Source organism: Salvia hispanica, chromosome 5 (genome assembly GCF_023119035.1).
Source record: "Salvia hispanica cultivar TCC Black 2014 chromosome 5, UniMelb_Shisp_WGS_1.0, whole genome shotgun sequence".
NCBI lineage: Eukaryota > Viridiplantae > Streptophyta > Magnoliopsida > Lamiales > Lamiaceae > Salvia > Salvia hispanica.
Genome location: NC_062969.1, coordinates 30,216,949 through 30,282,189, shown reverse-complemented (window position 1 = coordinate 30,282,189; position 65,241 = coordinate 30,216,949). Strand labels below are relative to the sequence as shown.

The following is a 65,241-nucleotide window of genomic DNA, read 5'->3' as shown; positions in this document are numbered from 1 at the left end:
CCTGCACACTTAAGCAACTGTTTTGCAGATAATACATGCATTTCACGACATACTGACCAGTAACCAAGGCTTAGAATACGACTTATCAAAAACATATTATTTTTGTCATAATGTTGTTATGTTTTACATTTAATGGACATTAATTGCATGTTTAAATGTATAAGTTAACTTAACAAAGTCTAAGTTTTTGTTTTAGTAGACCGGTTGTGAGCGGCGTCCACTTTAAGGTAACACGGTCAGTCCTAAACAAAGAAAAAGAAGATTTTCACGACCTAGATGGAATTAGACTATCTATCGTGAAAGATTGCAATATCAGTCCGCATATTTCTAAGCCTTACTGAAATAAGATGACATTGGTGTGATAAAGCACTGAACGGATCTAACAGCAAGACTTGTCTTTGTGCTATCTACTGAAAGACGAGGTCTTGATAAATATTTGTTTCTTAATCAATGTAGGTTAGCATTGAGCATATGGTATTAATTATGCATTACTTTGACTTATCAAATGGTGCGGATTTTTCGTAACCCAATAATCCTGATATATTGGGTAGTAGTGATTAATATCTAGCGGTGCTAGGATTGCTATTATATTGAATCGTGCGCGAGGTGAGTCTCGTTTGATAATGTCCTCAAGAGGAGCGCGAAACAAGGTTTTATTATTCGGAACCTAGCTAGTTGGAGTTTGATCACTCTATGAATAATAAATAAGCGTTTCATGTTAAGTCCACTCTTGGAATTAATAAGAAATTAATTAATTAAGTCCATAGCAGACATTAATTAATTAATGGACATTTTTATCTTAAGTGCGGGAAATGAAAGTTAAAACGGAAACCCGGATTACTTATAATTTCAGATTTGGATGGGGAGAGTTCAATATTACTTATGTAGTGGCTGCTCGTAATATTCCAATTAAAGCTTATATTAAATTGTGGGTTCAATTTAATTAGTAAAAAGTAAATTGGATGAGCCCATATCCAAAACCTTCCATAGATCCGTGTCTGGGCCCAAAAGGAACTTAATATAAATAGGAGAATAAAGGAGACATAAATCATAATTATTATTGCTTAAAATTTCCGTCCCTCTCTCTTTGTAGGGATCGAAATTTTCTCCTAATTGGAGAAGAATTTCTTCTGCCTTCTTTATTTAAGTCCTAGTATTCCGGTGAGATCAGCCCACACTGATATTGGAGTACAGTTCGGGAACCAGAGAGAAGATCCGTGGTCTAGTATTCAAAGCGTCACGTGGAGAAGTAGCTAGCCATCATCAATTATTTGGAGAATTAATAAGGTATTATTTCTGCCCGTAGAAAAGCATGTTTTAGGTTTCAATATACTTAAAGCATGATTAATTCAAGTTATGAGCATGATACATATGAGAATACGAGAATAGATTTTGTCTAAATAATATGCTAAATAGTAGTAAGTGCAGTTCTACTGCTTATATTGGCATTTGTTCTTTTGATCATGCGGAATCGTAAGGGTGAGCATGGCATGTTTGTTTTTCTCTTTTTCATTACATTGAAAGCAATAAATCTCAATTCTCATGCTATATTTGGATGATCATCAGTGTAAAGGGAAGAAGAATTGCAAGAACTCCTCACGCTGGAGGGATACACAGGAAGTTACGAGCTCGAGAACAGAGGAGCCAATGATCATCAGCTTAAGCTTTTCACTTATGCATCCATCATCTCTGCCACTAACAACTTCTCTTCCAACAACAAACTCGGAGAGGGTGGTTTCGGCCCTGTATATAAGGTGAGATCATTCATAACTAAGACACCACCACTTGTTTACTTTGTCTTTGTGAATCAGTCAATCAAAAACATTAATGTACAGGGTAGAACAGGAGAGGGCCAAGACATAGCAGTGAAGCTTCTATCGCGAAAGTCAGGACAAGGCTTGCTTGAGTTCAAGAATGAGCTCATACTCATCTCTGAGCTGTAGCATGTCAACCTTGTCAAGCTTATAGGATTTTGCATTCACAAAGATGACAAAATGATTATATATGACTACATGCCTAACAAAAGTCTGGATTGCTTTATCTTCAGTAAATCTCCTCATCCAAATTTCAATCACCAAAAAAAGTTAACTTTGTGGATAAAAATTTGCACAAACACAGGTCCGTCCGGGAGGGAGCAGTTAGATTGGGAGAAACGGTTCAACATCATCGAGGGGACTGCTCAAGGGCTACTTTATCTTCATAAGCAGTCCCGCCTCAAAATCACCCATCGTGACATGAAACCAAACAACATTCTACTTGATCAAAACATGACTCCCAAGATCTCTGATTTCGGCCTTGCAAGAATCTTCAAAGAAGACGCTAGTGAAGTCAACACAAACAGACGCGTTGGGACTTAGTAAGTCACACATTCCTTTCGATGCACAATTACATTATAACTAACAAATACCGTATGTAATGTGTCACAGTGGTTACATGGCCCCTGAGTATGCAATGCAAGGCTTATTCTCAGTCAAATCAGACGTGTATAGCTATGGAGTTTTAGTACTAGAGATTGTGAGCGGTAAGAGAAACGGAAGCTTCCACGAGATTGAAGGCCCTTTGAGCATCGTGGAATACGTGAGTTTCGTATGGTTTAATTATCTCTCATCAATTCGTGTCGAACTCTTGGAGATGAACATGATAAATTGCACGGGAGCTGTGGAGAAAAGATAGTACACTCGAACTCATGGATCCGATGTTGCGGGAGTCATGTGTGTTAGAGCAGCTGCAGAAATGCATTCACATTGGGCTTCTGTGTGTTGAGAATCAATCAACCATTGAAGATGTTTTATTCATGCTAAAAAATGAGACAACAACTCTGCCGATGCCCAAAAATCCATCATTCATCACAAGAAATAGTGTGTCTCAACAAGTGGACAAAGGTACGCCACAACAGTCATCAGAAAATCAAGTCACACTTTCTCAGATACAAGGAAGATAAAACATAGAATATTTGTCCACTTTTTGATGTTCTTGAATCTTGTTATTTTTCCAGATATTATTATTCTTTTACCCCATAAACTATGTAATGAACTCAAAAAAACATTCAGTTACCATTCAATACGGGCATTGTTTAATTTTGGAGGGTTAATTGAATTCATAATCCCTAATTTTGCCATTCATCATCCCTAATTTTGCCATTCATCATCTGCCTCTAAAATAAAAAAATAAAAATAAAAACCTTGCTTGATCATTTACTTAGTATAATATACTACTACGAATTATCCGTGTTACTCCCTACGTTCCGGATAATTCGGGTCATTTTGACCGGGCACGGGTTTTAAGAATTGTAATGAAAAGTGAGTTGAAAAAGTTAGTGGAATGTGGGTTCTACTTTTATATATTAGTTTTATAATAAAATGTGAGTAGGGAATAAGTTAGTGGAATATGGGGTGCACTACCAAAAATGGTAGAAGTAAAGTGAGACAAATTATGTGGGACGGACCGAAATGGAAAACTAGGACAAATTATCAGAGACGGAGGGAGTATATGTTTTGCATTTAAAACTAGTTTTGCATACAATACCATCATGTATGTATATGTGATAAACGAACAACTCGTAAATTTGAAAGAAGAATGAATTAGAAAAATTGACCATATATTTGCGTTAAATTACTCCACTGCCTAAATCCTTGTAGCAAAGGATTTAGGCAGTACGTCGAACAGGTTCAAAGGGTATATTGAAGATATCAAATTTGTAACGTTTCGTGATTGAGTCGCGTCTTTCATCATCAACCACTTTAAATTCTATTGGATGGACAAATTGTGTATTCTTCCCTTCCGATCTCAACTGCATTTCGGCATCATCAATGGCTAGCATTGATAATACGACCGAATTCCTACCCAATCCATCCCCCATCCCCCATTCCCCTCCAGTTGTGTGGCTTCCAAACCGGAGACTCCGTTCAAGTCCGAGGCGACACCGGCGAGTTGCAATTCTCCGCCGCCCCAACCACCATTTCAATTTACTCGAGGCGGCATCAGCAAGCGCACCAGACACCGCAAATTTCCAATCTCCGCCGTCTTCGCCGTACCTGAATCCAACTAGCGATTTCCAGAATTGTGATCGCGACATTAATAGCGCTGATGAGAATTCCAGATCTAGCGAGGCGGCGGATCTGTGGAAGGAGGTCCGAGAAGAAAAGGAGGTCGAAATGCAAGGGTAATAAAAGGGAAGGGGGAAATGTGATGGATGAAATACTGAGGAGAAGGAGTTTGCCGCGGAGGCCTTGCAATTCGTACGCGTTTTTCGTGATGAAGACTTGGGGAATGGTTAGACGGTCTTCTTTTGCGGAGACGAGCAAGGAGTTGAGACGTGAAGAAGGTATGCATAATATACACGCTCTGTTTTTGTGATTTGGATTGTTTGATAGTAATGCTTCATTTTGTGAATGATGAATGTGTTGTAGGAGTATGACTGTATGAGGATATGGCTTTCAAGGATAATGAAAGAGAGAAGAAGCAATGCTTGATGCTAACCTCATCTTCCAAGTATTAAACCTTGGAAAATATGATTCATATCTTATGTAATTGTTTCAAGTCATGTATAGTATATTTGTACCTTGAAAAAAGAGTTTTGTAGATTGTCTATTGAATGACCTCGCTTTTGCCTTCTTCCAATTATGCAAAGTGACTAAATCAAGCACTGTGCCGCTCTGACATGCATCTATTATTGCGTGCAGCTTCACATCAACCGCATGATACTGGCATTGTGCATTGTCGATTTAGAGCATCCACAGCGGTGTCTCTTATCCGTCTCTTAACCTTCTCATCTCTTCACTATTCATGGGCCCCACTGTACTTTTCACTCCATCTCTTAACTTTTCACCCACATCAATCCATCTCTTAACCATCTCATCTCTTAACTATTCATTCAATTTCATTTTTCATTTTTATTTTCAACAAATCCAATTAATAAAAAACACACTTCATTAAATAAAATAAAATTACAATTTAAAATCCTAAAAATAAAAAAGTTACATAATTAAAATCCTAAAAATATAAAAACACACGTAATTTAAAATACTAGAAATTAAAAACACTTAAAAAACTACTCCGCGGCGAATCATCCCCCGAAGCCGGTGGCAGTGCACCCGGCTGAAGACCAAGTTGCCTTGCCATCGCCTGCATTCCGAGAACATGATGTTCGTATTGGGTAGGCATCATCTTGGAAGTGTCAGCCATCGTGGAGAGCATGTATACGGACCACAGGGAAGTGTTCGAGCCCATGCCCGCGCCCGCGCCCGCCTGGCTCGATTCGCCCCGGCTCTTCCCCTTCCCCTTCCCTCTCCCTCTAGCCGCCTTCGCCGCCTTGGTCCCTTGTGGCCGACGTCGTGAACCGGAGGAGGAGCCACCGGCTTCAGTGGGCGTGTCCCCAGCCTCATGTGAGGCGTTGCCTGATCCGCCGCCCTCACTAGACGAGTAGCCACCCCCCGTGTGCTTCGTACGTTTCGAGCTCGAGGACTGGACACCGCCAGCCCACCGATCTTCGTTTCTGACCAGCTGCAAAACATCGATATGTTTGAAATCTTTTTTGACGTCGTCTCTAAAGACGCGCATCGCCGCTCGCAGAATGTCGGCTTCGCTGGCTCCGCTTTGGTAATGCTTCGCTTCACCCCTGTAGACCGCGCAAAACTTTTTGACATCTCTGTCAACCTGGTCCCAATGAGCGCGGAGCATCTTCACGGTGCGGGGGCGACTCCCCCTCGGCTTTGAATCTGTGTTGTAAAGCTCGGTGACCTTCTGCCAAAAGCACAATTTGTTTTGTTGATTCCCGACGATGGGATCGTACGAGACGGTGAGCCAAGAGGTGTATAGAGCCATCGTCTCCTTGGAGCTGTATGGATGACGGCCTAGATCCTCATCCACCTCCTCCTCCACCGGGGTCTCTTCGTCCTCGGTATCGCGGCTGGCGGAGCCTCTACTACTGCTGAACGGAACGTATTCCGGAATGTGTTCTTCCTGAAAATTCTCCCTAATTTGGGACAATCCCTGCGTTGCCCTCGGAGGGGGGGAGGGACGATAGTATGCATCCAGATCGAAATGTGGAGCTTGGTACGGCGCCGGCGTCGTCGAGCCTTCGGTGCCCGGCGTTGACGAATGAGCCAGCGAGTTGTACATGCCCCCCCAGTCGCCAAACGCGTTTAAATCGAAGCCGTCGGAGCCGCTGGAGTTTCCATCACCGGACATTTTTAAAGAAATTGGAGAGGGAAAGAGAAGTGAATTGAGAGAAGAATAGATGTGGTGTTTGTAGTGTTTGTGTGTGGAATGGAGAATGAAAGAGAGTAGTGTGTATTTTATAGAATAAGAAAAAAGAAAAAAAAAAATTATTACCGTTGAAAAAAACGGTAATATTACCGTTAATTAAAAAAAAATATATTTACATCGAGTTTTTTTTAAAAAAAAATTAAAATTAAAATCAGATATTCGACGCCCACTCGCGGGGTCAGCGAGTGGGCGTCATGCACCACCAGCGACGTGCCACGTCGCCCAGCGCGTGGCGAGACCGTCTCGCCAGCTGCCTCGGCGAGACGGGACGCGGGACGGGCTCGGGACGAGACCAGGACGAGATGGACGCCACAGCGGCGTCTCGCCGGCGTCTCGTCTCTCCGAGACGAGACCGGGCTGAATTTGTCAGCCGCTGTGGATGCTCTTATCCAACTCTGTCCATAAAAAAACCAACAAATTATATCCCACTTATAGAGAAAAGACTCTTGCATTTGAAGCTATAATTGTACTCCCTTAGTCCTCAAAGAATATGAACTATTTCTTTTTCCGTTCATCCTAAAGAGTATGAACTTTCTAATTTTGAAAAATTCAAACAACATACTACCTCTACATATTATTTTATTTACAATTTATATAGTTATCATAAACACTTATACCATTATAATAATGTGGACTGCACTCTCCACTAACATTATTTCCACCACCCTTTTCCTCTCTCTCTTACTTTTCTTCTTATTTATTAAAACTCGTGTTGAACTCAAAGTTCAATACTCTTTGGGGATGGAGGGAATATATTATTATAACTCATTGTATTTTCGTGCACGCCAAAACTATTTGAGAATTCATTTTCTCGCAAATGTATTTGATTAGCTAACTTATCAAAGATTTCAACACTTAAAACAACGTTACCGCAAGTTTGAAAAAAAAAACTTGATGTACCAAAGCTTTGATCGTCGTTACGAGAATGTGGTGTTACGGTAGCAAATGTATTAGCTGATCCCTTCCGATTTTCCTTCGTCCGTGAAAAGTTGTTCCATATGTTTTTACTATATTTTGTATACGGAATTCATATTCCACTAATTTTATATCACTTGTATTTATTACTCCCTCCTATTCACAGCTGTAGAGTTATCAGTTTTTGCATTCGTTTTGAAAAAAATGATTTTTGTTTAATAAAAAAATATTCTGAAGTTAATAGGTGGAATAAAATATGGTTAAATTTTTAATTAATTATTAGTGAAATGATGAGTTAAAAGTCTACCTCATAAATGTAGATTATGATGCAATCGGAAGAAATTCAATATCGACAAACCATTTAATCGGGCCGTTATTTATTCTATACTAAACCCAAATTGGCCCATTATATATTTTCTGTTATTTTTATGAAATTCGAACTCTTTTTTCTTTTCTATAAGATGCGAAAGATATTAGTTCATTACATAAAAAGTAGTAAAAATTAAGACAAAGTTGTAAGAGATATAGATTGAAGAAATGGTCATATGCTCCGAGCATAACGGATTTAGGCAAGTACATTTCAAAACAAAATTTTGTCCTTCCCGCTAATGTATTTGACTTGGTCTGTATTTTAGGATATCCTACTTAATAAGAAAATAAATGAATCAAGTCACATGGACGAAGGGATTGATTTCTAAAGATGAAAGAAAAGGCATCACTTTTAGATTTCGATTAATGGAGTAGTTTTTATCCTTCTTTTGAACTTGATTTATGTAGAAAGTATATTAATGGCAAGTTAAAAGATAGGAAAAAGAATCAATGTGCACAAAAAGTTACAAAAAAAATTATTGTGGCCATGATACGAGCCTTATTAATGCATTTTTTTTTTTAAAAATCTATACCCTATTGATATATGGGGGAATTGGTTTAATTATATTTGCACTTTGTGAACTAGAGCCGGTGGCGGATTAAGAACAAGGGGTAGAAGACTATACCCCCAAAGTGTGAATAACCTAGTGGTAAAATGCTCACTTATTGTTGGTTAGCACCCGAGATTGAATTCTGTCAGGAGCGTTTTTTGTTAATCTTTCTAGTTATAATAGTACTTTTTTGTTAATCTTTCTAGTTATACTAGTAATTGTTTTACTCTTGTTACACTTATGTATGAAGGAATAGGAGAGCACTTCAAAAATATAGCACATTTTTAAAAAATAACTTCCCACTAATACCAACCATTCGATTTATGGAATTAAGGCACTTGATTGTGCCACGGTGAACACCAATAAAAAAAATAGATTTACGTGTAAAAAGGGCAATTTAGGTACCACATATTCTTGCAATTATACTACCCCTAATTTCTTGACGCAATAAATGTCTTTTTGTATGGCAAGTTATATAACTCCTATTTTTATAGTTATTCGATATATTTTATTTTTAAATCATATTTTATGAAATCTACCACTAAAAATATGTAATTCAACTGGTGAATCTACGTGATGCGGTGACTAAGTAAGGCAATACCATTTTATTGTCGATGCAATATTTGTATGTTGTGAAGCTAATAAATACTCCCTCCGTCCCACAAAGATAGTCTCACTTTGACCCGGCACAGGTTTTAAGAAATGTAATGGAAAGTGGGTTGAAAAAGTTGGTGTGATGTGGGTCTTACTTTTAAAGTATTAGTTTTATAATAAAGTGTGAGTAGGGATGAGTTAGTGGAATATTGGGTCTACTACCAAAAATGGTAAAAAGTGAAATGGGACAAACTTGGTGGGACGGACAGAAATGAAAAAATGGGACAATCTTTATGGAACGGAGGGAGTAATTCATTAAAGCTAAATTCAGATTTTATGGTATTCATAGATGAATTCAGCCATTTTGTATTGCAGTGACTACGTATGCAATGCAATACCGTCTTACTAAGAATGCACTATATGTTGTGAAGCTATTATATGTTTTGTATGTCATTAATTTCGTATCATGTTTTATCAGTGAGATGCATGCGGATGAGCTGAAGCCTGTCATTGGAAAGAAATTTTAAGACATTCGAATACGTAATTTAATTTGGTGTAATACTAGGTCTGCTTAATCGGTTCTCCGGTTCTCGGGTACCCGGAATCGGAACCGGAACCGACCGGGTAATTGAGGAACCGGGAACTGGTTCACCGGTTCCGGTTCCGGTTCCGGTTCTAATGTTTCTAAAAAGTTCCGGTTTCGGTTCTACCCGGAACCGACCGGTTCTTACCCGAAACCGAATAATAAATCAATTTTAGATTTTCAATTTTAAATTCTAATAATATTATGAATATCAAATATAAATATACTACGTAACTTTCCCTAATAAATAATAATATTATAGGATCTTAATCTTACGGTGAGTTTAACTAAATTACTCTTATTTATTATCTTATTGGAATATTGGTTGTATACTAGTTAGTATTTTGTTGTGTTGATTTTATTTTTTAGGTGTTATATTTTTTAGGTATTAATTGAATTATTATTTTTAGGTATTGGATGATAAATATTATTATCTTGTTGATTTGTATTTTTGTGTGTTTATTTGAATTTGTAGGTATTAATTGCTATATTTCTAGATGTTGAATTATTTAAAAATAAATAAATCAAAAACTATAAATCGGATCCGGTTCGTAACCGGAATCGGCCGGTTCTTACCCGGTCGGTTCCGAACCGGAACCGACCGGATCCGGTTCCGGTTCCGATTCCGGGATTCATGAAGATTTGTAACCGGGTACCCGGTCAAACCGGACCGGATAGAACCGGAACCGACCGGTTAAGCAGCCTTATGTAATACCATGCACATGTATCACTGAGACACAATGGTTTTGTAGTTTATGTTGTTGCAAATTATCGCCCAAATTAAGCAATCTTTCCAACAACTTAAGCAAATTATCATCCAAAATAAGCAATCTATTCAACAACTTAAGCAAATTCTCGCCCAAAATAAGCAATCTTTCCAACAACTTAAGCAAATTCTTACTCAAACTAAGCATTATATCGAATAAATTAAACAACATTTCGAAGCAAAAGTACAAAATGCAACTTCTCAAGATCATGAAACATTTTTTGAAGTTGTTCTCTCCCTCAATGTCTGCGGACTGCGAACATCTAATTCTCGACATTAGTGTCAAGAAGTTGCATTTCATCTTTGCCAATACGATCTGTAATCCCGTCTGCATACGGGTGACCCTCAAGGCTTTCCTTCCGTCTGATTGGTAAGGAACCTTTTGGGAAACCAAACATCATATGGACGTCTTCCGCATCAATATGCTATGATTGTTTCCTACTAGCTTGACGCTGCTCGACACGATATGCTGATTTAATACAATCCAGTACACGAGAGTGCCCCGTACGTCAGTCAATGTGGTCCGAATCCCATCTCTCGGACTACATTCCTCTGCTTCGAATTAAGTCTAGCAATCATACCACTAAAATGTTAAATAGAACTCCTGCAATGGAGTGATTTTATTTCGATTTCAATATGTTGAATCTGTTCAGCCTCGGGATCAGTTGCCTTATCAGCCAAAGTCTTCCCTTTCTATCGCTTTTTACTGGAAGGTGTAAAAAAATGATTGAGTCAGTCCAAGATAGTAAGCAAGTTTCTAAAGTAAGCAATGTATCCAAAAAAAAAGCACACTCTCAAATAGAATAAGCAAAACGTTAAATAAATTAAGCAATGTTCACAATAAGCAATTAACAACTTGTCGTACTAAGAATAAGGAATCTTTTTTTATAAAATAAGCAAACTTTCACACTACAATTGCAAAATTGAGTAAATTGTCAATCAAATTGAAAAAAAAAATGCTTGAGTCAGTCAAGGATAGTAACCAAGTTTATGAAGTAAGCAATGTATTTCAATAATTAAGAACAAACTCGAATAGAATAAGCAAAATATTCATCAAATTAAGCAATGTCCGCAATAAGCAATAATCAACTTGTCGCATCCACAATAAGCACAAAGTAAACAACAAAATAAGCAAACTTTCACACTAAAATTGCAAAATTGAGCAAATTCTCAATCAAATTCTCAAACAAAGCATATTGTCCAACAAATTAAGCAACATCTCGAATAGCTTATGCAACATTAAGCAACATTTCCATCAAAATAAGCACATTTAAGAAGACATCAAGCAAAACATCAGTCGCAATAAGCAACAACAAAACACCGTTAACCAAATCCTGCACACCAAATCAATTAATCTACTTGAATTCGCGCAGAAATTTAAGCAACACCATCGCAATATTAAGCGGATAAATAAACAAATCAAGCAATTAACCGAAAGCTACAAACAATAAAATTTTTTTGACAAGGAGTGAACCAGCAAATAGAAACTCACGGAACAAGAACCCAAACAAAGCAAGAAATTACCATTTCGTGAAGATTCTTCGACGTCGAGCTCTGTGGTGTTCGAAATTTCTCGTCTTTTAGACATTTATCGAATTGGTGGTTGGTTGATGGAAGCGGTTTACGCTATGATGATGAAATTGCTGGACTTTAGGGTTTACGCTATGCTGATGGAAGCGGTTTACTGTCGCCAACATTGTGGTGAGCGGCGGGATTGAGTTAGGGTTTTGAATCGGGAATGTGTTTTTGGAGGTTTTTGGAAGTGAAAGCGGCAGACGGAATTGAGAAGATGAATTATTTGGAAAGAGAGTGGACAGGTTGAAAGGAGTTGAATGAGATCGTGTTACGCCTCAAATTAGGAGAGTGGATTAAATAAACGAATGGACTAATTTACCCTTTAATGACAAACACGCTAAAAAATGTAATCTCAGTTGATGAAATCACAACCCTACATCTGTTTATCTAACGATTCATATCAGTAGGATATTAGAAGTGTAAGGCAATGTTTGGTAGGGGTGATAACTCATCCTGGGATGGAAATCTATGAACAGTGCTCCCCTGAATGAATATAATCATTTACGAAGTAATTATTTATGTTTCGCCGTTTTACTTTTGTTGCATATGATTGAATATTGATCATTAATTACTATTATATATGTTTCTAAATAATGTATAACTAAATATAAAATTTATTGTTTTCTCAATTTTTATTACAAATAAAAGCCACGTACGGTTGGATATTTATTTATGATTTCTAATTATGCTCATATTTAAAATTACATTAATTATATATGATGTACATAGTTTTTATTTTATCTTAAATACTGAAAATTACCAAGCAATAATACTAAAAATAATCTGTTTTTTATATACAATGAAATGACTCATTGTCGACATAGTAGAAGCAGAACTATCGAATTAAATTTTTTTTATCTCCAAGTTGATTTAATTATTTATCACACCCCAATCTAAAATTCCTGGATCCGCCACTGACTAGAGCATCAAAATTGGGGAGAACAGAGTATGAGGCTTGAGCAGAGCAAGCCCAATTTCTTCCGCATAGCCTCCTTCTTCTCCGGCCTAGTCGCCTCGACTCCAATCACCACTATCCTAGACCACATCTTGTTGTGCTCGTACACCCCACGGGTCTCCTCGATCGCGGTAATGTCTTGGCATCCAAGATGCCTTTAGCTCTCCTTCCCACTCGACCCGATAGTACATTGTAGTACACCTTATTTGTAAGTTTTTCAACTTTTATTCCATCACTTTCCTTTACATTTCTTGAAACTCGCGTCGAACTCAAATTAAACTCTAAAGTGGGACGGAGGAAGTATCATGCAAAAAGTTTGATAAGTGTTAAAAAAATATATTCCTTCTAAAATCACTAACACCATTACTTTTTCTTATTTTTCATCCTATCCATTCCAAAATTATGCATTGCAAAATCATAATATTATTTTCATTAATTAATACCCCAAGTATTGCCATATAGACTTTTATCAAACAATGAATTCGCATGCAATTTCAGCTGATATTGGTAGCTAATTTAAGAGTGCATGGGTGAAAAATAAGAAAAAGTAATAGTGTTAGAAATTTTAAATGAAATGTATTCATTTAAAATATTAATCAAACTTTTCGTATAGAAAAAGTAATAGTGTTAGAAATTTTAAATGAAATGTATTAATTTAAAATATTAATCAAAATTTTCGTATAATATTGTAGTACCATGAGAACTCAATTTTTTTTATATTAATCAAACTTTTTGTATGATATTGTATTACATCCGTTCCATGGTAGTAGAGTCATTTTATCATTTTGATACGTTTCATACTAGTGGAGTCATTTTCCTTTATAGTAAAAGTCAATACATTTCTTTTCACCAACTTTTTATTGGACTCGGATCCTCTGCTGTGCCTCAAGGCACAACATGAGATGTTGTGCTCAAAACGCAGATGTTTCTATATGAAACGCAGATGTTTGGTTTCAATGCACTTTTTCATTCTTTTCAATAGTTTAAACATTAAATGTGCATACATTGTTGTCTAATTTTAGCCTTTTATTTTATATTCTTTGACATACTTAAATCCTTTATAAAATTCAGTTTTTTATAATACAAGTATTTTCGTCACATTAGATTTATATTTTATTTTATTATTTAATATCCATTTGAAATTATCACTGAATTATTTTAATTTCATTTCTAAATATTGTAATATTATTACTGTGTGTTTGATTATTTAATACTCCCTCCATCTCATGTTACTTGCACTATTACATTTCAGCCCGTCTCGAACTACTTATATTTTTCTAGTTTAAGTTAGAATAAATGTATTTAATTAATATACTCCCTTCGTCTCATGTTACTCGCACTTTTAATTTTAGGCTGCAAATTTGGGATTGAATTTTTAGTCTAATTAAATTAGAATTTTAAGTGTAATGAGACATCACATAACAAAGGGGCTCTTAACTTAATCTAACATATTAATTAAAAACATTAATTCCAACTTAAACTATAAATATTGTAAGTAGTTTGTGACGAGCCGAAATGGAAGAGTGCAAGTAACATCGGACGGAGAGAGTATTAGATTAAGTGAAGAGCCCCTTTATTAAGTTATGTCTCATTACACTTAAAATTTTAATTTAATTATACTAAAAATCAATCTCAAATTTACGGCCTAAAATGAAAAATACGAGTAACGTGAAACGGAGGGAGTATCTATTTAATTCCCTAATTATAATTATCATTCATTAAGTAAAATAATAATCAGCTAAAACAAAATAAAACATAATAAATAATAATAATCAGCTAAAAGCTGAAATCATCATAATATAAAATGATCAACTAAGAATGTGCATATAAAAATGAATTGTGAAATAATGAATACTTATATGTACTACTAGTGTTTTTCAAAAACATAGAACTACGGTAAAAAGGATAGGTGCATTTCATGTTTAAAATATTAAAAAGAATAAGAAAGTGCATTGAAACCAAACATCTGTGTTTCATATAGAAACCTCTGCGTTTGGAGCACAGCAGAGGATCCGAGTCCCTTTTTATTCTCTCTTACTTTATTCACTATATTTTTTCTTCTCTCTCACTTTATTGTTATTTTTATTTAATAAGTACATTATATATCATTTTCTTAATTATTGTGTCTAAATGAAATGTCACCACACCAATACTAAGTAACGGAGGAAGGGAGTATATGTTAACTTAAAAATTTTTATATTAAATTAAAATATTGTAAATCATTTTGGTATGTACGGTAGCCCAAAGGAAGCCTCTCATCTATTGATCTTTGTTTTGCTAAAATTTGTGAGAGGAATTGAGGGCCAAAGAGTGATGGAATTTTGGGCGAGTTCTGTTCTGGAGAGAAAGAGGGAGTTGAGAGAGAGAAGGAAAACGATGGTTTCTGGGATGGGATGGGGGTATCTTTAATAGTGTGTGATGCATTTCCTATCACAAGTGCATCATTTGTAGTATTTGATTTATATGTATAAGGAAAGTGGTATGTATGCTTGTGTTGAAACATCCAATTAGATGTCTTTTTGAGATTAAGAGTTGTAGGTAGTGTCTGCCAATTGCTCGACGAAAAGACCAAGAGAGAATGAATTTCCTTTGGATTGATTTGAGATATCAGCAAAACGACGCCGTTCCGGGAAGGATTAAACGCTGCGTATTAAGCACAGCAGCTTCCTCTGTTCCCATCCGCATACCCCTTGTCTAAACATCTCTCTTAATTTTGAGCAAATTTGCCAATCGGAATCGTCTATGGCTGGAACAGCGGAGATTGATCCCCAACTGGTTATTTCATACAAATTTCCTGAGGTACATTTCTCACATTCTTTTTTAATCTAGATTTTCCTCCTAATTTCCTTCTTTTTTGGCGGTGAAAATGCGCATCAGTCAACCTACAGCTATACTGAAAGGTATGCCGGCCTGAATTTTTCGCTCTATCCTTCTTCTTTTTTTATGTTTATTGCTCAGTTATGTGATTGAAGCAGTAAAAAAAAGAGCAAAAAACTGACGGTGTTGGTTGATTGCCAGGGACGCTGCACTATATGCACTTGGTGTTGGAGCTTGCTCGAGAGATCCGGTGGATGATAAGGAGCTGAAATATGTTTACCATCAAGATGGGCAACAATCAATTGAGGTTACTTACATTAGGGATATCTTACCGTTGTATATAGGATTAAACAAAAAAAAAACTTTTATATTAATGTGTGCCCTTGTAGGTTTGTCCTTGTTTCCAATATATGCTGGTTGATTATTATAAAAATATATGGCCAATTGTGGCTGATTGTTGATTCTGTTTGCCGGTGATCATAAGCAAGTCCGAAAGATGAAATATGATGACTATAATTATATTCGGACTTGAATTTGGCCTACCCAATATCTTGTTTGTATTTTGTATGACTTATCTGATTTCACCCCCTTCATATGGAAAATGAAATCAAGTTTAAGCAAGAAATTGAGAAAGTTTATTTTCTTTATACGAATTTTGTGTGCTGTTGAGCTGGTTAAGAAATATATTCATTTTTATCCTTTGTACATCCACAGGTTTTGCCAACATTTGCTAGTTTATTTTCTGCTGGACTTCAGTCACAGATTATAGAGATGCCTGGTTTGGTGTGAGTAATGATGTCAATTCTCTTGGCACATCTGTGTGCTTTGACATTAAGCATACAGTTCTGGAAATGGTTTATCGAGCATACTAGCTTTAAGTAATTTCTGGCATTTTTTCAATTCCAGATTTGATCCTCGTCTTCTATTACATGGGCAACAGTACATAGAGATATACAAACCTCTTCCTTCTAATGGCTATGTAAGGTTCTCACTCATCTTATTTTAGATTGTTAGTTTTTTCTGCTTGCTTGAGCTGATTAGTTTATGTCTATTTTGATACAGATACTTAATAAGGCTACGGTTTCTGGGTTGCATGATAAAGGTTTACTTCAAATATTGACCATACCCTCAGTGGGAGATTTCTTATATCCTTTTCCTTACGATGAATGAGTCAGGCTAAAATCATGTTTAGAACTTATATTGAATATTGATTATATCGTTTTGCAATAGTGAGCGCCAACATAAGGTAACAAAAAATATGCCTTCCCAGAAACGCCAGGTGCCACTCTAAATAAACAATAATTAGATCCTATTCTCAGGATTTAACCTTTTTTAGAAGTCCACGTGGGTTGAAAAAGTATGAATTGTTGTATCTTATAATATACATTTTGTAATTTATTGTCCTCACTAAGCCTCTATTGGGATTAAGATTTTCAGGCAATAGTATGCTTTTGTGTTGTTTATGATATTTACTTTCTTCCTCATGGTTGAATGTTTCATAAAAGAAAGCTCATATTGGGATCTCCTTTCAGGTAAGTCAACGGTTCTCGAGGTTGAGATTTTAAGTTATGAAAAAGAGTCTGGTGTACAGCTGTGCATGCAACGGTAAGGTTTTCTGTATACCCCATATATATCTATGCCACTGGACTTTTAATTTTTTATTTTAATTTATGTTATCCTGAAAGTTGATATATATTTATATTGTTTAACAGATCAGCTGTCTATTTGCGTGGTGCTGGTGGATTCTCACAATCACCCCAGCCTTACTCTTATACAAAACACCCCTCCGGTCAAATATCGACTTACAAAATTCCTGAAAGTCAACCATTTGTTGTGTTTGAAGAATGCACGCATCCGTCACAGGTATGTGTGATTTTATTTTTAGGACCAGATATGGTTGTTAGCTCAGAAGCACATGGGTGCATAGGAATAGAGAAATGGTAACAATCAAATATATATCTACCAGTAGCAGTGATCAATATCATCATTTATCATAAATACATGGCTAGCTGGATTGTGTCTCGCTGTTGTCACTTCTTTTTGGTGGTGATCTTTCTGTTTATTCGAGCTAGCATGGTCATGACTTATCAACCCAATAAAGCGAAAAATGGTGAAAAGAGAAAAAGAAACTAACCTCTTATATAAATTGATGATAAAAGTTATGTGCCAGCCAGTCAAATTGCTGTTTATAAATAAGATACCAAATACCTCCCAGGCTTCCACTCAAATCATGTCTTACATTTTGATTTGGAAACAAATTCTTTTTATAACCTGCCACTCGGTTTGATATGTTTATGATGTGCTATTGGGTTACCGTAAGTGGACATATGCTTTCAAGTTAAAACAAAGCAAGTGATTTCTCTCTTCTTTGACTTGGGGTTTTGATATGTAAAAGCAACTCTGAGTAATATTTTGTGCTGAACTGATTGATGAATGAGAATTGAGAAATTTCACAATGTTGGATTTATTATTTTTTCTCAGTAACTAGAAAGCTGGCTATGATTTTTTGATAATTTGTTGTTCACTTACATGTTGATTAAAAACACATCACATCTAGTCACTACTTGCATATGCTTGTAGTTTTGAATTTTTCAGTAAATGATGCAGGCCCTCCTCTACAGGCTTTCTGGTGATTACAATCCATTGCACTCAGATCCTAGAGTTGCCGAAATAGCCGGGTACCTATTAAACTGAATTTTTTCCCTTACTCTGTGCTATTTCCTGTTTCCCAGTGTCTTTATTTCAGCAATCCCAGTCCCAGATACTGATATTATTAAACTTCCCTAAAATTTTGGAACAAGAACTTTAGCATATATGTTTGTTTAAAATTCAATGCAAAACCTTGAATTGATGTATCGTTCATGTCTATTCATTTTGTTAAATTTGGACACATCAGATTTTCTCGTCCAATCTTGCACGGACTGTGCACTCTTGGGTTTGCAATTAGAGCCATCATTAACAGCATCTGTCGGGGAGACCAAAACATGATCCGCAACATAACTGGGAGATTTCTGTTACATGTATACCCAGGTGAAACATTGATAACAGAAATGTGGATTGAAGGGTTCAGGTAAATATGATTTTAACATTTACTAGTTATATTGGATGAATTTGTTTGGTATGCTTACAAGTGGTTGGAATTTGCAGTGTGATTTATCAGGTGAAGGTCAAAGAACGAAACAAGGCTGCGCTTTCTGGCATAGTCACTCTCAATCGCTTCGCCTCATCTCTCTGATCTCGATCTCTGATGTTGCGATCTAAGTTTGCTTGTGGATTATGTGCATCTACTCCTCTTGTGTTTTTAAATGGCTGAATTATTTTGTGGCTATAGTAACAAGTTCTCCATCAAATATTTCAAACTAGAACTGAATAAATAAAATAACGCTGTGCAAAGATATAAAATCAATCATTTGCTGATGTGCATGTAATATTTCAAACAAGTTCTCCTCTTCGATTTGTTTTTAATCTGCGCAAACAAAGGTGAAATTCATATAAACTTTCCAAGATTGAATAACCTTGATACTATACGACCTTACTTTAACATATACTTTTAGGAAAAAACATGAGAAATATCACATTTTAAGTTATTTTAAGTCATAATTCCAAGATAGAGGAAGTTGGTATAAAGAGTTTATAAGATCAATCAAATACTACTGAAAACAGAAATAGATCAATTGATGTACCACAATGTATGTGAAATTATTTCATGCATATGCTATCAAAATCTTTAGCGATTCTACGATATCATACAATTTTCAATCAATATACTCCCTTCGTCCCATAAAAAAAATGTTTACTTTCCATTTATGTTCATCCCATAAAAATGTGAGTCTTTCCATTTATCAAAAGTTGTCATCTACTCATTACTCACATACATTAATTTATTTACAACTTATATCATTATGTTCCACCATTACAACTTAGAAGCTACTTGGTATGGTGGAATGGAATGGGGGAATGAAATGACATTCCTACCTCCATTCCATTCCTTTGCTTGGTATTTTATTTCCTTTTCACTTGGAATCACCATTCCATTCCCCATGCGAATAGCCATTCCTTCAATTTAGCTAAGGAATGGCCATTCCATTCTATTTCATTTTATATTTTTCTTATTTTAAATTTTAACAAAATTATATCAATATTATTTTATATTATATTTAAATTTAATATCATCTCAATTTTATGATAAAATTAAAATTTTAAATTTTTAATTATTGAAAAAAAAATCCACACACAAGTAGCAACACACTCTCACACACACAGCAAAAAAAACACACGCACACACATAGCAACACACTCTCACACACACAGAAAGAAAAAAAAAACACATGCACAGACACAGCAACACAAACTCACACGCACTGACACACAGCAACACACATCAAAAAACACACACACACAAACACATGCACACACACGGCAACACAAACTCTCAAACACTGACACACAACAACACACACACATACAATACACACACAGCAAAATACACACACACAAAGCAACACACATAATTTCATTCCATTTGTATTCCTTTCATTCACCAAGCACAAGAATGGAATGAGGATTCCATTCCATTCCCATCTTCATTCCATTCCAACCTCCATTTCATTCCACCCTCATTCCATTCCATCATACCAAGCATGACCTAAGAATTAAACAGTCAAGTATATCATCAATTAGAAAAATAATACTCCTATTAATATAAAGAAAAGATTAATTAATGAATAATAAATGTATAAAAGTGAGGGTTATCGTTGTTTATAATTTCTCGTGGATTAATGTTAACTATGTAGAATGAATCTGAAGTCAAGACAAGAAATTAGTCTTGATATAAACTTTTTATTACAGTACATCTTTTATAAAGAGTAACAAGATAAATATAATGTAGAATGAATTTGAAGTCAAGACAAGAAATTAGTAAATTAGTCTTGGTATTATGGAATGGAATGGGGGAATGGAATGACATTCCTACCTCCATTTCATTCCTTTGCTTGGTAAACTTTTTCCTTAGGAATCACCATTCTATTAGGAATGGCCATTCCATTCCACATGGGAATATCTATTCCATCCACTTAGCTAAGGAATGGTCATTCCATTCTATTTCATTTTCATTTCTTCTTAAAATTTAACAAAATTATATAAATATTACTCCCTCCGTCCCACATTTGTAGTAACATTTAGTTATGGCACGAGTTTTAAGGAATTGGTGGAGTGTGTAATTAAGGAAGTGAGAGGTGAAGTGTGTAATAAATGAAATGAGATGGTGGAGTGAGATGATGGAGCGTGTAAGAGCAACCACTATAGGGGCGGCGCGCCGGCCGCCCCCATCGCGGCGGCGCCGCGGCGGTCTATAGTGGGGCGTGCGTCCGCCCCGCGGGCGGACGAAACTCTTGGGGCGGAAGGGCCATCGCCGGCTTTGCGGCGAGGACGGGCCGCATGAGAGAGAAATGCGGCGGCCGCCGCGCCTATCTATAGTGCGGCGACGCCGGCGCGGCGGTCGCCGGTTTAAAATTTTTATTTTTTTAATTTTTTTAATTTCGAATTTATAAAGGTTTGTTTATAAATATTCCTCCCATTTTCATTCTCTCCACACACATCTTCACTCTCTATCCATTTTCTATCTCTAAAAACATTTCGATTATGGATGATTTGTGGAATCAAGCATGGGATTCTTTGATTCAAGAGGTGCAGAGGGAGGCCGACGAGGAGGCGGCAGCGGCGGCGGCGGCGGCGATCCCTCGTGAGATTCGTCATCGTCGGACAATCCCACGGGACCATGTCGGAGTGGCTGAGCGGCTTATGGCCGACTACTTTAGCGCTGACCCTCGTTACCCGGCTGAGATTTTTCGTCGGCGTTTCAGAATGTCGCGACCGCTCTTTACCCATATAGCAACGACATTGGCGGACCGGTTCGAGTGCTTCACGCTCCGGAGTGATTGCACTGGCCGGATCGGGCTGTCTACTTTGCGAAATGCACCTCTGCAATTAGGCAACTTGCCTATGCCGGACCGGCTGATATGTTCGACGAATACCTACAGATGGGTGAGACGACTAATCTAACTGTGCTCCGGCAGTTTTGTAAGGGCATTCGGGAAGTCTTTGGTCCGGAGTTCCTACGAAAGCCAACCTCGATGAGTGCCAGAGACTGCTCGATATGCACGATGCGGTGCACAATTTTCCAGGGATGATGGGCAGCATTGATTGCATGCATTGGGAGTGGAAAAACTGCCCGGTGGCGTGGAAAGGCCAGTTCACTACCGGTTTCAAGCAGAAACATTCGTCGATGATCCTCGAAGCCGTTGCTGACTACCGTTTGCGGATCTGGCATGCGTATTTCGGTGTTGCAGGTTCGAACAACGACATCAACGTTCTGCAGTCGTCGCCTATCTTCAATGATGAGTGCCGGGGAGAGGGTCCGCAGATCAGTTTTGTAGCAAATGGCACGCAGTATCGCAGGGGATACTATTTGGCAGATGGAATATACCCTCGTTGGCCCGTATTCGTCAAGACACTTCGCCAAGCGGCTGGAGCGAAGAGACAATATTTTGCGCGAAAACAAGAGGCCGCTAGGAAAGATGTTGAGCGAGCTTTTGGTGTGCTCCAAGCGCGATGGGCCATTCTACGCTGCCCGGCACGAGTGTGGCACGAAGATGATGTCGCGGATATTATGGTAGCATGTATCATATTGCACAATATGATAATAGAAGATGAAGGATTTGCGGTAGAACGTTGGGCGCCGGAAGATGGTGCAAGTACAAGTCACGGCGTTCCTCCGCGCCGATACAGATGGGTGTACCACGTAGTAATGAATATCTGATCCAACGTTTCGCGGATATACGCAGGAGCACAACACATGACCAACTCCAGGTCGATTTGATGGAAGAGATCTGGGCACGTAGGGGAGGCGGCGTAGCGTGAAGAACATTGTGTGATTTTCCGTAGATCAAATTTTCGTTGTAATTTTCCCCTCACTTTAATCCGACGAAAATTTAGTTTTCTACTTTAATTTTATTGAACTAGCCGTTTTTGTCTAATTATTTATAGTCCGATAATTTTAATTGTATTGAATTAAAATATACAACAAAAACAATAAAGTGAAATTTGTCCACTAAAAAGTGTCCGCTATTGCTGCGGACACTTTTTTTTGTGGCTGTGGACAAATAAAATGGGGCTATGGACAAAAAAAAAAGTTGTCCACCAAAAAGCATCCACCTATAGTGGATGCTCTAATAAATGAAGTGGGATGATGGAGTGTGTAATAAATGAAGTGAGTTGGTTGAAGGTGGGTCCCTCTTTGACTTTTTGGTTTTTTATTTTCGTTTTGATTTATTTTAATATAGATAATGGCATTTGGGTGTAATTTTAGTGAATAATGGGGTAAAATTTTATGTCCAAATATGGTAAATTCTAAATGTTACTCCAAATATGAGACGGACATTTATGGCAAAATATTACCACAAATCTGGGACGGAGGGAGTATTTAATATTATATTTAAATTTAATATCATCTCAATTTTAGCATAAATTAAAATTTTAAAATTTTTCATAATTGAAAAAAACACACTCACACACACACAAAAACACACAGCAACTCACACAAACACACACACACACACAGCAACACACAAAAACACACACACAACCAAAAAAAACACACGCACACACAGCCAAAACACACACACACACACACATACGCGCACACACACACCAAAAAACACATGCACACACAGCACACCAAAAAACACACGCACACACAAAAACACACACACACACAAACACATACACACACACAGCAACACAAACTCACACACACTGAAATGCAGCAACACACACACAGCAACACAAACTCACACACTGACATGCAGCAACACACACACACATCAACACATACCTATGGCAACACATGCACATATATGTACACACACACACAAGCACATGTGCACATATATATATACACACATCAACAATACATACACCACATATGCACACACTCATTTACGTGTATAGTTCAACTTAATATGATCCAAAATATTTGACAAAAATATTTTTAAATAAATATTTTTTTTATAGAATCAACATATTAATTATTCATATTTCATTTCATTCCATTCTTATATTATTCGTAGTTACCAAGTTTAGGAATGAAATCAATCAAGAAATAACAATTCCATTCAATTTGTAAACCTTACATTCACCAATCACAAGAATGGAATGGAATTGTCATTCTATTCCCACCTTCATTCCATTCCCTCCTCATTCTATTCCATCATACCAAGCATGGCCTTAATTTTCTTGAGTTATCTTTAATTACTAGGACGAAAGGTGAATAAAAAAGTATAATAAAAAAAATTAGAATATTATGAATGCTAAGTTAGTAGGCCATTGCATGGTTACAACTGCTTACAAGTTACAAGACTGCTATTATGGCTACCTACGATTCTGAAAGGGCATATTATTAAAATTTAGGGTTCATATAAAATCAAATAAAAATGAAATATCAATATATAATTATTAGGTAAATTTTAAACTTTAAAGTACAAAAATAAATTCTAGTCCAAGTTTAGTACTCCCTCCGTCCCACGAAAGATGTCACACTTGTGGGACGGTACGAGATTTTAGGAGGTTTTGTTTTGTGTGTTAAATGGAGAGAGAAAATATGATTTTTATATTCATGTGAGTGATCACATTTTCCAAAAAGGGAAATGTGACATCTTTTGTGGGACAAACTAAAAAGGAAAGTGTGACATCTTTCATGGGATGGAGGGAGTACTAATATACATAATATTCATATTAAAAATATACTTATTCAATGGAGTGCCATACATTATTATAACTTAAAAAGTAAAATTATAGTCAAGTAAGTACTCAATACCAGTATACATTCTGACTGTGCGATCTGTAATAATCTTTGCCATATAAACATCGCAACAATTCAAATAATTTTATGAAATGAGATTATTTGATACTACCAATGAATATTTTAACGTATGATTCTCTATAAATAAGTCAATGAAGATCTTCAATTGTATACTTTATATTCGAAAGTATATAGTACAATATCAGAGTTGGTTTATAAAAAAATCTAATTAACAAAATCAATAGCTTGATTCTGTAAATAATAGTACAAAAAAGACTACCATGGTTTGCATGGCTATTAACTGCATGTTTCTAAATTTTCCTTCATATCTAACCTCTTAAATATATAACCCAGTAATCTCTATCGAATTTATCACATTCACAAAGTAAAATGGCGTATACTATTACTCTCATGAAAGCACTCTTCTTCTTCACTCTCAGTTTTCTTTCAATCGACGGCAAGTTTATGATTCCCGCCGATAAATCTCAGTTGGAAAGCTGGTTCGAGACCACGGTGGGCTATGTTTCTGCTGCCTCGAGCTCTCCAAAGGTGATCAATGTCCGAGTGGATGGCAGCGGAGATTTTAAGACGGTAACGGATGCCATAAACAGCATCCCCTCGGGGAATAGTGAGCGCGTGGTGGTGTCGATTGGCCCCGGAAAGTATACCGAGAAGATAACTATCGGTAAGGATAAGCCATTCGTCACATTGCAGGGAGACCCCGACAACATGCCGGTTTTGGTTTTCGACGGCACGGCCAAAACGTACACCACCGTCGATTCCGCCACCTTGACTGCCGATGCCGACCAATTTTATGGCGTCAATTTGATGCTGGTGGTTAGTACTCCCTACGTCCCACCATATGCGATTGATTTTCTCCTTGATTTCCATTTTTGGCTAAAAACAAAAAAAAACACCTTATCTGACTTACTTTACTTTTATTTTATTTTATTTCTCTAGTACTTTATTCTCTTTACTTAATTCAATGAATATCATTTTCTTAAATTACGTGCTGATGCTAGAATTCCGCACCAAGGCCAGACGGAAAGAGGGATGGAGCTCAGGCGTCGGCAGTGAGAGTAGGCGGAGACGCTTCAGCGTTCTATAACTGCAAATTCTACGGATATCAAGACACTGTTTTCGATTACAACGGGAGACATTTCTTCAAAGATTGCTATATTGAGGGGACTGTGGATTTCATATTTGGATCCGGCACCTCTATTTATATGGTAAGTCTCATTGCCATTAACCATTAACTAACCACTACTAATTAGTTACACTCTGATTTGATTTTAATTTTGTATTTACAGAACTCGGAGATACATGTTATTCCCGGAGATCCAACTGCATTCATAACAGCACAAGCGAGGTCGAGCGATAAAGAAACATCCGGTTTCGTATTCGTCCATTGTTCTGTGACTGGGTCAGGCCAAACCGCATACTTAGGCCGGTCGTGGCTTCCCTACGGAAGGGTGATCTTCGCGAACACCTATCTAAGCGACGTTGTCAACCCTGAAGGCTGGTCCGACAAAATGAATCCTAGTAATGATAGGTACCGTACATTAAATTCAATATTGTAGCTGAGTCGTATTCTTTTTTTTTATAATAAACAAGAATGTAATTAATGTTGAGTGTGTGTAGGACTTCGTTTTTTGGAGAATTCAAGAATGAAGGCCCGGGATCGAACTTTGACAAGCGGGTAACATTTGCTAAGCAGCTTAGTGAAGAAGAAGCTAAGCCATTCATCAGCCTTGATTTTATAGATGCTTCTTCATGGTTGATGCCTCCTCCCAAACTCAAAATATCGATTTCCTAGCTGTATTTTTATTAATTTTTCAATCCACACATATACATCTATATAGATGTATATGTAAGTACACAAGGTTTTGAACTATGATTTAAACTAGCGGGAAATCAATGTTAGACTTTGATAAGCTTGATAGAGAATCATTTCAACGTTGATCAGAACTAAACTTTTTGTACTCACTTAGGAAAATATGTTTGTAATGATTGAATCACTATATATTACTCCAACTTGTGAAAAGTTTTAGTTTCCCTCGATTGTAAATTTATATCAACTAATCACAGATTGTATCGTTATTGTATGGAGTATCGTGACTAAAAATTTCGTTATCTTGAAACTTCTTAAAATGAAAAAATAACTCAATTAATATGAAACAAACGGAGTCTTACAATGTACTCCATCTGTTGGATTTGTATCTAATTAAAGGCAGAAAGTCGGTGGTAGTAGTGTTAAAAAACACTAGCGATGAGATAAATAGGCTTGACTCAATGTTTAATAGTAATATTCATTGCATGGGTATTAAATATAAATTCTAGTAACTTTAATTTCCTTTATTTCAAAAATCTTAAATACAATTTTTCAAGGAATATTTTTGTAATTTTTTTTTCATGGGATTAAATGCATGTTTGTAAATTTTCATAAATGCTAATTTTCAACGGAAAAAACAAAACACTAGTATATAAATATCATGTAATCTAATCCAAACGACAAAAATAAAATTGTCTAAGACACGCAGATGGTATCAAATTTACTACATAGAGAAATGAAAATGTCTTATACTACTATCATGAATACACTCCTCTTGATTCTCTGCTTCATTCCTATCGTTTGGTCTGATGACGACCAATTCATGATTCCCGCCGATAAATCGCAGTTGGAAAGCTGGTTTGAAACCACAGTGGGAAATGCCTCAAGCTTTCAGAAGGTGATCAATGTCCGGGTGGACGGTAGTGGCGATTTCAAGACGGTAACCGATGCCATAAATAGCATCCCCTCAGGGAACAAGGAACGCGTGGTGGTGTCGATTGGCCCCGGCAATTATACTGAGAAGATAACTATCGGTAAGGATAAGCCATTCATTACGTTGCTGGGAGACCCCAACAACATGCCGGTTTTGGTTTTCAACGGCACGGCGAAAACGTACGGCACCATCGATTCCGCAACCTTGATCGCTGATGCCGCCAATTTTTATTGCGTCAATTTGAAAGTAGTGGTCAGTATGCTACTCCCTCTATCTCATTAAAAATGAAACGTTTTTCTTTTAAAATTGTCCCTTTAAAAATGAAACATTTCTTAAAATGGAAACAACACTCTCTTTAGTTTTTCATCTCTCTTCATAAACTCACAAAACAACACTACATAATACTCGCTTCAAAAATTAAATAATTCATATTTATTGGGACGGAATGAGTATATATCAAAGTTTGATATTCCCTCCATCTTCCTTTATTAGTTTAGTCCATTCTACAAAATTAGTCAACTTTCTATTTTTGGAATCTATGTTACCACATGTTACATTAATAACAATGTAGGTTTCACTATTCACCAATGCTACATCAATTACATTTGTTTTTTTTTTTTTATACTTTACCAATTTTGCATTAAAATACTTGCAAAATATTGTAATTGCAAGAATTCTGCACCAAGGCCAGACGGAGTGAGGGAGGGAGCTCAGGCGGTGGCCGTGAGAGTAGGCGGAGACGCTTCAGCATTCTATAACTGCAGATTCTATGGATATCAAGACACTGTTTGCGATTATAGGGGGAGACATTTCTTCAAAGATTGCTATATTGAGGGGACTATCGATTTCATATTTGGACGCGGCAAATCCATTTATCTGGTAAGAGTTAAACCACTTCTCAATCATTGATTGATAAAGATGTGACTATATATATAATTTGGTATCTATAGAACTCGGAGATACATGTTATTCCCGGTGATCGAATTGCATACATAACAGCACAACAGAGGTCGAACGATGAAGAGGCAACGGGTTATGTGTTTGTCCATTGCTCCGTGACTGGGTCAGGCCAAACTGCATTCTTAGGCAGGGCGTGGTATCCCTATGCAAGGGTGGTCTTCGCTAACTCCTTTCTCAGCGACGTGGTCAATCCTCAAGGATGGTCCAACAATAAGGATCCCAGCAATAACAGGTATCATTACATTATGTAAAATGTGAGCGAAATGATTTATTGTAGGTTTGTGATTTATCCAAAGAAAGTTAAGTTCCATTGTGTATTTAAGATAAATTTCAAAATATGGGTGCAAACCTTAATTTAATTGTATAGATAGGTGTCGTTCGGTTTTCATGACTCATTATCATATATTTATCTATCTAGAATTAAGTTTATGTATGAGATTCAATCTTATATGAACCAAACATAATCCATATTCATTTATAAGATATAATCTTACAAACCAAACAAGAATGAGATGTAACGTCATTCTCTAATGTTATCATATGTAGGTAGATTTGACCTAACAAAAGAGAATAAAACTAACGCAATTACTGACAAATGTGTGCAGAACTGTGTTTTTTGGAGAATTTAAGAATGAAGGACCTGGATCAAACTTTGAGGGGCGTGTAACGTTTGCTAAGCAGCTTAAAGAAGAAGAAGCAAAGCCATTTATCAGCCTTGATTTTATAAATTCTTCTTCATGGCTAATGCCTCCTCCCAAACTCTAAATATGAATTTCCTAGCTGTATTTTTGTTAGTTTCTGAATCAACACCCATATACATCTATATAATAGATGTAAGACTAGTGTAATAAAATGATAACTAGTTTCATTTATTATCTTTGATAACTTTAAGTATTTGGACATTTAAAATTTATGTTATGCACACGTTAGACTGAATTATTTCACTCAATCAAAGTTAAAAAGTAGTCTCTTGAAAGTTGAAACCATATCAACCATCCATGTCCAAACCACATTACACCAAAAAAAAGGAAACACTATATAAAGTTAGAAATTGACCAAACCAACTAAAATATGAAACATTGTCCTAGCCAGGACATACAAATTCTAAACCACTACCTCAAACCCAATTCTGTCCATCCCTTTCTTTATGCTTTTCTTCCAACACTTTTTTTCTTTTTTCCATGCAAATTATTACATAACAAGTTCCTTTCAAACATGCAAGATTAGAAAGTAGAAATGAAAATGTCATTTATAGTTGTGGTGGTGATCCTGTTTTCCCTTCCGATCATAGTTCGATCCAACGATGCAATTCCAGCCGATAAGGCCCAATTGGGAAGCTGGTTCGACAAGCACTTGGCCGTGAAGAAGCCAGCGGCGGTGGGTGGAGGTGGTCCACCTAAGGTGATCAGGGTCGGGGGAGGCGGCCAATTCAGGACGGTGACTGAAGCCATAAATAGCATTCCTGTTGGCAACGCGCACCGCGTCGTGGTGTCGATTGCGCCTGGCAATTACACAGAGAAAATCACCATCCCCAAGGAGAAGCCGTTCGTCACCTTGTATGGAGACCCCAAAAACATGCCGGTTTTGGTCTTTGCCGGCACGGCGGCCAAGTACGGAACGGTGGAGTGCGCGACGCTGACCGCCGAGTCCGACCATTTTATGGGCGTCAATTTGAAAGTGGTGGTATGTTCACAAAATTTAGTCTCTCTGATGATAACCCAAGATATGGAGTAAAATATAAACTGTAAAGCAGAAGTATACCAAACAGACTCTGTTTGGAATGATTTTGAGTTGATGTGGGTTTGAATCGGTTGTAGTCTTCCAAACGATCATTGACATTCTCCTCAATATACTATAGAGAAAAAACAAAAAAATACAGAATCGTTCTTCTGACTTATGAGGACCAAAACCCGTCTTATATATATATATATATATATATATAGAAAAATATAAGATTTTTTATTTTCTATTAATATCATCCCTCAACAAATGAACGAATAGAGAATCACTTTAGCCAAGAGTTAAACTTAGTAGATCATTTTAATTGGGAAACTTAAGAGATAGTCATAAACATAAATTATTCATGTGGCTGGCTAATAATTCTAGCAATACTTTTGTAAGAATTCTGCACCGAGGCCGGACGGGAAGATGGTGGGAGCTCAGGCAGCAGCTGTGAGAGTAGGCGGAGATGCATCGGTTTTCTATAACTGCAAATTCTATGGATATCAAGATACCGTATTTGATTACAAGGGGAGACATTTGTTCAAAGATTGCTACATAGAGGGCACTGTTGATTTCATTTTCGGAAGCGCCAGATCTCTATACCTGGTAAGTTGACGCAGTGATGACGAATGCAAATTCATGAATTGTAACCATTTGTTGCAAGTGCAGAATTGCGAGATACACGTGATTCCCGGAGATGGAAATGCGATAATCACAGCACATGCTCGGAATGATGCAAAAGAGGAAACCGGCTTCAGTTTCGTGCACTGCTCAATCACCGGGACGGCCCCGAATGCTGTGTTGGGCAGATCATGGTTCCCATATCCAAGGGTTGTCTTTGCCTTATGTGATATTAGCAGTGTTATCATTCCTGAAGGATGGTCTAACAATTTCCATCCTGAAACTAACAGGTAATTACTCCCTCTGTCCCATTAAAAATGTAACATTTTCTTTTTAAATTACCCTATTAAAAATAAAACGTTTCCTAAAATGGAAACAACACCATCTCTACTTTTTCATCTCTCGTACTTTATTCTCTCCTCATTAACTCAGAAAACAACACTATATAAAATCCTATACCGAAATTACAATATTTTATAATCATTTTATTTTTGTGCAGCACCGTATATTTTGGTGAATTTAACAACCGAGGCCCGGGTGCCAACATGGAGAAGCGAGTCACGTTTGCTAAGAAGCTTACTCCAGCTGAAGCTAACCCATTCATCACCCTTGCTTATATAGAGGCCTCAACATGGCTCTTGCCGGCTGCAGGAATCTAAATCTATACTTATATTTCTGTTCATGTAATTCTACTGCTTCCCACAAATAATTAATACTAATAAAAACTAATAGTTGCACTTTTTTTGTGGTGTGGAGTAGTAATAGTTGCACTTTTTGTTTTTATCATACAAGTATATTTTAGTGATTCAGTTTTATGAGTTAGACCTTTTAGTTTTCGTGTTTTCACAATTAATGAAATTTTCCATTTACATTAAATGAACCTAATTTTTTCCCACGATTTTAATTTTCATTTTCTGTTATACTATCAATTTGTCTTGTCTACTGTCTTAATGCCATGTCTGCATATACCTTCACCATAATTGTAATAAGAGGAACTCATACTTTAATATCTCAATATTCCTTCAATTTTTAATGATTTATAATTTTAAATTAAACATCGTTTCTTAACCTTTGAAATCACAATTTTGGAAATATTATGTATTTCCTGATGCTATTGTCACCTTCTTATATACTCAAGAAATTACACTATAAATACAAAATATTATACCAATAGTATTTCAAATTGGTACAAAACAAATTTAAGTTTACATTAGTCACATAAAAGTTTCATTATTATTTTAAATTAATACATTTTGCTTAAACTAACAGCGTTAATTATTTTAACTTTATTTTATAAGACTAATTATGATAGTCATTGCACCATCAAACTTTTTTATGATAAATACTTTGAAGCCCCTTCTTTAACAACAAATAGCGAAAAAAAGTTAAAACTTGCATCTATTTAAATAGTATATAACAGATTAGGTGTGTGATCAAATACTAACTAAGTTACAATAATAACTAATAACTAATATCAATTTTGTATGCTGAAATATCAACTAATATCCTATAAAAGTCTTAAAGTTTCTCATCTTCTGAACTCATCAGCGCCGCATTTGCCGCCACATCTTGCGACAAGTAATGCCGAAGAATTCAAAGTGGAACTTGGTCGGCTGTTGTAGCTTTTGCCGGAAGAAATGTTGTGCTTTTGTAGTTGATAATCAAACTGGAATTATTAGAACACTGCACCATATTAGTGCTATTAGAAATATGAAGGTGCAATTGTTGGTTTCACTTTTTGTGTAGTGTCGTGTAGTGTCGAGAATTGTCAATCTATTATGAGATTGAGATTTAGCTAAAGGTGGTGCTTCTTTGCTAATTATTGGGCCTGCTAGGGTGAGAAAAACCACAATTATCAGGATAATACATTCACATCTTCCCGTTCACAACACATTTTGAGGAGTGATATTTTATAAAATGCAAGTTCCACACGATGATGTACAACATTAGCTATGAATACGTTCTTGTATGTGAAAGCCAGTTAAAATAATTAATAGTGTTGGTGAATTTAAGCAAAATGTATTAATTTAAAGCAGTAATAAAACTTTTTGTACGATTCATTTAAACTTAAAACTTTTTGTACCAATTTGAAGTATTGGCAAAATATTTTGTATGTATAGTTTAATTTCACTGTATACTCATAAAGTTCAATGATTTATTAGACTAAATTAAGTTTCAAGTTTTCATTAGAAATATAAAATATAATCGTTTTTCTTTTGATATATACATGTTGTAATATAAGATATATGTTGGAGGAGTTTACTTTGGAGAAAACATTAAAGAGTACAATTAGTGGTATATATAGGAAATGATTTATGAGATGTTGTGATGTGGTGAAACTAAGAAAATATTTTTGTTTTTCAAACTTCTCAACTTGTACAAAATAATAATCCAACTCACTCCTTATACGCATACCCTGGTTATTCTAGAATTCTCTACTTCACTCTTTAATATTCTATATCTAGATTTTTTACTATAAAATTTAGATATTTTACTAGATAATAGTATCTACAGTCTAGGGAATTATCTAGATAATTCTACTAAAATATCTAAATAATAGTCTTCTCTACGTCATTCTCTCTTACTTTACTCTTTATACATTTTAATAATTTATTACTCTCTCTGTCCCCCAAAAATAGACTAGTTTTACACATCATTTATAATTATAATGTAGACCATACAATCAACTAATACTCATTTAACTACCTTTTCCCCCATCTCTTAATTTTTCTCATCTCTCTCTTACTTTACGAATTACAGATTAAAACCCGCGTCATTCACGAATTTATCAATTTTTGGGGACGGAGGGAATATTATTTTTGCAGACGAGGGAAGAAAATGAAATGAAATGACTCTACTACTATTAAACGGAGGAAATATAATAGAATATAATATCTGAATAATTCTACTATAAAAATTAAGTTTATTTGTTTTAATTCCAATAATACCATAAAGATATTTCCTAAATTAACAGAAATAATTTGAGAAAAAAATTACGAATAAAATTAATGTCTACCGAAATTATCCTCACTTTGTCAACAACTAATTTCAACTATTAAATTAAATCAGTCTATGGATATTTTAGTTTGATAAAGCCCAACTAATTTAAAAAATATGAGCAAATATTTAGTTTATTTTTACTTGGTTAAGTAAAAAATGTATTCTATCCGTCTCGGGGAAGATGACTCATTTCTTAGGTGGCATGAGATTTTATACAAATTAATTTTATATGGTGAGTGGAGAGAATAAAGTAAGAAATTAAAGAGTTAATAAAGTTTTAGAATGAATGGGATGAAATTCCCAAGTCGTATACAGGCGGTACTCTAACTATTACAATCGAAAGGAAAAAGACGACAATAAATGGAATGGAAATTACAACGTAAATAATAAAACAAACAAAACTATAAGTCGAGTCGAGGAAATTCCTCTTTCCACAAGACAAATTACGTCCCAGGTAGTGCTCACGGAATGATGTATTGTTTCCAAAGATAAAACAACTTCCTCCTAGCGTGTAGAAGCACCTCAAACCCACTAGGCACCAGCGAACTTGATGGAGTTCCGAGAATCGAGCTAAACAATACTCCTAAAATGCACACTAGATGTAGAGAGCTAGAGAGAAGAGAGAATGTTGTTGTGTTGTTGGTTCATCCCTCTAAAACTCCATCTTTTTATATGAACAAAAGATGGACATGGAAGGTCATGACATTAAGACACCATAAACCATAATATTAATGATGCAAAATGATGCAGAAACGTATGAGAATGACTGAACTGGTAATAAAGAATTCAAAAATCAAAGTTTGTCTTTTAAATTCAACAATGAGACCTTTATATAGGCAAAGAGAAAAATAAAACTAAAAGGAAAATAACTAAAATGAAAATAAGCAAGAAAGGAAAATTTAATTTTGTACAATGAAAACAATTGCTCCTAATATTTTTCCTTCTACTAATTCTATTAACTAGGAAATAAATAAAACATAAAATATAATTTACTTAGCCTCCAAGTTTCTATAACTGCATCATACTCCCCTTCTTGAAAAAGACTCGTCCTCGAGTCTACTTTATCTTCATCACCACTGATAAGTCGTATTCTAAGCCTTGGTTACTGGTCAGTATTGTTGGGACTACCGCAGCGGAAGACACGGAAACCAAACAGGTCCTAGAACGGATCTATTTAGGTGATTATGCATTCGACTCCAATTTAATGCAATTTACATAGATCTATAGATATAACATCAAATAAACACATAATCATGCATATTCGATGTAGATTCGATTGTTACCTCATAATCCATCATTGGATTGACGTTGCTAGCTGCACCACCCGGAGATCCTTGGTTTATCGACCACGAATCTTCCGTACTATTCCCTCGTCCTTGATTCTCCATCCGTGTGGGCGGATCTTAGAAAACCAATTAAATAACTTTGAATTAATCTAGGGAAATCCAATACAAACACCAAGTTGTCTAGATCTAATCCTATGAATTAGGATAGATCAAGAACAATAATCAAAACCCTAATTCTCCCACGCGCTAGGCACGAAAATCGAGACCAAGAGGGGGAGAGAGAGAGGCGCCGATTTTGGCGGCTAGGGTTAGGGTTTAGTGTGTCTTGGATTGTGTGCTAGGGTTTCCCTTTCATTCATTATTTATAGTGGACTTTATTGGGCTAGTAAGGGGATCCATGGAATGACTTAAGTGTTGGGCTCACCCATTAGATAAATTACTAATTAAATCAAATGACCCATGATTTAATATATTATCAATGGAATATTATTTATATTGCACTCCCACTTAAATCACCAAATTACAAATAACTTGGGTCCATTTTATTTTATAATATTTCCCGCGTTTAAGATTATCTTGATCCGTCAATTTAATTCTTTTGTCTGCTATGTGACTAGAATTAAATTAATTCTTCAAAGAGTTTTTCTAGTTTGAAACTTTATTTATTATTCGTGGAATAAATTCCAACTGCGCAGATTTCTGAATAATAAATTCCTCTTTCAAACACCTCATTGGGGATCACCCTTTTAGGGATTTAATCATACCACACTGGGCACGCGAATTCTATGAAATAATATTCCAATACCTTCATGTTATTCAATTACTACCACCCAAGATATCATGAACTTGAGTTACGTACAAACTCTCACATATTGATAAGTCAAAGTGGCGTTTGATTGAATAAACAATATTGATATTAATATCATAGACTAGAAAATACTAAACTTTCTGAAATATATTCTTTCAGTAGATAGCAATAAAGAATACATTTCGGATTAGATCCTTTCAGTGCTTTACCACACCGGTGTTACTAATCTCTTCTTAGGTAAGAGAGAATTATCACAAACACCGCAACCGTACCAATAGGTAGCCAAAGCCTATCTAGGTTGTGAATACGTTTTTCTTCTTACTAGATCTGGCCAAGTCCCCTACTGGAAAACTCATGAGGAGATTCATCGAATTTCCCTACTTGACCTTCTTAGTAAAAAGCCTTAGACTTGTTTATCATATTTCAATAATAAACCATTATATTATATTATTTATTCTCATAAATAGGTAAACAAGTGGACGTCTTCTCATTCCTCGCCACAACTATGGTCACCTGAAGTCCAGACGTCCACCGGAGAGTCATCATCCCACCGTTCCAGCCAGTTTGTCATCGTAGCAGTAGCAGTTCTATCGCCCGGAGTGGCATAAACAATCTTTAATCGCTTTCCTAGTTTAACTTTTACTAGCTTTCTTCGTTGGATCTGTTGCAAACCTTTAATCTTGTTGCCTTTTGAAGTATTTCGTTAAGATCTAAACGTTTTAATTATGAAGTTTGTTTTTCCCATCTCTCTTTGGTTTGAATCTGCCTGGGAAAGTTAGATCTAGTTTTCGCTTTTATTTTCTAAGTGTTTACGCATGTTTTCTTTTGAGTAGGCTAAATCTGGAGTCGTTGATCGGAATTTCAAGTTCATGTTTCAGTTTAAGTTTTCGTGCATGAGTTTCATGTTTTGCGTTGCCATCACCACCTTGCATGTTAGCCAGTAGGAGTAATCTGCAGTTTAGTCGTTAATCTTAAATTTAAGCTTTTTAATCGTTGATCTTGTGTTTGAAGTTGAGAATCTGTGTTCATCTATGGAGTTTGAGTTCATGTAATTTCTGTTGATACTTGTTGAGGAAGAAATCATCACAATCCAATTTTACTTTGGACCACTTTTGCTTTTTACTTACTTTTTACTTTTGTACCTTACTTTAAGTTTGTACCCCCCAGACCTGTCAGAGTTGCCACCCAGCCACCAAATATACCATGCTGCTCTAATTTCCTCATTTAGTAACTGTCTACTTTCCACATGCCTCTGAGATACCTTGTCCCCTACTTTCACGTACACAACCACATGTCAGTCACTTTCACGCCCACTAGTCAGTAGGGTACCATCTTTAATTTCCGTCTAGGTAGAATCTCAACCCAAAAGCGTGGTAGCTAACCAAAACCTCCCAGATTATCATCGCAATTACCCGAACGTGTCCATTTCTCTGGGATTCGACTATTACCTCCACTATACTAGCCAGTAGAAGTGGGTTGAGGAATTTATTTGATACCAGGTTCCGGTCTTCGTGCCAACGACTCAGCTAGGTTGGGATTTTATCCTGATCAGTTGATCGCACCTCTAATTTAACACAACACAGACTGCCTGACCAAGGACTATCAACCACGTTTCACATCCACCAACAATTCTGGCACTCCAAACTCCTTCTCAATGGTTTCAAAAAAAATTTGAGCCTCACATGCGAAGTAGGCAAGACCCACTGCCTAGTACCCCAAATCATGCATAGCTAGAGCAATTGCACAAAAATTAGGAATATTGCTTCGCATCACATCATATGTGTCAACAAGAGCCACAATGTTACTTGGGAAGGCCAAAGCATACGATGCAAAAGCAGCTAACTCACTTTTGTTTGTTTCACCGAAAATCCCACCTAATAGATTCGACCGCTTTAGTTTTCTTAACCAAGCATGTGCCGAACCACCAAAATCCTCACAAACATGGGAGCCATCAGAACTGTAAAGTGATTTCTCTGTAATCTCATCAGCTTTCAGGATGCAATTTCCTCGTTCAGCCTCGTTGTACTCATCATTGACAATGACGGCAAAGCCCTCGTCTTTGGCAGCATCGTCAAATTTCATAGAAGGAGGCGATGTTTGTTCATCAACAATATATCCTCGTTGTATACGGGCTTATCATACACCGGCATCGACAACATATCATCGTCGTATACGAGCTTGTCGTACACCGGCATCGACAATATATCCCGGTCATACACGAGCTTATCATACAATGGTATCAACAATATATCCTCGTTGTATACGGGCTTATCATACACCGGCATCGACAACATATCATCGTCGTATATGAGCTTGTTGTACACCGGCATCGACAATATATCCTCGTCGTACACGAGCTTATCATACAATGGTATCAACAATATATCCTCGTTGTATACAGGCTTATCATAGACCGACATCGACAACATATCATCGTCGTATACGATCTTGTCGTACACCGACATCGACAATATATCCTCGTCGTACACGAGCTTATCATACAATGGTATCAACAATATATCCCCGTCGTACACGGGCTTATCATAGACCGGCATCGACAATATATTGTTGTTACAATTCTTGGATGGTTCGGGGATCTGTTAAGAGCACTCTTCCCTTAACAAAGAACTTCTGTCAATTCACGTACGAATACCACGATTTCGGCGCCTTCGTCACGAAGGTCGGCGGCTGAAACGAATAATCTGGCGCAGAGATCTTCCTCCGTCGACAGAGAGTTAGGTTTACGAGAGTATTACGCAAGTAAGTTGGGCAAATAATTCTTCATTAATTGAATAGGGAATTAATTAAAGCCCTATTTATACCCTCTAAGGACCCTAGGGTTGGTTCGACCTAATCCTATACATCGGGAAAGAACCAACAAAGAAAACCCGACGGAGCTTATAAATTGCTCAATGAAAATATGTTTAGCAAAAGGGAAAAACTAAATAATTCTTACGCAACTAAAATAATTAAATAAAAAGAAATATAAAAATATCTTCTCGCCATCCGACGCCTACTTGTACTCGTAATCTTAGAGACGCTCCGGCGGCTTGAGCTGGTCTCGTGGTCGGAGCTGTCTCCCTCCGGCGTCCTTTCTTGGTGCTGCATCTACAAGCAGTTCATCCGCCTCCGGCGATCCGTCCTCATTCCCAATCGGAGACTCCTCCTCCTCCGATAGCTCTTCATCATTCTCCTTCGGCTGTTCCCCTGTTCCGTCCACCGACTGCTCCCCTGTTCTCCCGTCACCATTTTCCTGCGCTGTCGGTGTAAGTGCATTCGTAACAACTCCCCCCTCCTTAGCAACGCCCTTGTCCTCAATAGGGATAACTGGGAAATGCTTCCGTAACTCGGATAAAGGCTCCCACGAGGGTGACTCCGTCCCATCGGACCAGCGTACCAGCACATGTTCCACTATTTCCCCATTATACCACATGACCTGCGAGTCCAAGATGCACATAGGGTGGAAAATCGGCCGGTGACCCCTGATTTTAGCCGGAAATGGCACCACGGGATCACCCTTCACAAAAGCCCGCAACAAGCTAACGTGGAAGATGTTATGCACCCTACTGCCCTCGGGGAGGGCAGCCTATACGCCACGGGACTGATACTCTGCAAGATTTCAAATGGCCCGTAAAATCTCCTTGCCAACTTTGCGGAAATTGGCTTCGCTACCGAATGCTGGCGGTATGGCTGCAGCTTCAGCCACACAAAATCCCCTACCTTGAAGTCGATGTGACGCCTATGGCTTATTCGCCGCCGCACTCATCCGCTGTTGCGCCTTCTTAAGATTGTTACGAAGGTCAGTCAGGAGTTCGACGCGCTGCTTAATCAGGTCTGCCACTGATACGCTCGGATTTTGCACTATTTTAATGCCGTTATTTGGTCCGTTTTTTATGCCAAAGTCACTCCACACGTCCATTATTTGCATATTTTTTCTATTTTGGTATTTTGACGTGTTTTTTGAGAAACGTGCATAATTGAGCCGAAAAAGGGAGACAAAACGCAAAGTCTGGAAATCTGGAGTCAAACGGCGACCGGCAACCACCGCGGACGTGTGCGGCGACCGACGGCGCCCGGCGGGCAGGTCAATGCAGTGGTCCGCCTCGGAAAAATACGCTTGGAAGAGAAGTCTCGCCGGGCGACCGCCGGAAGTCGTGCGGTGGTCCACCGCCGAGGAAACAGACTCTCTGGACTCCAACGCGACGACCGCCGGCTAAGGTGCCGCGAATTCGAGATGCCCTAGATTTGCTCCAAGATTTACCATATTTTGAAGATCTTTTCCTTCTACAACAAGGATTGGTTTTCCCCTATAAATAAGACCTCAAGCTTCATCAAAAAGAGAGAGCTTCTACTTGCAAAATAATTCATAGAGATCAATAGCTAGAGTACTTCACTTGTGCAAGGAGTTGGAGAAGGATTTCAAGAACATCAAGAACGACAAGGATTCAACCTACGGGTTTTATTTGCTTTAGTTTTATGTTCAAATTGTCTTCCCTTCAATCTATGTGTTTAGCTTATTTCATCATGTGTAACTAAACTCATAGGATTCTAGGGATGTGTTAGTAACGACTTTGGTTATACAATTCCTTTTTCTATTTAATATCCGTTTTGTTTTTACTTTGTTTCTTCCCTAAGTAGTTCTGATGCTGCATGATTGAGTGACACAATCATGTATGATTTAATATAGCTTGCTTCATAATTGTGACAGAGTTCTAGCGAGTTAGGTTCACTTAGTAGACGCTACAGGTTAGCTTCCCTTAAAACGGCACCGTGAATTGAGAGTGAGGACTTTTCAAGGGTCTTAGGAGATTTTTGGAGTTACGTGTTAGGATTGACAACCCTAATTTTGTAATCAACGTTTACATCGCATAAGCATAAGCTAGGTGACTCGTTCTATCAAAGTAATAACTGTGCTAGGGTATTGTAGTTTGGAACTTGTATAACCATAACTGTGAACGCACATCTTTGGGATTCCCTTATCTCTATCGATTATCTTCGTGTTTTATTTGCATATAGTTGTTATATGCTTTTTATTGTTTTTAGTTTTCAAAAGTTTTCCGAAACCTACTGCTTTTCCAGATAGTAATTGAGTCTTAGTAGAGGATAGACACTTTGTGTTTGCCTTCCCCGTGTTCGATATCCGGTACTGACCTTTGGCTATACTATATATACTCTGTATACTTGTAGGTTTATTTAGTGCTAAAAAATAGTGCATCAGCCACCAAGGGTGGAGTTTTGATGGATGGCGGGGCTGCCACCAGGAGCGGTGGCTCGCGGCGCGTACAAGGCATGAAAAGGCGAGGTACCTAGGCCTGCGTGGTGAAAACAATTTAGTGCCAACTCAGCCCACGGCAAGAAATTCGACCACGTCGATGGTCTATCCGCGGTGAATGCCCGAAGGTACTGTTCCAACCCCTTATTTCGAATCTCCGTTTGCCCGTTAGATTGCGGGTGATACGTCGTAGTAAAATTGAGCTTTGTGCCACTAAGGCGCAAAATCTCCTCCCACACTGCATTCAAGAATACCGAGTCACGATCTGACACCAATGTCTTTGGAAACCCATGATTGCGGACAACGGTGTTGACAAACAAGTGAGCCACTCGCAACGCATCAAACTGGGTTGGCAACACGGCGAAGTGTGCATATTTTGACAATCGATCCACCACCACCATGATCCTCGTACACCCTCGAGATTGAGGCAAACCAGTGATGAAGTCCAAAGAGACATCGTCCCACACTTGAGAAGGAACCGGTAGCGGTTGTTGGAGCCCTGCTGGCTTCTGCGTCGAATACTTAGTTGACTGACACACGATGCAGGCATCCAAAAATCCCTGACCTCCTTCCGCATCTTCGGCCAGTAGAACCACAGCCAACAGCCGGAAGGTGCGCTCATGACTCGTGTGACCAGCCAGAGGCGTGCAATGATGCTTCTCTAGTAGCAGCTTCTTCATAGACGGCGTAGGGCTTACGAGCACCCTGCCATTGAAGTAAATCAGCCCGTCCACCAGACACAGGTAAGATGGGGCTTCTCCGGACCTAATCTTCTCGCATAGGGCCAACAAATCCGACAACAAAGCTGTCTCACGGCGGAGAACCTCCAGCAGCCGCGGTACTGGGTGCGCCATAGCGGTCAGCAAAGTTGCTGCCGCTGACGGATCATCCGGCTGTGGGTCCGACGCCATGTCCAGCTGCGGAATAGACTCATCCCGTCGAGACAAAGCATCAGCCGCTCTGTTAGTAATTCCCTTCTTGTATTCGATCCCCATTAATTTCCGTACATATAATTGTTGGTCTGGGGTTTGAACTACTTGTTGCAATAATTCCTTTAAGCTCTTCTAGTCCGATCGAATGATTAACTCTCTCCCTAACAGAAATTAACGCCACTTGTGCACAGCTTCCACAATAGCAAACAATTCTTTATTATAAGTGGACGCTACCCGACGTCGTGGACCCAATTTTTTGCAGAAAAAGGCGATAGGATGATTGTCCTGAATTAACACCGCTCCTATGCCAATGTCAGACGCATCGGTCTCAATACAAAATGTCTTTGTGAAGTCGGGAAGGCTCAAAATCGGGGTTGATGTCATTGCCACCTTCAGAGCGTCAAACGCCCCTGTCGCTGCAGGACCCCACTCAAACGAGTCCTTCTTCAACAAATCCGTCAGCGGGGCAGCTAGCTATCATGAGCCACAAAACGGCGATAATAACCTGTCAAACCCAGAACACCCCTCAACTGTTTCACATTCGTGGGAATCGGCCAAGCCGTCATAGCGTCCAGCTTTGTCGGGTCGGCTTTGAGGAGACCGTCACTAATCAGTGCCCCAAATACTCGACTATGGTGCTGCAAAAGGAACACCTGGCCAACTTCACAAAGAACTGGTGAGAGTGCAAGAGAGATAAAACCTGCGCCAAGTGGGTGCAATGGTACTCCAGGGATGGGCTATATACTAAAATATCGTCGAAGAACACGATGACAAATTTACGCAGAAATGGCTGAAATATACTGTTCATGGCCGCCTGAAAGGTAGATGGCACGTTGGTCAGGCCGAACGGCATAACCAAGAACTCGAAATGGTCGTCATGTGTGCGGAAAGCTGTCTTGAAAATATCTGGCTCGTGCATCCTGATTTGGTGGTAACCAGATCGTAAATCTAACTTGGTGAAAAATTTGGCCGACCCCAGCTCATCAAATAATTCATCTGCTGTAGGAATTGGAAAGTGATCTGGTACCGTGGCCAGGTTCAGTGCTCGATAATCAATACAAAACCGGAAAGACCCATCCTTCTTCCTAATTAACAAGACGGGCAACGAGAAAGGGCTCTGACTCCTCTGAATGATCCCCTGCTCCAACATCTCCTGTACCTGCCGCTCAATCTCATTTTTCTGAAAATACGGGTAACGGTAGGGACGCACGTTGGCTGGCTTCGTGTTGGGTAACAAGTGGATTTGATGATCAAATGCTCGTTTAGGAGGCATCCCGACCGGGACGTCAAAAACCTGCTGATGTGCCTCCAAAATGCTCTGGATTTTTGGTGGCAGCTCCTCTGGGAAAGCGTTACTAGTCACCAAGCGAGTGTCTGAGCCCTCCTCCGGCTCCAAGGGAACAATCTCATAGAACTCGTGCACCGGAGAATAAGACGTCAACATCATCAGAGAATTCAAAGAGAGTTCTCTCGGTCCCTGCTGATCCCCTGTCAGCACAATCGTCCGCTCGCCCTGGCGGAACTCCAACGTCTTACCCACAAAATCCGCGGATACCTTGCCTAGCGACTCCAGCCAATACATCCCCAAAATAATGTTTGAACCGTGAACCTCTAAGATATGTAGATCAATCAAAAACAGGGTACCTTGTAGAAGCAACTTCGTGCGGCGAGAGACGTGCAAACACAAAATGGACGCCCCGTTCCCGACATACACGCGAAAGGGCCTAATCGGAGTCAGAGATAACTGAAGGAGTTCTGTGACTCAAGGATGAAGAAAATCATGTGTGCTCCCTGTGCCAATAAAGACGCTCACCTCCGTCGAGCCGATACTCTCGGTCACTCGAAACGGTCTCGAACGGTTGTTGCCGTCTAAGGATTGTAGGTGGGAGAGGTCAGTGGTAATAACGTGGTCCTCGAGCTGCTGGTACTTGGGTCCCTCCTCTGCAATATCCTCATCGTCCTCCCCAACATAGCATAGCATTCTTACTGCGCAGACGTGTCCCGGAACGTATTTCTGAGGGCAATGCCAGCAGAGCCCTTTTCGTGAATGCTCCGACTTCTCTGCTGAGGATACTCTAATCGGCACTACCTTGGGACCACCCCCGTCACGGCCCGAAGGGATCGCTGTGGCTGACAGGAACTGGTAGGTGGCACTCCTGCCGACAGTCTAGAGTCACGGGACGGCCGCTGCCGCTTCTGATTAGAGAACGATTGCTGCACTGGGTTCTCCTATGATGCCCCCAGTCGCAAGGCCAAAGCCATAGCCTCTGCCAATGATTGTGGCTGTCGCAACTCCACCTTTTCCTATAGCGGTTGTTTAAGACCTTCAATAAAAATTGGGATCAATGACTTCTCCGAAAGGCCTTGGACTTTGTTCAAGTATTTCTCAAAAGTGTCATGGTACTCTCCAACCGATCCTGTCTGTACCAATTTGGCGAGAGGGCCAGTAAAATTCTTAAAACTCTGGGGTCCGAACCTGTGGCGGACGTCCTCCAAAAATTCGGGCCACGTGACGTAAGGATTGTTCTTCTGGTAATTAAAGATCCATTCGGTCGCAGGGGGTTCGAACAACATAACCGCATAGTGCAACCTATCCTCCTCCGGCATAAGTTTGTGGTTAAAGTAATATTCCACGCGGGAGATCCAATTCGTTGCGTCTGAGCTGTCAAAGTGAGGCGCTCGCATCGAAACCCCAGATCGATCATCACCCTCGTGACGATCGTATCCTTGATCGCGTTGACGTGGGCTATGCCATGCCGTGGGACGGCGGAGGTTGTATCCCCCACGTTGTCGTGCCACCGGCACGTCCCAATTTGTCGTGCGCCTTCGATGGGGATCCCGTGGAGAACCTTCGTCCCTGCGCCGGTAATCGCGCCCAGCGAAAGCATCATGACGTCCACATATAAGTCTAGGGTTTGAACCCCGGTGTGGCATATAAGTCTCCCTGTAGGCGCGATACTCCCTATCATCGGAGTCCTCATCATCCTCCGAAAAGATCTCTAAATATAGCGGAGCTACTTCCAAATTGTTGATACGTCGATCCGACGCATCCATGCGCATCTCCAATTGATCAAAGCGTGACATAATTTTGTAGAATCACTGCGTGAGAGGGTCGGCGGTCTCCTTCCCGCGCGGCTGGTGCACCTCGCGTATGATATCACGCTGCGGCAGCCGCGGTTGGTTGTTAATCTCCCGGTTCCCGGCTACTGCCTGACGCCGTGAGGGGCCGACCAACAATTCTTGGGTGTTCCCCCCTGTCAACACCGGCTGAGGGGGGGCGGGCGAATCGATTAAATCCATGAGTACTGGATGAAAGCACCAGTTTGTTAAGAGCACTCTTCCCTTAACGAAGAACTTCCATCAATTCACGTATGAATACCACAATTCCGGCGCCTTCTTCACGAAGGTATTTTTATCCATTTTGGTATTTTTACGTGTTTTGTGAGAAATATGCAAAATAGAGGGTAAAAAAGGGCATAAAAAGGTGAATTTCTAGAAGCTGAAACTGAAGGGACGCCCAGTAGGCTGCTGGAACAAGCGCAGCTATCGCTGCAAAGACTCCAGAAGGCTCTGCTGACACTCTCCAGCGGTCGCTACACCCTTGCCAGCGGCCGCTGGGAAAACGCGGCGCACGACAGCTGTGTTCAAACTCAATTTTCCGTCGATCCTGAAGTTCGATCAGGGATTTCTACATGTCATTATTTTCGTCTTCGAAAGAGCTTCGCGTTTCGAAGTTCTGTGGAGAGAGTTATGGCCGTTATACCAAAATTGCGCAAAGCTGTCAAATGCAGTTTAGGCGGAAATTTAAAGAATGAAAGAAGATATTTCATCTTTCCTTGTACTACGAGGAACGAAAATTTCATCTTTCCTATTCCTTGGAGGATACTTTTTACCAAATTTAAATCCTCCTTATGCTTATATATACCCCATAACCTCATTCATAGAATTCACCCTTCCAAAGCCCCAAAAAGGGGAGTTTTCATAATCTCCTCCTCCAACCCTAATCTTTCATTCTTCATCTTTTTGCCAATTAATTCCATAGCATAAATTTGAGAGCTCTTCATTGTGCAAGGGGTTGAAGAAGGAATCAAGAAAAGATCAAGGTTACAAGGATTCAATCTTTGAATTTTATTTGCTTTAGTTCTTATTTTCTTTATGACTTCCCTACAATCTATGTTTTTAGCTTATCCTTTCATGTGTAACTAAATTCATAGGATTTTAGCGATGTGTTAGTAACTTTTATTGGTTTATACAATTTCGTTTTCTATTTAATACTCGTTTTGTTTTTACTTCATTTCTTCCCTAAGTTGTTCTGTAATACTTCATGCTTGAGTGACACATTCGATGAAGATTTAATATAACTTGCTACATAATCGTGAGAGGAGGTTGGCGAGTTAGATCCACTTAGTAGACACTACAGTTAGCTTCCCTTAAAACGGCACTGTTAATTGAGAGTGGGGACTTTTCAAGGGTCTTAGGAGCTTTAGGAGTTACAAATCTAGAATTGACAACCCTAGTGTTAGTAATCTACGCTTGTACCGCATGGGCATAACTAGTGTGACTCGTTCTATCGAAGTATAAACTGTGCTAGGGTATTGTAGTTGGAATTTGTATAACCATAACTGTGAACGCACATCCCTAGAATTCGCTTATCTCTCATACTTTATCTTTGTGATTTTTAATTGCATTTAGTTGTTTTTTTTTTTTTTTATCGAAAACGCCCATAGTGGGCGGAGGGTTTAGGCAGACCCCCAACCCGTAAATAAATCAAAATATAACGTTCCAAAACATGATCATAGCCCAAAAGTGACTAGTATCTAAAACTAGAACATGAAGGAAAAATAAGTTGGAGCTCCCACAAGTCGGGATGCTCCAAGCTATCAACACTAAACTAGTAGCCAAATGAACAAAAGGAACAAAAAAACAAAGCAGAACTATCAAACAGTCGTAATCAGTCCACATCTCTGCGTCGGAAACGGAAGTTAGGATATTTGCTTGCTTTTAATTGTTTTTATTTTCAAAACTCTAAAAATTCTCTTGTTTCTCTAGATAGTATTTGACGCTTAGTACATAATAGCCAGTTGCAATTATATTATCCGTGTTCAACAATCCTATACTGACATTTAGCTATACTAGATCTACCCCGTATACTTGCATGTATTTTTAGTCCTAATAACAAGTGCATCACGTATCATACACCTACATTGAAAACATATTTCTATTACTATTCTTCGACGGTTCATCTGCATCAGATGATGTGAAGAAGATCGTCCATCGAACGATGCTCTAGCGCATTAGACCTCATCGGGTTGGATTTCCGCCGACGCTCATCCAGTCGCGCCAATCATCGCTGCAGGTATCGAACCTGTTGTCTCCGATCATTAATCTCGATGTTGTGCGCAGATCACGTTGTCGCGCAGCCTCTTCGTTTGGGAGATCTCCACGTCCCCCACCACAACCGCCACTACGAGCATCGCCACGTCTGTCGTCATGTCTATGTTCAGCCATTGATAATCAACCTGGATCGTGATACCAAATGATGCAAAATAACGCAGAAACGTATGAGAATGACTAAACTGGTAATAAAGAACTCAAACTTATTGAGAACTTCAGAGTATAAACTCAGTGTAGAATTAATAATCAAAGTCTGTCTTTTAAGTTCAACAATGAGACCTTTATATAGGCAAAAGGAAATCCTAAACTTATGGAAAATAACACTAAAAAGAAAATAACTAAAATGAAAATAAGCAGAAAAGGAAAATAAATAAATAAAACCTAAAATATAATGTACTTAGGCTCCAAGTCTTATATTTTATAACTGCATCAATTAAGGAATTGGTGGTTACAAAAGATGAAAAGCCAAAAGGATGTCATAATCCCACACGTTTTCCAACAATCCCCATATTGGTTAAAGCGCTACAAGCTCAAACCAACACACGACATGTATGCATGCATGCAGACTTTTTGCTCAATTCTCGAGAAATAATATTGCATTTGGAACAGTAGCTTGGGGCTTTGAACCTTCCATAGTCAACACTATCGGGTATATCGGCGGCCTAGTGGACATAATGCCTTGAACCATTCTTCCTTGGTGTATACTGAGACAATAATATTGACACAATATTATTTACAAACTCACCAGTTCTCTCGTTTGTGTCCTTTATTGGCCGTGAAACACCACTTTGGATTCATAAGTTATTCATATATTGAAGCGGTCCACACTTCTTCACAATGTGATTCCTTTTCAAGTATCCTGCTGACGGTCACCCTTTTCGCTCTCGTCTCACTCTTCTTGAAAGCTGATTCTGTTGTCATAAGCTGCTCAAGTTAGGCATCCGACCTGATCAAGCCAGCCTATTCATGCATGTTTCACCTACAAAATGCGGGTGAGTGGATCTGGTAGAGGGTTGGGCTGATCAAGCTGAGTGGCTCTGACTTGAGCGAGAGGAAATGAGAGGTTGGAAAGGATGCAGCGTCAAAAACCTTAACCCACTAATACTAAAAAAACTAGTATAGGGAAGTAAGGATCGATCCCACGCTTGGGGCTTGGCTGCTGCCATGCTTTACTTTAGGGGGTGGGTTAAATATCTATTGGTGCGGAAAGGAAAGAACTAACTAAGCTGATCAACTCAACTACCTAACTGATCAACTCGGAAAACATTACTATAAAAAGAGAAACAGAATAAACGGGTTTGTCAGACCCCTGCAAAACAGTACGAAAGCAAATTAACTTTAACAGAATCGTCTTCCTCAACAGATCAACGTAAAGAAAACAGTGCAGCAAACGATCTGAAAAGTTGAAGAAGACGAAACACAACAAAACACATAAAACTTAAAATTACTTCTACGATCTAAGCTACGACAACGTAAAAACAAGAATTACGGCTAAAGCATGCAGAAATGAAAAGAAAGCATGTAGATCTAAAAGGAAGACAAGGACTGAAACAGAAAACAACAGATCTAAGCATTAAAACATAACGAGCACAAAACTAAGGAACGAAAACAAAAACTTCAAATTAAACTAAACAAAGCAGGAGCAAGAGTCAATACATGAAAATAAAACATAATCTAAGCTAAGAAAGCAGGAAATTGTTTCATCACCCCTTCTTGGAGTGGAATTACAAAACAGAACTTGAAATTGTATGAGGAAAGCAAAGAAAACAAGTGTGTGCAGAGATTGGAAAGCTTAGAACTGAAGAGAACCTTGATTTCAGCTCTGGAAGAGAGCTAGAGATCCTACCTACTCTAAAGAGAACCCCCCTAAACTACTAATCAAGAAATGAAATGTGGGGGAACTCCCTTCTCTTAGCGTGCAAGGCTCCTTTATACAGGGAGGCGTAGGGCTCTGATCCCTAGGGTTCCACCCCCCCCCCCCCTCTCCCGAAATGACGCTTTTGCCTTTCACACTCTAGAGTGGAGTGTTAGAGTTTGTTCCTTCATGGAGTTCATGATCTCTCTCCAGCGTAAGGTTGGCTGGCTCCGGTTGGAATGTGACTTGATCAGCTCAAAAACTGCCTCTTTTCTCTTCTTTCCCGAACTTTTGCTTTCTCCCTCTGAATTGATGTAATCTTCGGTTTCCGGCGAAATCTACATACACTTGGCTCAAAAAGGGTCGTTAGTTTGCTGAATTCAGTGCAGTTTTGTTATAAAACACATGCATGAAACGAGCCTCATCACCTGCCATACCCACCTCCTCGAGGTTTCAGAGAATCATTAAAAGTCAAAACTTAGTCTCTTACCACATGCATGTTACAACATTCAATTTATTATAAATGTTATTGACAACTGATAGGGTATTATTTATCTGAGGACCGAGCATAAAGGTGCTATGTGCGTTTGTATAGAGTCGTGAATATCCTAACCCGGCCCTGCCCAGATCCGACCCGAATATGACTCAATTTGAGTTTGAGGTTTTCCTATGGAGATCTCCCACTATACTGATAAACACAACATTGATGTTGTGCCTTAAATCAAATTGAGAATCAAATGCAGCTTTTAACTTCTTTTTTTTCTACTGATAAACACAACAATTGATGTTGTGCCTTAAACCAAAATTGTGAATCAATGCAGCTTTAACTTTTCTTTTTTCTTTATTTTTTTAATAAGGTTTTTTTAATTTATAATCTTGTCAAAATTTGTTCATAAATTAAAATACTTTAATACAAAATGAACGATCATATTACGTGTTTTTGTTTAGTATTTTTTTTTTTAAAAAGGCAATAAGTAGTGAGTATTTAATTCGATAAAATATTAAAATAAAAAGAATAAATAGTTGCAGCCTTAATTTGTTGTCCTTTATTTCAAGCTATTGCTCCTTCATTTCTAATTCTACTCCTTAATTAATCCCAATTTCTCGTTTAGGTTTTCTCGACTGAACACGAAAATAAGAATTCAAATTGGAGCATTGAGCAAGGAGATTCAGTAATCCGTAGCCATGTCGGTGACGGCGGGGGTTAGCGATACAGTGATTGCGGTTAGGGATAAGCTCAGGGGTAAAATCGGGCAGACCAAAGTGAAAAGGTATTGGCCGGGAAAAGCTCCGGAGTGGGCGGACGACCACGATGAAGGCGGCGATATCCGGATGGCGAGGTCGGCTGCCCTCGAGAAAGCTTTCCCCTCTAACGACGCCTCCAACGCTGCGCGGAAGGATGATCCTAGGTTGCGCCGTCTGGCTCAGAGTCGGATTGATAATCGCGATGAGGTTAGGGAGGATCACAGGAGGATTAGGCAAGCGGAGATTGTCTCGACTGTGGAGGAGGAGAGCAGGAGGCTGGAAGGGATGGATGTTGAGGAGGAGGACGATGAGGCCTTGGAGGAGAGGAGAAGGAAAATTAGGGAGAAGCTGCTGCTAAGGCAACAGGAGGAGGCGGCGCTGCTGCCGGAGGAGGAGGAGGATGAGGTCGAGGAGGAAGAGGAGGAGGAGTCGGAGTATGAGACTGATTCGGAGGAAGAGACCACTGGCATTGCCATGGTGAAGCCTGTTTTTGTTCCCAAGTCGGAGAGGGATACGATTGCGGAGCGTGAGAGGCTGGAGGAAGAGGAGCGGGCGCTTGAGGAGGAAGCGAAGAGGAGGATTGAGGAAAGGAAGAGGGAGACGAAGGAGATTGTGGTTGAGAAGATTAAGGAGGATCTTGAGGTTCAGAGGAACATGGAGTTGGATGCCAATATTGCTGATGTGGATACCGACGATGATGTGAATGAGGCAGAGGAGTACGAGGCTTGGAAAGCGAGAGAGATTGCTAGGATTAAGAGGGATAGAGAGGACAGGGATGCTATGGTGAAGGAGAAAGAGGAGATTGAGAGGGTCAGGAACATGACGGAGGAAGAGAGGAAAGAGTGGGAGAGGAAGAATCCTAAACCTACGTCACAGTCCAAGCAAAAGTGGAGATTTATGCAGAAATACTACCATAAGGGTGCTTTCTTCCAGTCGAATGCTGATGATCATGCCGGAACAGCTGGGGCTCATTCCATTTACACTCGTGATTTCTCCGATCCCACTGGAGAAGATAAGATGGACAAGACTATATTGCCGAAGGTCATGCAGGTTAAGCACTTTGGCCGAAGTGGGAGGACGAAATGGACTCATCTTGTTAATGAGGATACGACTGACTGGAATACTCCGTAAGTACTTGTTCTATGCTTGAGTTCTTGTTGGGTTTGGAATCTCTGTAATGTGTTTGTGCCCAATATAAATGGTTACCTAACTAAATGTTTGTGGTGGTGATATGAACGATGGGTGACTAATATGAAACTTTTTTCTGCTAAATGAGCTATTGTAGTTTTTCTTTATTTAGTTCCCAAGTTCATGCTGACCACAGTTTTATTTGATTGGATTCGCTAATCGAACATGTTGGGGGTTAAATTTGATTCTGGGATTATATGGTTTGCAACTTTGCTATATGGTGAATTGGTGATAGCTCAATGAAAGTTCAAAGAACCTAATAAGTTCGCTGGTATATAATTCTTGAAACATGCAAGTCTAGAGGCCCACTATGCATAAATTGCTTTATACTACAGTTCAATATCATATTATAAATAGATGAAACTTCCTGGTACTTCATGAAGTTGGCAGTAGCAACCAAGATTTTTGTGTGATCACTGTGATGTGTATATGATACTGTATGCTCAATAATAATGGCCACAATGTGTATTACTATGGGTGTCTTTGGAAAGTCAGTTTTGAGGTGCATCTGATTTCTACTTGATGAGTCTACTCTACAATTCATGTTACTAGTTGCTGTACAAAATACAAAATCGTAGCTTGTCTATGTATCATTAGTTATAGAGACAGACTTTTGTTGTTTTAAATCGTAGCTTCCAAAACTCTTGGTTTACATGCTTGTTCTATCATGAAGGACCATCATAGCACCTATGTGTAGTCCTTTATCCAATTTGTTTTTGGTTATAATCTCTGTATCTTATCCAGAATAGTCAAAACAAAACTGCAACTGCTGTTTCTCAAGTGAGACTCTGTGTTCTTATTTTATTTTTAGAGGATTAATGAGTTTAGGAGAGTTGAGATTGGTGATTCTGGGCATTTAATGTGCTGTGTTATATTGTTAGTTCTTGCTGCTCTTATAGATGCTATCGGATAGTACTACATTTCCTGTCTGCTAGTGACACAAAATCACAAATTTTCATGTTTCCCCTTCAAGTTTCTTACCTTACATTTCTATTTTTTCCTCGAATTATCCACATCCTTGAAATTATTTTCAACCATTGATTCGTTGAATCTTCATTTTGTCAGTTTATTTTAAATGTTCATCACTATATTCTGGCTTCTTCTAGAGGACTTATGTGGTCATTATTGGTCCTTAGGCCGACTAGGGTGCAAGTGTAGTTAGACTGACATTAATTGCTGGTGCATTTTATATATGTGGAGGATCTTTATTAATCCTGAATATTTGAAGCAATGCTATGTTTTTGCTATATTGTTATTGTATCTGCACTATGTTGCTTTTGCTAACTAAAGCGAAGCAATCATTAGCCAAATCATGTTTTGCTATAACATTCTGATAGTTATGATGTGTCTGCTGGTTTAACTCATGTAGATTATCCTATCAGGTATAAAATGATGTTGTCATGTTTCTCATCCTAAATTCACTTGTCATTACAGTAGTAGTGTACTGAGAGACTCTGAATAGCAGAAATTCTTGAATTATTGTCTTTGCTGATTATGCAGATGGACCTACAATGATCCTCTTCGGGCCAAGTACAATCAAAAAATGGCTGGAATGAACGCACCTATAGAGAAACCTAAAGGAAGCAAAAAGATGAAGGATTGGGAGACAAAATAAAACCAAAAAGTTCTACAAATGTAGATCGCATCCCACATTTGGGGGGGGACACAAGTAAGCAGCCAATATATATGCAGAATATGTATGCATTTCTTCTGCATACATTAGTAGTGAAGAAGTCTCCTGCGAAGTTCCTTTTGGAGTGCACCTTTTGACAACTTATGCTCATTATGGTTTAGGTTTACCTATATATTAGTGTTGTACTTTGAATCGCCTGTACCTCGACTTCCTTTACTGGCTCCATACTTGTGGCATTGATCTGACTATTTTTGGAGCTGCTATGTTGCCAATCGCAGGCATAATCATGCAAACCAGCTAACTGTTTGATTAAATTTAATTGTTTTACAATATTTTGCTATCTCATTAACTATTTTATTTTCACTAGCTAATACTCCCTCCTCATTAAAGAGAAAATAGTTTCAAAAATAGAAAATACATATTCTTTTTGGACGGACTAAAAAGGAAAGTGTATATTCTTGTGGGACGGAGGGAGTATACTAATATGGAATAATAAATTATACTCCTTTAATTATTAAGATATCTATGTATAACATAAATATAATCACAAGAATATAATATTACTAGTAATTTATTTAAATTTATAAAAAATCTATATTTGCTTTTCAATATAAATGCAAATAGTGTTTTAACATTTTCCAGATTTACATTACCAACACTTTTTATCATAATGCTCACACAGTCATTACCATGAGGTATAGACTCATGTCCTTGACTATAAATTTCAGGATCATTTTCTTCCTGATAATTTTATACAAACCAAACCAATAATTTAAATGACAGTTACGATATGAACCTAATAGCACTTAATGAAAAGTTGACTTACTTCACTATTAGATAAACCTAGACTGAAGCTTGGAAATTCATTTTTGTTGTCTAGCAACTCCGTTCTTGTGTTGCTTTCAGTAAGGATTCCAATGCGTCATTCTAGTCCTTGTCATTGACTGTGATAAAGATGAAATATGATCCACGATAGCATCAAGTTCTTGATTATCTTTCCCAGTTATTTTTCTTACTATATCACAAATTATTTTGAAACAGCCTTGCTTTAGTTTTTCAGTTGATGTTTGCTTCAATAAATTTATCAGATTTGTAGTAGGATCTACCAACATTTTCACAGCATTCATAATATTATTAACAAACTTCACTTTAGGGCTTTGTGTTCCTTCACCATTATCTTTTTGTTTCTTAATATTATTCACCTTACCAACATTTTCTTGGTGTGGTTCACTTCTTATACACATGGGTACTTCAAATTGTGGCACTGGAAATCTCATGCCAAGTTCACTGGCCTTTAATTCTTCATCTTGTCTTTTTCTTGGTAGTGCATAAGTCTAACCCATCATGGTTGGATATTGAGTACAACAGTTCTTTTGCAATGGACAACACGGTCCACATAGAATAACTGCACAAAGAAAAATAATTAAAACTGTTAGAACAATGTCAATACCCCATATTATAAATAACAACATCATGCATTAAAATAGTACTTACAATCATAAAATGCAAAGGCCCACTGAAAACGCTTGTTGTGTGCTTCAACCAACTTATATGTGTTTTAGATAGCATTGACAACAGATACTCACACTAGTTTATGTTTTTCACATCATCCATATCTTCAGTGAAATGCAATATTTTTGGCTTCACACTATCATAAGCTAATGCCTCTATGGTTGCAGACTCCATCAGTATCAAGAAGAGTTTCTTGAACCATCTCAACAATTTCATCCAATAAGGTTGCACTCCCTCCGGCCGTCATTAGAATTCTCATTTCTTAACGGCGTAGGTTTTAGGGAATGTTAACGAAAATGAGTGAAAAAGTTTAGTTAATATTGGTCCACTTGTATATATTAGTTTCAAATGAAATGTGAGTGGAATGAATTAGTGGAATATGAGATCCTACTACCATTTTGTAGTAAAAATGAACCTGGACTTCTATTCTCGAATGAGCTAAAATGAAAAATGAGACTCCTATTCATAGACGGAGGGAGTAGTAGTGAGCCTGCTAAAAACCTTCTACATCCCAATTTCCGTACAAGAACATAGTCATCTCACTAATGCATTTTAATAGTGTGGCTTAGCCACCCATTTCATAGGAACGTGAGTTTACTCAGCGGGCATTAAAAATGGCAGCTCGGATTCCCATTTTCATAAAACAATACTCCCTCCGCCTGCTATTAGGAATTTCAGTTGACTTCAACACAAGTTTTAAGAAATATAAGGAAAAGTGCGTGGAAAAAAGTTAATGAAATATGAAACTCATTTTTATATTCTCTCTCCGCCCCTAAAAATAGAAACATTTGAAACGACACAAATTTTAATGCAAAATGGTAAAATAAGAGAGATATAGAAAAAAATATATATTAGTGGAAAATTGGTTCCACCTCATTTGAGAGAATGAAATTTCCTAAAAATGAAAGTTTCTATTTTTAGGAGACCTACCCATAAAGAAAGAATTTATATTTTAGAGAACGGATGAGGTATTAGTTTTATAATAGTAGAATATGAGTGAAATAAGTTAGTACAAAGTGAGATCTATCTATCATTTATGGTAAAAGTGAACCAAACTCGTAATGTCGGACAACTAAAATGATTAACCAGTTATAGTCAACACCCACCTTGTGTTGCAGCTAGTCATGATTCTAGAGATATTTCTCATTTCCGAACTAAAATCTCCAAATGGCATCAACATTAATGCATGCAGTATGAGATAGAGAATTATAATGTCACAAATATCCAGCTAGCATAGATGTAATCACTGAACAGTTGGCTACAGTGCACACCAACATGTGAGGTTCTTAGAAAACCATAGACTATAAGAAGACCCTAAGCTATCAGCTTTTCTCTCTTCCTTTGCCTATAAGCAGTCATAAATTAACTCAAGTTACAATAAAAAGTTACAAGAAGTTTGAATAACTAGCCATTAACCACATATAGCTATCTGGATAAGTATATCATATGAAGATACAATTTAATGGAGGAGTTGCTTGAACCCAAGTTATTCCTCAACCGCACGGTAGGCTGCTGAAAAATCTTCATCAATACGGCCTGTAGCGCATTGGGCGCCTGAATCTTGGAACCCTCCTGCACATGCAAGTATTAAGATTAGGCATGAAGGAATATTCATCTAATGTGATACAAAGCCAATGGTTGCATTACTGTGATAGAGTGGCAAAACAGATGAGATTGTAGTTAGTTTTAGGTAAAAGCACTCATTCCATAGTGGTAAGATAAATACATTGTGATTGTCTGGTTTTTAACAATTTTTTATGCACATGGGAAAGTTGAAATTAACAAGTGTTTATACACATTTAATGCGGTAAGAAATTCTTTTCCAGCAGAACTCTGCAAATTATATTTGGGCTGCCAGAGGCACAAAGGGCGAATGAAAACATTGAATGCAATTTATGACTATCCTTGCTCAGCCAAAACACGGGCATTTGGTTTGCTCACCCATAACTAAAAGGAGGATAGACAGGAGGACCAGGCATGAAAGGCCTTCTTGAACCAAAATATGGATTTGGACGCCTTCCCCGATATTGTTTCATTCCAGGAATATTAGTTCTCTTAGCAGAGACCTGTTAAACAACAATACACATGATTTGAAGTGATTAGCATACATTCCCCAAAACTTTGACCACAGACCAAGGTAAGTACAAGAACCTTCAGTTGGCGGCCATGCAGCTCAGATTCATTTAGCAGCACAGCATTTTGAATAGCCTCAACCTCTACAAACTCTACATATGCAAAACCTTTGGGTTGGCCAAACTTATCTGTCAGTATAGTGACCCGGTTTACTGTCCCACAAGACTGAAAATGCTGCTGAACTTCCTCTGGCGTGCAGGCATAGTCAACCTGTATTTGGAGAAAAAACGAAATAAAGCTCAATTAAGCCAAGCAGATACATAATATGCTTGCAATTAGGATATAAACTAAGTAACAAACAACATACAGCAAAAGCACACTTTCAAAATCAAATATATGGGTAGCATAGTAGATGTAATTAACATTTTCCTGTTCGAATAAGGCAGCAAATAGATATGACAACAGCAATCATGCAATTAACTACAACACCAATCACCTACTAAACCCATAGATAAAATTACAAACATACAGGCATTAAACATCTGATAATCAGGCAATAAACTTGTATGCAACTCTTTAGCACAAACAACAGAGTTTGATTCAGGCCATAGCATAAAATTATCTTTTTAGCATTTAGGTCATGGAAATACTTACAAGCCCAAAGGCACTCAGTTCACATATATAGTTCTTAGTTACAAATTATGAAAGTATGGAGATCCTACATATCTACGCATTAGTTTGACACATGCATTAGTCACAAAACTGATCTGAGGTGTATAGAAAGCATCTAGGCTATAGAAGATAAATATAATGATACATCAACATTCAACAAAATATAGAAGTACAGAACTAGCTCAAAGAATAAACCTGTAAATCATATTGAAACTATGTATTGTAGATATCAGACTACATACTTGAGCTCAGAACTATAGGAGATATATCTAACCCACCAAACAGAGTGATAATTTAATGCATTACATATTTCGGTACAAGATATGACATATTAAGTCACAACAATATGTGTGATATATATTACAACAGGAGTGCCATTCTTCTTTCCTGCAAACTTGTGGCATTGCACAAAGCAAAATAACGAACATAAAATTTATAGCAAGCTAGACCACTAATAAATGAGAGACAGAAAATGGACCGAGAAACTTACATTACCAACATATATGGATCGAGCATCCACCTCTTCCTTTTCAGCCTGGCTAACGGATGAACCACCTTCTTCTAAAGCCCAAAAGAAGAAAAAGTGTATTTAGTTAAAAATTCCAAGCAGATCTTCAGCAAATTAGTCGAGCATTCACAATATTAAGATTACGATTTTTCTTTCATCTACCTTCTTCCCACGAGCAACATGTGGTTGCCTCTAAATATAAACTTAATCATAGTATTAGAGTAAAGTGATCAACCCAGCCAGGCAATAGCCAACTAACTTTTCTTTTTATTGATTATGATCTATTTGTATTTGGGGACAAATTAGGTACACGGAAAGAAATAGTGTAGGTCCAATTGTTTCAGAAAGATATTAACACTTTGAGTACAGCAAGAAATTTAAGCAATAGCAAATGAATCCAGCTTCACATGAAATATTATCTGCTAAATACTAAGACTTGGCTAGCATCTAAAATTCATCAACAAAAATAAACATATCAACTTTTTCTTCAAAAAATGCAGAAACCCAACAATTTCCAAAGAGCAGTAACTGACTGCATTATTAATTTATCCCTATATCACTATATAGGAGCGAGAAAATACACAAAGTAAAAGTTATGAAACCTGGGATGAACAAAATATAGCATTACCATCAACATTAAAAAGGCAAGGAATATTCATTGATTCTTTAGTGAAAATTTATCAATTACTACTCCTATATAGTACTAATAAATAAACTTTTCTAGCTGAACTGCATCAAAATTCCATCCTACTCCTAATATGTCGACTATATGTGGTTATGCATAGGAAAAGTAACATAGGCACAATTTCGCTCTTTGGATCTAATCAGAACATAGGGTTACTGGGAAAGTTGAGGAGGTGATAAAGCAATTGGAGAAATAAAAATACAACTCCACATAATAACTTGATAAAAGGAAAATCAGGAATTTACTAAAGATGTAGGTAGAGCATACTTGTGCTGCACCATGAATGAATACCAATAAGACCCTTCATGACTGTTTGCCCTTCCGAATACAGGAATAGTGTCTTACAGAGCAATGAGAATATTAAGTCGTGAGGAAGTAAGCCCTCTTAAGCTTGATTCGAAATTTCCCTGTACTGTATTAGATTGCTTATGGATGACCGAGAACGTGAAAATTTTCAAAAGGGAAGAAAAAAGACACGAGACGTGAATGGTATGAAAGGACTATATGTGACAGGTACATAAGAAAAGTGGTTTAAGAGGGAGGAACAGAAGCTTGCATTCACAGTTCTTACTTACTAAAAAGGGAAAAGAAATATTGCACTGCGGCTGTGAAGAAAAGGTAAAGACATAATGGCATTGCTTAAATAATCAACTTTGTAATCAAATTGCATGAACTTCACAAAATGAAAAATCCTATCCAGATTTTGATGCGCAATCAATCAATGTGAGGTTCACCTACCAAATAAAGGATAGGTCAAAGTCTGACGTAGTCCAGTGTTGCTAAAAGTATGCCCCGGGTGAGGCTCGAATCACCCCAGGGTGGATGGGGCGAGTGGGATGCAGGGGGCGCGCGCCTGGGGCGCAGGTGAGACACTTGGGGCTAAGGTGGACCGGCTGTGACTTTTCAAATGCTGACAACCTAAAATAGGCGGCTATGACCCTTCCAAATTCCTGAACCCTAAAACATTTTTTTTCTTGAAATAACTTGAACACAATATATGTTGAAATCTGTCAGACTTCATGCCTTAATCTTATCTCACTGAACTGCCATTGCTCAAAAACCAACTCCACATCTATACAAATAATTTATATATTCTTCTCGCTTCATATTACTTCAATAACACATCCACAGTTCTCTAAATACATTGTATATACACTTCAGATTTTCTTCAAACTCAAATTCTTCCTGATTCATCCACTCAAATTTTTTTCCTTATTTGATTCAAATTCTTATTTACCTATTACTGCCCCGTGCCCCAGATTTTTACCTAATAACCTCGGTGCGCTCCGCGCTCCTAACAACACTGCTTAAGTTTTAAAAGCATGCCAAAAACATTCAATAAAGTTGAAAGCAGTTGAGCCATACGCCTCAAGGAGGCCAGAAAATGCCTCGAATCTCGAGCCTTGCTGGGTGGGTTTGAGTCTAACACCATCATAGACTGCCATACGCCTCGAGCGCCAAGTAGCAAGAAGAAATTTTAGGCTATTATATGGTTTCTGGGCCTATTTTTTGGGCGCAAAAACTATTGTTTACTGAATTATATGAAGCAAGTAAGCAAACAATGAATCCATCAATCCAAGGGTATTTAAATTCGAGTATCCAAGAAAAATACAGACTATTTGGTGGAAGGATGCGAGCTCTTACAACATGTTATAGGAATGTTTTTTTTTTTTTGAAATTAATTAACCAAGTTGAAAGTTAAATCCATGGGCATATTATGCTCTTGTTACACAGCAACCACTTAGGGATGATCAAAACAAGGGAGAGACAATGAATCTGAGGCATACGCCTCAAACCGCCTCGCCTTGGAAATGCTTCAGTTACGCATTAGGAAGATAACAATATTGTGTAGAATGTCTTACACGCACAGGTAGAATGAACAGAGAGGCAGGCTAAAGAATATAAATCAGAAAGGATAGGCCTCAAGTAATCAAGAACCTATCCGTTTGTTTTCTAACTACAGTTTTATCAACATCCTACAGTAGAACAACAGGAAATTTCTTAATTTAGTTAGGTCTGCAAACTTTAAAAAATATATTTATGCAACACTGAATTACAATGGTTTTGATCTTAGTAAAATCTTTATATTTACTCTTTGTACTAAGTAATGGGCTATTGGATTAGTGAAGTCAAGTACAAAACTAAGGATCTGTTTTCTGGTTCATGCATTTCCTACTCAAAATCTTGTTCCTGTTTGGCTCAGATTAATGGTGTACATATTCTTCCTACAGATCCCAATTCATGTATTGGAGATCAGAAGTCATGCAAGTAGACTGAAAGCCAGGCCAAACAAATATGAAAACTTGACCATTTAGGTTTCGTCTATGGTTCCACCCTAGATGAAAACATATATTCCATTTCAACTTCCGAGTTCTGATCATATCAAGGTTTGGAGCTTCAAACATTTCAAGACAGCATCCTGAGCCTTTTCTCCTAGACTAAGGTTGGTGTGCATTTTACTTATGAATATTAGGGGTTAGGGTGAAAATGAATCATAGGCAGTTCCAATATCTTCACCAGGAAAGGTTTAAACTTTTCATTGCTTAAACTTCCAAAGTAACTACATAATAAAGGTTTAGTCAGAATATAAGAGCAAAGTGATCAACCAACCAGGTAATAGCCTCTACTTTTCTTTTAATTGATTATGATCAATTTGTATTTGGGGACAAATTAGGCACACGGAATGAAAATAGTGTAGGTCTAATTGTTTCACAGAGATATTAACGTTTAGCTGCTAAATACAGTAAGAATATTTAAGCAATAGAAAATGTGTCCAGCTTCACATGAAACTTTAGCTGCTAAATATTAACTTAGACTTGGCTAGCATCCAAAATTCATCAACAAAAATACACAGATTATTAAATTTATCACTATAAATTTATCAATTTATATATATCAAGAAATATACTTTACTAGCTGAGCTGCATCAAAATTCCGTCCCAAACCTAATTTCCCTACTATAACTGGGTATGCCCCTACTATAACTGGATATGCATAGGAAAAGTAACTTAGGCACAATCGGATCTAATCAGAAAAATAAGGTTATTAAGAAAGTTGAAAATCTGGAATATGCTAAAGATGTAGGAAGAGCATACTTCTGCACCAAGAATGCATACCATAAAGACCCTTCATGACCGTTTGCCCTTCCGAATAAAGAAATAGTGTCTTACAAAGAAATGAGTATATTAATTGGTGAGAAAGTAAGTCCTCTTAGGCTTGATTTGAAATTTCCTTTTACTGTATTAAATTGCTTATGGATGACCGAGAGCATGAAAAATTTCATAAAGGGAAGAAAAGACACCACACGCATGGTATAAAAGGACTATATGTGACTGGTACATAACATAAGTGCTTAAAGTGAGAGGAAGAGGAACAAAAGCTTTCATTCACACTTCTTACTTAAGAGAAAAAGAAAGAAATATTGCACTACAGCTGTGAAGAAAGGTGAAGACATAATGGCATTGCTGAAATAATTAACTTTGAAATCAAATTGCATAAACTTCGCATAATGAACAATCATATCCAGTTTTTGATGGGCAATCAATCGATGTGAGATTCACCTACCATAAAAAGGATAGGATTTTGTCAAAGTCCGACTTCTAACTGACATCCTGTGTTGTTAAAAGTGTGCTAGGGGCGCTGGCCGAACGGAATTGCCTCAGGGGGAGAACGAGATGAAAGGGGCGCGGGAGAGGCGTCTGCGGTGCAGGTGGGGTGGCTGTGACTTTTCAAATACTGAAACCCTAAAATAGGCGGGCGAGGCCTTTTAAATCCCTAAAACCTAAAATATTTTTTTCCTAAAATAACTTAAACACAATAAATGTTGACATCTGTCATATTTCCTCCCTTAAATCGTATCTCACTGAACTGCCATTGCTCCAAAAACCAGCGCCACATCTATACAAATAATTTATTTGTTCTTCTCCCTTCATTTTACTTCAATAACACATCCACAGTAAATACAAGGCATATTCACTTCAGTTTTCCTTTAGACTCAAATTCTTCCTGATTTGGCTCAAATTCTTCCAGATTTGATTCAAATTCTTATGTAACTGTTATTGCGCCCCGATTTATGATGTCTTAGAGGCAGGCCAAAAACATTCAACAAAGTTGAAAGCGATTGAGCCATACGCCTCAAGATGGCCAGAAAATGCCTCAAAGCACATGCCTTGCTGGATGGGTTTGAGTCTAACACCTTGCCGGACTGGCACACGCCTCGGTCCGCTAAGATGCCGAGTCACAAGAAGAAATTTTAGGCTATTAAATGGTTTCTGGGTCTATTTTTTGGGCCCAAAAAACTAGTGTTTTTTGAATTATATGAAGCCAGTATGCAAACAATGAATCCAAGGGTATTTACCCGAGTATCCATGAAAAAAAAAACAGACTATTTGGTGGAAGGATGGGAGCTCTTACAAACAACATGATGTAATAGAAATGCTTTATACCTAAAAGTTAATTAATCAAGATGATGATAAAATTCATGGACATTCCTATGGGCATTATGATCTTGTATCAAAGCAACCCCTTAGGGAAGAGCAAAACAAGGGGGAGACAATGAGTCTAAGGCATAAGCCTCAAACCACCTCGCCTTATAAATGCCTCAGTTATGCCTTAGGAAGATTACAACATTGAGTAGAATGTCTTACAAGCACAGGTAGAATGAACAGATAGGCCAGCTAAAGAATATAAATCAGAAAGGATAGGCCACAAGTAATCAGGAATCTATCCTTTTGTTTTCTAACTACAACTTTAGTAACATCCAAGCAATATTGCTCTGATATTTGGTACAACAGGGAATCTCTTAATTCAGTTAGGTGTGCAAATTTTTTAAAAAATATACAATTTATGCAACACTGAATTCCAATGGTTTTTATCTTAGTAAAATCTATATATTTACTCTTTGTACTGAGTATGGGCTATTGAATTAGTGAAGTTAAGTACAAAACTATGGATCTGTTTTCCAGTTCATGTATTTTCTACCCAAAAATATTGGTCCCGTTTGGTTCAGATTAATGGTATATATGTTCCCCTTATAGATCCCGATCCATGTATTGGAGATTAGAAATCATGCAAGTAGACTGTAAGCTAGGCCAAACATATATGAAAATTTGACCATTTAGGTTTCGTTTAAGGGTCCACCCTAGTTCCTTGCCTTTAAAGCACATGAAAAAGTATATCCTTCTTCAACTTCCAATCATATCAAGGTCCGGAGCTTCAAACAATTCAAGACAGCATCATAAGCCTTTTCTCCTAGACTAAGGTTGCTGTGCATTTTACTTTACTGAATATTGGGGGTTAGGGTAAAAATGAATTATAGGCAGTTCCAATATCTTCACCATGAAACGTTTAAACTATGCATTGCTATATACAAAAAACTACCTAAAAGCTATAGATCCCAGATTGTAACTCTAAAGTATAAAAAAATTTAAAATGTAAGCGAATTTCGACAATACCTTGATTCGCCCCCATCTCCTTCTCAACCTTGGCTTGCATTTCGCGAAGTGCGCCTGCTTCTTCCTCAATCTCCTGCAGCCGCTTCTTCATGCTCTCCAACTCCTACAGAATTGTAAAGCATCGACAATATCATACACAAAAATCCAACTCCTTGAATTCCAAAACCAATAATTAAGTAAACCCTAAGCATAACCGTCAATTAAACAAGTGGCGCCCAATACCTGCGTTTTGGATTCAGAGGCGGCTTCAGCATCAGGGTCGGGTTCGGCATCAGCGTCGGCGTCGGCAGAAGGGTCAAATTCGGACTCCATGTAATCCTCGTCGGGCAGGTCGCCGCCGTAAACGTCGTCGTCTTGCTCGTGCTGCTGATGCTCCATCTCTCTCTAGCAAATGCGAGTAGGTCTAAGAATGAGATACACTGTGTGTATATATATATATATATGTGCGCATACGGAACAAAAATTTTAGGTCCTGGGTTTGGATTCAATCGGATTTAGAGAAGAATATTTTATTCCGTTTTAATAGAAAATTAAAGTTTTAATTATTTCTTTTAGCCAGTGAGAAGACATGACACAAAACTATTAGTCAAGGCAAAAAAACACATAATTTATCATGCAAAAGTTAAATATTAAGCCTTATATATAGAATATATAGTGTATTAACGATCTTTTATTGTAAAAAGAAACAAGCAAAAGCATAAGAAAAATTATTAACAAATGCAAAAAAAACACCAAATCTATCATACAAATGTCAAATACTAAGCCTTTTTAGGTAAAATTTCCCGCACATGGATGTCTATTTGGCCATGTAAGCATGATGGGATAAGAAATTAGCAAACATAGTTTCCTTCCCCATGTAAATGTCGCAACATGATCAAGTCAAATTTTGTAGTGGATTAGCTACACTATATAGCATGACAGTTAATAGAGATATGAAAGTATCCCAAAATTCTCGCTCTCTGCTTTCGAAATCCGCACTCCCAATGTCTTAGGCAGCTCCCAGTGATCACCAGGGCTCAGAGGTTGTTCACGTCTCTTAAATTATACTCCCTCCGTCCCAGATAATTCGTCCCAGTTCATTTTTCACACTTGTTTTGCAAAAATAATAATAAATAGGTAAAGTTGAGAGAAAGTAAAATAAGAGAAACAATAATGTAGATAAGACTATTCTCTACATTATTCTCTCTTTTACTTTACTTTTTCTCCACTTTAACTATTTATTATTATTTTTGCAAAATGAGTATAAAAAATGAACTGGGACGAATTATCTGGGACGGAGGGAGTACTACTCATTAACATATCACCCTTATGGTAGGATTTAGATTAATTCCTACTAGTACATGTCAATATCCACCATGTACTATCTCATAATTAGTATTAGTCCTAAGATTTCTTAACTATGTCTACT

The 65,241-nt window shown here is 37.9% G+C and overlaps 8 protein-coding genes and 1 long non-coding RNA gene across 9 annotated transcripts; 7 read left to right on the top strand and 2 right to left on the bottom strand.

Moving 5' to 3' along the window:
* Positions 1-1,463: 1,463 nt before the first annotated feature.
* On the top strand, positions 1,464-1,943 carry LOC125189805 (G-type lectin S-receptor-like serine/threonine-protein kinase At1g67520). Its single transcript, XM_048087038.1, has 3 exons — positions 1,464-1,492; positions 1,574-1,754; positions 1,836-1,943. The coding sequence occupies exons 1-3, from the start codon at positions 1,464-1,466 to the stop codon at positions 1,941-1,943; spliced, it is 318 nt and encodes a 105-aa protein (XP_047942995.1).
* An 8,201-nt stretch (positions 1,944-10,144) lies between these two features.
* LOC125186460 lies at positions 10,145-11,812 on the bottom strand. The gene is made up of 2 exons (XR_007170453.1): positions 11,570-11,812; positions 10,145-10,751 (listed from the first exon to the last, which is right to left on the bottom strand). It is a non-coding gene; the product is annotated as an uncharacterized LOC125186460 (long non-coding RNA).
* A 3,014-nt stretch (positions 11,813-14,826) lies between these two features.
* On the top strand, positions 14,827-18,809 carry LOC125186330 (enoyl-CoA hydratase 2, peroxisomal-like). Its single transcript, XM_048082680.1, has 11 exons — positions 14,827-15,374; positions 15,453-15,475; positions 15,594-15,699; positions 16,107-16,177; positions 16,299-16,371; positions 16,455-16,494; positions 16,925-16,997; positions 17,105-17,255; positions 18,000-18,070; positions 18,289-18,462; positions 18,540-18,809. Exons 1-11 carry the CDS (start codon positions 15,318-15,320, stop codon positions 18,625-18,627), a joined length of 927 nt encoding a protein of 308 aa, XP_047938637.1. The 5' UTR covers positions 14,827-15,317; the 3' UTR covers positions 18,628-18,809.
* Positions 18,810-21,032: 2,223 nt separating this feature from the next.
* LOC125189804 lies at positions 21,033-22,209 on the top strand. Its single transcript, XM_048087037.1, has 2 exons — positions 21,033-21,411; positions 21,740-22,209. The coding sequence occupies exons 1-2, from the start codon at positions 21,033-21,035 to the stop codon at positions 22,207-22,209; spliced, it is 849 nt and encodes a 282-aa protein (XP_047942994.1).
* Positions 22,210-24,639: 2,430 nt separating this feature from the next.
* LOC125189803 (putative pectinesterase 63) lies at positions 24,640-26,065 on the top strand. The gene is made up of 4 exons (XM_048087036.1): positions 24,640-25,086; positions 25,272-25,478; positions 25,560-25,801; positions 25,891-26,065. The coding sequence occupies exons 1-4, from the start codon at positions 24,640-24,642 to the stop codon at positions 26,063-26,065; spliced, it is 1,071 nt and encodes a 356-aa protein (XP_047942993.1).
* Positions 26,066-26,822: 757 nt separating this feature from the next.
* On the top strand, positions 26,823-28,739 carry LOC125189802 (pectinesterase 1-like). The gene is made up of 4 exons (XM_048087035.1): positions 26,823-27,266; positions 27,687-27,893; positions 27,965-28,206; positions 28,580-28,739. Exons 1-4 carry the CDS (start codon positions 26,823-26,825, stop codon positions 28,737-28,739), a joined length of 1,053 nt encoding a protein of 350 aa, XP_047942992.1.
* A 431-nt stretch (positions 28,740-29,170) lies between these two features.
* LOC125186071 (pectinesterase 1-like) lies at positions 29,171-31,095 on the top strand. The gene is made up of 4 exons (XM_048082385.1): positions 29,171-29,657; positions 30,096-30,302; positions 30,366-30,607; positions 30,817-31,095. The coding sequence occupies exons 1-4, from the start codon at positions 29,211-29,213 to the stop codon at positions 30,974-30,976; spliced, it is 1,056 nt and encodes a 351-aa protein (XP_047938342.1). The 5' UTR covers positions 29,171-29,210; the 3' UTR covers positions 30,977-31,095.
* Positions 31,096-49,930: 18,835 nt separating this feature from the next.
* LOC125189088 (microfibrillar-associated protein 1-like) lies at positions 49,931-53,260 on the top strand. Its single transcript, XM_048086283.1, has 2 exons — positions 49,931-51,236; positions 52,798-53,260. Exons 1-2 carry the CDS (start codon positions 50,050-50,052, stop codon positions 52,910-52,912), a joined length of 1,302 nt encoding a protein of 433 aa, XP_047942240.1. The 5' UTR covers positions 49,931-50,049; the 3' UTR covers positions 52,913-53,260.
* A 2,394-nt stretch (positions 53,261-55,654) lies between these two features.
* On the bottom strand, positions 55,655-64,260 carry LOC125191078 (polyadenylate-binding protein 1). The gene is made up of 6 exons (XM_048088539.1): positions 64,056-64,260; positions 63,834-63,936; positions 57,678-57,748; positions 56,594-56,785; positions 56,384-56,508; positions 55,655-56,014 (listed from the first exon to the last, which is right to left on the bottom strand). The coding sequence occupies exons 1-6, from the start codon at positions 64,209-64,211 to the stop codon at positions 55,969-55,971; spliced, it is 693 nt and encodes a 230-aa protein (XP_047944496.1). The 5' UTR covers positions 64,212-64,260; the 3' UTR covers positions 55,655-55,968.
* Between the last annotated feature and the right edge of the window lie 981 nt (positions 64,261-65,241).

Coding starts and splice junctions, on each gene's coding strand:
- LOC125189805 (XM_048087038.1), top strand. CDS start 1,464: ATGCGGAATCGTAAGGGTGAGCATGGCAT. Junction 1,493..1,573: donor CGTAAGGGTGAGCATGGCAT/GTTTGTTTTTCT, acceptor ATCAGTGTAAAG/GGAAGAAGAATTGCAAGAAC. Junction 1,755..1,835: donor GTTTCGGCCCTGTATATAAG/GTGAGATCATTC, acceptor ATTAATGTACAG/GGTAGAACAGGAGAGGGCCA.
- LOC125186330 (XM_048082680.1), top strand. CDS start 15,318: ATGGCTGGAACAGCGGAGATTGATCCCCAACTGGTTATTTCATACAAA. Junction 15,700..16,106: donor ATGGGCAACAATCAATTGAG/GTTACTTACATT, acceptor GTACATCCACAG/GTTTTGCCAACATTTGCTAG. Junction 16,178..16,298: donor ATAGAGATGCCTGGTTTGGT/GTGAGTAATGAT, acceptor TTTCAATTCCAG/ATTTGATCCTCGTCTTCTAT.
- LOC125189804 (XM_048087037.1), top strand. CDS start 21,033: ATGGATGATTTGTGGAATCAAGCATGGGATTCTTTGATTCAAGAGGTG. Junction 21,412..21,739: donor TATGCCGGACCGGCTGATAT/GTTCGACGAATA, acceptor TCGGTGTTGCAG/GTTCGAACAACGACATCAAC.
- LOC125189803 (XM_048087036.1), top strand. CDS start 24,640: ATGGCGTATACTATTACTCTCATGAAAGCACTCTTCTTCTTCACTCTC. Junction 25,087..25,271: donor GCGTCAATTTGATGCTGGTG/GTTAGTACTCCC, acceptor TGCTGATGCTAG/AATTCCGCACCAAGGCCAGA. Junction 25,802..25,890: donor ATGAATCCTAGTAATGATAG/GTACCGTACATT, acceptor GAGTGTGTGTAG/GACTTCGTTTTTTGGAGAAT.
- LOC125189802 (XM_048087035.1), top strand. CDS start 26,823: ATGTCTTATACTACTATCATGAATACACTCCTCTTGATTCTCTGCTTC. Junction 27,894..27,964: donor GCGGCAAATCCATTTATCTG/GTAAGAGTTAAA, acceptor TGGTATCTATAG/AACTCGGAGATACATGTTAT. Junction 28,207..28,579: donor AAGGATCCCAGCAATAACAG/GTATCATTACAT, acceptor AAATGTGTGCAG/AACTGTGTTTTTTGGAGAAT.
- LOC125186071 (XM_048082385.1), top strand. CDS start 29,211: ATGAAAATGTCATTTATAGTTGTGGTGGTGATCCTGTTTTCCCTTCCG. Junction 29,658..30,095: donor GCGTCAATTTGAAAGTGGTG/GTATGTTCACAA, acceptor TACTTTTGTAAG/AATTCTGCACCGAGGCCGGA. Junction 30,303..30,365: donor GCGCCAGATCTCTATACCTG/GTAAGTTGACGC, acceptor TTGCAAGTGCAG/AATTGCGAGATACACGTGAT.
- LOC125189088 (XM_048086283.1), top strand. CDS start 50,050: ATGTCGGTGACGGCGGGGGTTAGCGATACAGTGATTGCGGTTAGGGAT. Junction 51,237..52,797: donor ACGACTGACTGGAATACTCC/GTAAGTACTTGT, acceptor CTGATTATGCAG/ATGGACCTACAATGATCCTC.
- LOC125191078 (XM_048088539.1), bottom strand. CDS start 64,211: ATGGAGCATCAGCAGCACGAGCAAGACGACGACGTTTACGGCGGCGAC. Junction 63,937..64,055: donor CCTCTGAATCCAAAACGCAG/GTATTGGGCGCC, acceptor ACAATTCTGTAG/GAGTTGGAGAGCATGAAGAA. Junction 56,015..56,383: donor TATCCTCCTTTTAGTTATGG/GTGAGCAAACCA, acceptor TTGCATGTGCAG/GAGGGTTCCAAGATTCAGGC.